This window comes from Castanea sativa, chromosome 12, assembly GCF_040712315.1.
Source record: "Castanea sativa cultivar Marrone di Chiusa Pesio chromosome 12, ASM4071231v1".
Classification (NCBI taxonomy): Eukaryota; Viridiplantae; Streptophyta; class Magnoliopsida; order Fagales; family Fagaceae; genus Castanea; species Castanea sativa.
This window is the reverse complement of record NC_134024.1, coordinates 43149431-43207831: the sequence shown is the minus strand read 5'-3', so window position 1 is coordinate 43207831 and position 58401 is coordinate 43149431. Positions and strand designations below refer to the sequence as shown.

The 58401-nt window shown below is 34.0% G+C and overlaps 2 protein-coding genes and 2 pseudogenes across 3 annotated transcripts; all 4 read left to right on the top strand.

Annotated features, from left to right (window-relative positions):
* Window positions 1–4526: 4526 nt before the first annotated feature.
* LOC142621348 (quillaic acid 3-O-glycosyltransferase CSL1-like) lies at window positions 4527–25391 on the top strand (annotated as a pseudogene).
* A 2329-nt stretch (window positions 25392–27720) lies between these two features.
* On the top strand, window positions 27721–38044 carry LOC142619508 (quillaic acid 3-O-glycosyltransferase CSL1-like; annotated as a pseudogene).
* Window positions 38045–40930: 2886 nt separating this feature from the next.
* On the top strand, window positions 40931–46892 carry LOC142619507 (quillaic acid 3-O-glycosyltransferase CSL1-like). 2 transcript variants are annotated; one of them, XM_075792630.1, is made up of 9 exons: window positions 40931–41598; window positions 43425–43529; window positions 43711–43839; window positions 43914–44126; window positions 44229–44328; window positions 44709–44878; window positions 44974–45321; window positions 45421–45972; window positions 46795–46892. In XM_075792630.1, the coding sequence occupies exons 1-8, from the start codon at window positions 40978–40980 to the stop codon at window positions 45967–45969; spliced, it is 2235 nt and encodes a 744-aa protein (XP_075648745.1). In that variant the 5' UTR covers window positions 40931–40977; the 3' UTR covers window positions 45970–45972; window positions 46795–46892. The 2 variants fall into 2 exon arrangements, with proteins under 2 accessions (XP_075648745.1, XP_075648744.1); XM_075792629.1 differs by lacking the exon at window positions 46795–46892 and having other exon boundaries at window positions 45421–46094.
* Window positions 46893–47038: 146 nt separating this feature from the next.
* LOC142619509 (uncharacterized) lies at window positions 47039–51946 on the top strand. Its single transcript, XM_075792631.1, has 2 exons — window positions 47039–48156; window positions 51361–51946. The coding sequence occupies exons 1-2, from the start codon at window positions 47479–47481 to the stop codon at window positions 51421–51423; spliced, it is 741 nt and encodes a 246-aa protein (XP_075648746.1). The 5' UTR covers window positions 47039–47478; the 3' UTR covers window positions 51424–51946.
* The last annotated feature ends 6455 nt before the right edge of the window (window positions 51947–58401 follow it).

Sequence of the window (58401 nt, the reverse complement as noted above, 5' to 3'; positions counted from 1 at the left end):
TTAATCCCTTTTTCCACCATCGTAAAAGGAGGAGGTTGTTATCAAAGTTCCAAGGTCCATTTTTTTCCAACCATTCCATTTGATACCTTGAACTGAAGGATACCATAACCCACCTCTACTATTCTGAGATCTGATCCCATTTTCTACGCTGATCTCAGTGTATTTTTGAGTTCACAGTGATTTTGCTGTCGATTTGACTGTAGTTTTCCAAAAAGACTCAACGAGCATTCCTCTAGCAGGTTCGGTTTGCTTTGGGTTATAATCTGGATGTCTTCTTCTTCTTCTTTAGTGAGTTGTAGTTTTTGCAACCCATCTAAAATTGTTTGTTCCATACTGTTAAGATTGGGAGTTGATCATGCTTCAGCAGAATTAAAACATGACCAAAGAGAGAACTCCAAGATAGGAATCTTAGGGAGGGAGAGTACTCTTATGGAGAGAGGGAGTGAAGCTCCTATGAGGGAGAGAAAAAAGTCCCTATATTTATAAATATAGAAGTGGATTAATGATACTAGCAAGAACTATCATGCTTCCTATCTCTCTTGCTCTTTATTTCTTTCTAAATATCAGTCACGAATCCCAGACAATCATGGCAGTAATCTAGAAGTGGATTAATGATACTGACAAGAACTAGCAGCATGTCTATCAGGTTTATGATTTTTATGAATTTTTTAAGTTAACTTGTGGATGCTACGTATTTGGTTTTCTTTGGAACTTCCATGTGATTTCTCCAGTATTTTGTCTTCTCTACAGTACTTGATATTTGTAAATCGAATTCATGTATAAAAATTTCTACATTATACACTGGAGTTCTATGTTAAAATTTTTAAGAACTTGAGTTTAAAGAGCTCTAGTTTTATATTACAAAGAACTCGAGTTTATATAAAAACTTGAGTTTAAAGAGCTCTAGTTTTATATTACAAAGAACTTGAGTTATATATATGGGCCTTGATAAGCTTTTTAAAAAAAAAAAACCCTAACCTTTTACCTTTTAAGCTACACGTGTATATACATACGAGGTTTCCTTTTGTTTCAGCCATAACACATTATTGAACTTTTCTTTTCTTCACTGTGGTTGTGTGTGGAAAATATAGGTATGTTTTTCTCCTCCTCTAAATTTAGGAAGTCTGAATATTCAATGACTAGCAATTGTCCCACACTAACAAGAAAGACATGGGTTTGCGCATGAAGTTATTTTAGTACCTAGTCCATGAACCTAATCTATCATTATATTAATGGAAAAAAGACTCCTATGATTGTTATCATTCTTAGACTAGGCAAGTACATATAGGCATGTGTCATGGAATCGAGTTAAGAGGCGTTGATTTCATGAACCTCCACCTATCCTTATATTAATGGAAAATGAAAACTCACTTAGTATATACAACACTTGTGAATGTTTAGACCCCCAAACACAAGTTTTCCAAAGCAAGATTATATTCAAATAATAGATGTGCAGAATATGAAATATAAGCAATACCCAATTCGGAAAACTACTTTAACACATAATTAATTACAAACACAACAACAATTAATGGTTAAAGAGTAAGGGAAGAGAGATTCAAAAACAATATAACACCGGCATGTGTTATCGAAGAGAAAATCGAAGAATCAGGGAAAAAACCTCTCTGCTGCCCTCCAAGTGGTAAATGATCCATTACAAAATCAGTTGGGATACATGAATAGCAATAGACCCTATAAGCCTAATCTACCTCATGCACTTAAGCCCTTCAAGCTTCTTGCTCCAACAAGATTACATCGAATTGTGTATTCTCTAGCTTTTCGGATCTCGCAATAAGCTTCATATTCCATCCACCATCTTTGGCATATTCCAATGCTTCCCAAAGCTCCAAAACACTCTCAACACTTTCAATAGTTGTGGGTAGTGTTTGGGTACATATCTCCTTTCAATAGGTATAACAATGAGAGAGGGAAGAAGAAGAGATTACACAGATTTCTCTCTAAGAATGAGTAGCTCTCTCTCTAACAAGGTGGGTGTGTTTTAGAAGCCTCTCTTAGGGTTTTTCTCTCAATGGGCTCCTCTAACATTTCTGTGAGTAATAAGGGTATGTATAGTATGAGTGATGGGCAAATAAGTCACACTAAAAAATCCTCTAACCAGTGAAATTCGCGGGTCACTCTCGGGTTGCCTGAGTAGCGAAATCCAGCTGGCACAGCTAGCACATGACTCTTCAACTTCCATAGCTGGCATTTGACTCTTCAGCTTCTGGTATGTGCTCCCCATGTGACTTTTAGCTGTCTTGATCAAATTTCCACTATTTAATACTAAACCCATTACAAATAAATCCCACAAAAATACAAGAAAATAAATTTATGCAATTACAACACTTTTTGTCATGGAATAAGCCAACACTAATGTTATGAGAAAAAGCATAACTTAACAGAAAAGATGTCCTATAATTGTTATTATATTAGATTAGGAATGATGCACATAGCCTTTTTGTAATCCCCCTGTTTTCATCGTCAAATATAATCATGACCCTTTCAGCCACCAGCAGGTTGAGATTGCTTCTTAAAACAAGAAATTTTCAACAAAGAAAAAAAAATCTAGATATTTCTTATACCCTTTCCAATGACATCAAAATAATGCCTTCATTTTTTTTCTATATTAGCAAAGAAAACATCCACTAACTATGAATGAAATTGGGCGGAAAAGAGGGAAGAGAAATTTGAGCAGACCTATGCCCTACATATAGTTTGAATTATAAGGCAGCCTTTAGTAATTGCAATTAGAGTGGCGCAGCAGAAGTGTATCTCAAAGAATCTAACATCTTTGTAGGCTTTAATATTGATAGATAAAACTATTTAAGTGTGAAAACATATTTTTAAGTGGGAAAATCATGTATTGATGGACCTATTTTTGGTGTTGCTAGGTTCTAATTCTACTGATTTATTGTGATTCAAGGGTGGTTGATTTCATTGTTGAAAATAAGAGGTAAGTGGTGTTTACTAATTTTTGGGGGTTTTTCCAAAATAGTTTTGATTATGAAACTATCCTTATATCAAAGAAATATGTTGATATTATATAAATATATTGATATCCTATAAATGCTTGATGTGCACATTGTATGGAAACGTTGACTATTTGTTATATGAAAAACTTGTGGGACAACTTAAACTTATTTAAATTTGTATGTGTGGAGAAATCCTTGTATTTTGAGTATTATGACTGGATTATTTGTTGAAGGCATCTAAAATTTATTTTGAATCCTATGGCAAGTTGTGATTAAAAGCTTAATGTTGTATTAGTCCTTAGTAAGGGACAATCATACTGTAACTAGTCTTTAGCAAGAGACGATCCTAGAAAAGGGGACAGTGCACATTTGGTAGCTCCTTAGCAAGGCAGAATACCATTGAGGATCCGAAAAGGGGGCTCCTTAGTAAGGGAGTACACCTTTAGGTTCTAAAGGAGCCACCCTTAAAAAATGGATGAAAAGAGGGTTTCAGCCCTAAAAGGGGACAGCACAACCCTGTTAACAGGACGTAAACATTGATTGCGAGAAAAACCTAAGAAATTATTTATATAATGGTGTTGGTATATTATGATGGCTCACAATATAATAATATTTTTATATGAAATATTTGATGTTAAAATATAGATAGTTTTGCAAGTTATAACTTTGTTGTATGGAATATCCATTTCAAGGTTCACACTGCAATGTTAGTAAATTTCACTTGTTGAGTTATCTCACCATCCTTTTTATTTCCCTTTACAGACACATTAGAGGGATCATTGGAGTAGAGATTCTTAGAAGACAACAGTTACAAATTATATTGTGGAACTGAAGATTTTATTATTATTTTATGGTATTAAATGTTATACTGGAGAATTATTTTGAGAATATTTTATCTTTGGTAGGATTGGAGCTCTGACAATTGTGATGAGATTTTAGTTTGCTAGTTGCATTTATTTAATATTTTTATGGATTATTTAGATTGAATAGACTTTTATTATTTATGATTTTGGGGCGTTACAAAGAGTGTGAGTTTGTTGGATAGATAGGTGGGTATGGGTGGCTGGTGTTTCTTTTCTTTTCTTTTTTTCTTTTTTTTTTTTTTTTTTTTTTTTCGGGTGGTGGTGGATATGGGTTTGCTGGGTTGCGAAGGTCTGTGTGAGTTTGCTAGGTTGGGAGAGAGAGAGAGGAAGAGAGAGAAAGAAATATGTATTGTAAAATAAAGAAATAATTAAAAAAAAAAAAATACTTAAATGTAGTAAAAAATATAGAACCTTTGATGCTAGATATTTTGTAAAATGAGTTGTTAAAATAAATAAAGTGATTTTTTAAAATGCTAAATGTTAAAATTTTTGAGACTTTTGACGTGAATGCCCTAACAATTTGCAAGACAACAGAATTAGAATATTTTATAGGTTACCAAATCAGTTCAACGTTAACTCAGTGGAAATGAGGTAGGTAGCATACTAAGTACATATAGATAGCTACGCATAATTGATAATTGAGATTCATTTCAAGGAAATTTAGGTAGTACAGGCAGCGCTCGGGAAAGAAATGGAGGATTCCCTACCTCTCCATGTTTGCCATGTCCAAACTCTCTCCATATTCATAAACAGATCACATGCACTTCTCCACTCCACAGCTTTAGCTTTCTTGGTTTACTACAGAACTTCTTTTCTCTTCCAAGACCAAGATCCCAACGCCAAAGCCACACCATTATTTCTACCATGGCTTCTTGTCTTCGCTTCTGAGCTCCTCCTCTCTTTCACATGGCTCCTCGACCAAGCTTTTCGGTGGCGTCCAGTTACTCGAACAGTCTTTCCAGAGAGATTGCCAGAGGATGATAAGCTCCCAGCGATTGATGTGTTCATATGCACAACAGATCCAGACAAGGAACCAACTGTGGAGGTGATGAACACTGTGTTATCCGCCATGGCACTTGACTACCCGCCCGAGAAGCTTCATGTATATCTTTCAGATGATGGAGGGTCTCCTATAACTTTGCATGGTATGAAGGAGGCTTGGTCTTTTGCAAGGTGGTGGCTTCCTTTTTGTAGGAAGTACAGACTCAAGACGAGGTCCCCGGAGGCTTATTACTCGGCGGTTTCTAAGGATGATGACGAAGGTTCTGGGAGTTCCGAGTTCATGATAGAGAGACAGAAGATTAAGGTTAGTTTCCTCCCTGGGGGGGGGGGGGGGGTGTTCAATACGTCTACTGTTTATATACACAACTTTTTTCATAAATTCTTTCTCGCAATTCTGTGGTAAGTTCTTAATTGAAAATAATAAAGTAGTGTTAGTGTTGAATTATGTGAAAGTTAGTACAGTATTACTTGATGAGTACGTGTACGTATGTGTCTAAAGTTTTGATTTTGTATTTCCTAATTACTTGTGGACGTTTCAGTTTTCTTTTGGCCATAAATTTCTATGTATAGCAGCCTCAAATACCTGATATGGTGATATTGGTGCAGGAAAGATACGAGATGTTTAAGGAATCAATAAGAGAAGTAAGAGGAAGATTACTGGATCCAGTGCATGGCAGTGGGATCACTGCTCGAGATCACCCTTCTCTCATTGAGGTACCACTTTTCTTGTGTGGCAAAATTATCTTATGCAGTGTGATTGAGTTATAATTGATAACGTGATTTAAATTCATATTTTCAAGTTAAAAAAGCATATTGCGTGTAAAACATACGACATAACAAACATTGCCTTTCTTTTTGTTAGACTGTGTCCTAGTATCAAGGTTGTTTTGTGCAAGAGAAAATCTATGAACACAATATTTTGTGTTACAACTTTGATGTAAAAGATTTTAAATGATAAAAAAAAAATGGTGAGTCTATATAAAAAGTGATAAACAATCAATCACATAAAATATTTGTAAAAAAGATATGAGAAAAATGGTGGTCCTAGGGTTACTCTTTGTGCAAGCCTACTGGTCTCTATTGCTGGAATACAAATAAATTTTCGATACCCCATCAATTGTTTCTCAGCATTTGGTTGATTTACTTTGAAAAGTGAAAACCTTTCATGGATGCTTTGTATTTTGAAATTGTTGCATGATATTTTCATTATTAATCTTACTAACTACATTTGTTTCAATATACATAGTCAAACAATTATTCATCCACCAATTTCTCATTTGATTGATTTATTTAATATTTGTTAAGATCTCAATGAGCTTTTTCTAAGGTTTAAGATTAACAAATTCTAGTTTTGTTGTTAGGCTAATTAAAAAATTTTCCCAAATTTTAGATCAACTTAGTTTGTTATTGAGATTTTCCTTTATGTTTAAAAATGTCAAGTTATTGTTAAGAATTAAAATGATTATATTTAAGTTTATTTCAGTTAGCCTTAAAATTATGATGTTCAAATTTTATTTTAATTAAATGTCAAAATAAGGAAAATAAGATAATAAATATTATAATAATTTTTTTTTTGTCCAATTCAAGGGGTTAGTTTGAACCCCGGGCTCCAAGTAGAGCAGCCCTGAAGAAATGACAAGGACAACTGCAGTGCAAATTAAAGTTGCGATGTCAACGTGTGGCCTGATAGGAAGATTGAGAAAATTCATTTATGCCTACAAATAAGTTATTTTTATTTATTTCTAAGAAAAAAAAGAAGTTATTTTATTAATGAAAAAGAGGAAAGAATAAAGTTTTAAGCACACCCAATATTTATAATGCTTTATAGTATATAAAATTCGTAAAAGTGTCAAACTTTAACGAGGTCTAGGATGATTGTTTGATCTAGATTATTAAATTTGGTAGTTGGTACACAACACTTGCTATTAAGACAATTTTTGTGTTGACTCGAGAAGCTTAAAGTTATTTTTATTTCTTTCTAAGAAAAAGAATTTATTTTTATTTTATAAAAAAGAAGAAAGAATAAAGTTTTAAGCACGCCCAATATTTATAATGCTTAATTTAAATAAAAAATTTGTAAAAGTGTCAAACTTTAACAAGGTCTAGGATGATTGTTTGATCTAGATTATATAATTTGGTAGTTGGTACACAACACTTGCTATTAAGACAATTATGGTGTTGACTCGAGAAGCCTAAAGTTATTTTTATTTCTTTCTAAGAAAAAGAAGAAGTTATTTTTATTATTTTTTAAAAAGGAAAGAATAAAGTTTTAAGCATGCCCAATATTTATAATGCTTTAAATAAAAAATTCATAAAAGTGTCAAACTTTAATGAGGTCTACGATGATTGTTTGATCTAGATTATTTAATTTGGTAGTTGGTACACAACTCTTGCTATTAAGACAATTATGATGTTGACTCGAGAAGCTTAAAGTTATTTTTATTTCTTTCTAAGAAAAAGAAGAAGTTATTTTTATTTATAAAAAAGAGGAAAGAATAAAGTTTTAAGCACGCCTAATATTAATAATGCTTTAAATAAAAAATTCATAAAAGTTTCAAATTTTAACGAGGTCTAGGATGATTGTTTGATCTAGATTATTTAATTTGGTAGTTGGTACACAACACTTGCTATTAAGACAATTATGGTGTTGACTCGAGAAACCTAAAGTCAAATGTGAGTTTGGCATTAATTGTGGGGTTAACTATCTCGAGAACTCCATTTACTCTCAGTGAAAAAGACAAAAAAATAAATAATAAAAAATCTTCATTTACAGATTTGTCAAGCTCCGATGGAGCTTGTAATGTGGGCTTTTCACCGTTTATATATATTTATGCATTATGTTTGGATATTTTTAAGGTAATAATTATTTTATTTTTGAGAATTTTTAAGATAATTGTTAATAAATTATAATAAAATTTTTTTACATTATTTTAATGAAAAATATAAAAAATTGTCAATAACATTCATTGTTTTATCATTCCCCTAATAAAATAATTCTAAAAATAACTCCTAAACAATGCCTTTAGAGCATTGGTTAATACTTCCTTTTATTCATTTTTGAAATACCATTTATTTATTTTCGATTGGAACAGTTTTCAAAGACTACATTATGGCACCTTGTACTTTAGGAAGTGATTTTTTTTTTAATAAAATAGAATTTTCATTTAGGCTAGTGTTTGTTGAGCACATTTTTTTTTTAATACTAAAATCGTGAGTTGACGACGTGATTTTAGTTAAAAAAAATGTGTGTAATAAGGTGTATGTAATAGTTTTTTTCTTGCATTTAAGGGAGGAAAGTGAGAGAATGAGCAATCTGCTATAGAGAAAATCATTTTTCACACATAATTTTACAATTTGTTGACTTATGTGATTGTGATTTGGAGACAGGAAGTGTCCACCATTTACAATGATATCCAATTGGACAAAGTTTAGCTATAAAACTGACTGTAACCTTAAACTACAATCTTACTCAATAAAATAAACATACTACATATTTTAAAATTTTAATAGTTGAATTACACATTCTTTACTATATTGGAATTTTTTGGTCCTCTGTCAAATGCCAATCTACCTCTTCTTTTTAGCCCCATGGAGGACGAGCATGCATTCGTAGAAAAGTAAAGGAGGAGGAGGAGGAGGAGGAGGAGGAGGATTATTATTAAAAAAAGGGAGAGACTTGAGATTTGAGAGAGAGAGTAGGTGAGAGGATGTCTACTATATTAGTTACCGAAAAAGTGTGGGGAAAGGAACTAATGGTAGGTGGTAACGTGAATCAAAATAGCCAAATACTACTGTTTTTGAAAATATTTTGCAATCTACTACTATTTCTGAAATATGTAGGGATTTACCATTAATTGGGAACTTGAGTTTGGGGAAATCGAGTTTTTCATGGTACTTAAGTTCCACGAACTCGAGTTCCATGGAAAAATTTTGAAATTTTTTTATGCAACTTGAGTTTCATATAAAATTGCACTGCAAATTTGAAGGCTAATTTTTCAAAGAACTCAAATTTTTGGAACTTCAGTTATACGACAAATTCGAGTTTCAAAAAGGTGGTGGATTGCAAAATATTTTATAAATAGTGGTAGATCTATGCATATTTTTCCAAATGGTGATATATGGCTATTTTAGCCTGGTAAAATGTGGTGATAGATTTAAGCGGAAAAAAAAAAAAAAAAAAAGAAAACAAATGTAAACGTGTGACTAGGAAAGTGGGAATAAAATGAGTGACTTGTCTAGTCATTCTGACGTTTTCTAGACTTCGGTTTTTTTTTTTTTTTTTTTTTTTTCATAGTTAAAAGTTCAAGTTCAACTATTAAACAATTACTTATAATGTACTTTGTATATAACATACTATACTTTGTCAACAATTATAATTAGGAAAAAGAAAAAAGGAAGCATAAAGAAAATCTTTAAATTTTTTATATTTTCTTAATATAATTTATGAAAAATAAAAATTCACATAAACTTTATTTGAATATTTTAAATTATATTAATTATGATATCATTAGTTTGAACACCGGTTTGATCATGGTCGGACCACAAAATCAATAACTAGTCCTTTTTCTGGTTCTTAGTCAATTTCAGTTTTTAAAACTATGGATATTCCAGTCGTTTCGGCCGGAACGAAATGAAATCAATAAGATTGATTTAGTCAATTTCATTTCAATAACGAAATGAAATCAATAATATTTAAGCTTAAGGATTACATATTAGTTGAAATATGTACTTATAAGTTATACCAATTGGGGTTCTGTTTCACCAAATCAGATTCTGAAACAGTATTCATAACTTTGATTTCACCTAAACTCTTATTTAAACAAACCCACTGTCACTCTCTAAACCCGGGCCTGGAAAGCATGAATCACCTAAATATTCAACCTATATATGTCTCTATATCATATAGAAACCATGAATCAAATCAAATATTACATAATAAAAACTCTGTAAAATTTCCTCAATCAATAAGAGCTCTAATGAGATCATTCCACTCCATTTCTCAATACATAACTAAAACTTTAGCAAATAAAGTCTCCCTTCCAACTAAGCTGCAACTGCCTTTACCTAAGGAATATTTGCTTCCAGATTACCTCTGCCATCTGAAAGAATGGGAATTAAGGGTGGTTGAGATACTTTAGTAAGACTGTAAGAGGACTTGCTAACCTCGGATGTGGGAGCGAACCTGTTCAGAAAAAATTACATATTTTTTTTCTTTCACAAAATCACTACTTTGCAAGGTATCAAGATCACAAAAGCTATTCATAAAAATGCAGGAAAATATTTCTTATAATGTCAATAGGGTCATAAAATATGATACATCATCAAACACAATCACATAAAACAATTCCCTAGATCTTTCTACTCATGGTCAATGTTATGCCCTATTGACAAGTTTTGCGGTCTTCTCTTTGGTACTGGAACCCTTTCTTTGGCATGGCTCTCTCTTTGGAACTGAAAGTTGGCTGGGATCCCTCTTTGGGGATTAGCTATGATTTCATGATTCTATTTGTTGGGTTAAGATGACTTGACTCCGGTTAATTAATTCAATTACTCAAGTTGATTAATTAGGTTCAATTGCATGCAAATCGTGGAAGCACCAACAAATCACCAAAAATACTAAATGCAACAGAAAATAAATTTGACATGGTGATTTGTTGACAAATGGGCAAAACCTTGCAAGGCAAAAATTTCACCAAGTATATAAGGTCACCACTCCCAAGAATCCACTAATCAACAATCAAACGGTTACAAGTATAAGGAATCTTAACAACTACCCTGGCTTATCCTGAAATACCAACCTACAATTGAACATTTGCTCTAATACCCAATTGGACTTGATCTTATAGTACTTCTTTCTATGATCTTGTACTACTTCTTTCCTTTAATGCACAAATCTCCAATTTATGACTAACTCTTTGCACGGATCCTAGTACGTGACTAACTCCACCAACTTAAACAGATGTTATTGGCTGCAAAGTTCTTCACTTCATCAACAATGAAGATCAAGAAGCACTTAGTTACAAAACTCTATGACGTACGAACGTAGTAGCTTCACACAGAGAAAATAAGTCTCTTGGTCTCTGTATCTGTGTGTGACGGCTTTTAAAATAAGCCTTATATATATTTAGCGTTTTGAGAAAAGAAACCCTAAACAAATACTTAAGCTTGGGCCGAATTTTAGATCTGGAAATTCTGAAATCGTAATTCTTGATAGATAGAGTTGTTGTCGAGCTATCTATCGAGCTTCACATTAAGTCTCGATAGCAGGCTTCTATTGTGCAATCTGTTAAGACTTAATGAACAACTTTTCTTCACTTGTTTCTTGGACCAATCTTCATGTCTTTACTACTTGACTTGAACAACATGTTTTTTAAAGTACTAAACTCATCTTAAATCAACCCAATTATCAGTAAAATGCATTTTGTCAAAGGATTAACCAATTACAATAAATTATGACCCTACCAATCTCCCCCTTTGGCATTCCGTGACAAAACCACAAAAAACAATTATGAGAGAAGTCTAACATAACTGTCCCATAATTTACAGATGTACATAAGTCTAACCCTACAATGAACTCTTGAAGACTTTGCAAAAAAGAGAGATCATGGCATGATGATAGACTTGAAACCTGTCTTATTTGAAACATTTAAACAAGATTCATCAAGGCAACAAGTGTGAAACATAGACAATTTGTATACAAGGAGAAACATGTGCATAAAGATAGAAAAGAAATAACAGATGTGAGACAAAGGTGAAGAAAACATACATACATACATACATACATACATATATATATATATATATATATCAAGGAATACAATGTATGTGATAAAAGTGGTCATAAGACCATGGTACATGTAATGAGAAAAGACCTCATTACATCCCTCAAAAACACTTTCCCCCTATCTAGTATATCCTATGCTAGCTCTCCCCCTAAGACCTAGACTATTCTCATCTACAAAATAACTTCCCCTTTTTGTCACGAGTGACAAACGGTGTATCACCAAGAGGTCATCATATCATTAATACCACTATATAAATATAATTGCACTCTAGGCCTTATTAATAAATTATATCCCAAGACTTTATTAAACACGTAACCCCTTCATAAAATATTCGTAGTAACACAAAGTCATAAACGTAGACTGCCGCTTTGTAGATTACTACATCTTATCCTTGAGTACCCGGTTTAATTCTTTAAAGTTATTCATTATATATTTATGAAATCCAATTTCATAAATATATACTTTAGTAATTTCTTACTAAAGTGGTTAGGCCTAACTCTCTGAATAACTGAAAACATTAAACTGATCTCAAGGGAATATTTTATATCTCCATCAAGAGACTATGAATTCCATCTTGAGAATATATGTTCCATCAACACTAAATGTGGCTGCCCAACATACTGAGGTTTTGACCGTCACTTCAGGTCTCACTCCTGATATATCAAAGCAACCTACACTTCATGATCAGGTCTATTATTCTCTCAGGATTAAGAGTTCATGCAAATAGAAGTCGTGAGATTTATTATTCATTTGACAGTCGTTAGAAAAATAATAAATCTCACAGCGGTCCTGTTCAATATATTTTAACTCTTAAAACATATCAACATATCAACTAGAAGTTTCCACTTCCATGATCAAGACAAATCATCTTAGTTGACACGTTATAGTCTTCGCAGATGAAATGCCCAATTTCATCACCGACTACGAACTATAAATTCTAAGTTTACAAAGAACTTGTGATTTACATCTTCTGTGACTTTTCACATAAATCACATACAATGCATCTCATGGACTATATGATAATGTCCCATATTCATGTTACCATTATTTTAGATAATAATAAAATAACTTTATCAAACACAATATTAAGTCATACATCATGTCGTACATAATGTCATACATAATATCATACATAGCATCATACAATAGGATTTAAGGGCACAAATCCTAACAAAAGGAGTAAAAGACAACGTGCAATGCATGATAATGCACAAACATGTTACATGCAAAAAAAATTGCATCATGGGCAAAAACTCAATCCAACCTAACAGCACTCACAGTGTATAAACAGTCACACAATCTTAGAATGCATGAAACATTGTTATAATGAACTTAGAATGCAATGCATGATCGTGTGAATTCATTTTAACAAAATCCAACCCAAAATTTTTGACAAAATCACAAAAACCCCAAAATTCTCCCAAACCTAAAACCTAGGTCACAAAAATGCGAGAAATGCATGAAGAAAGGGAAAAAGAAAGATTTAGAGCATATACCAAGAGATTTGGACAAGAATTAGGCTGAAATCTTGATTGGAGGAGGAATTTTGGTGAAAAGAAGGGTTTTGGGTCGAGAGAGAAGTGAGAGAAATCGAGATATTTGATTTTGCATAAAACCGGGTCAGACCTAATATATATATATATATATATATATATATATATATATATATATATATATATATATATATATATATATAGAAAATGCATCTCGATAGATCGACGAGGTGTCGAGCTGCTATCGAGAACAAATTCTTGATAGATCGAGAGGTATCAAGGAGGTATCGACGACATTAAATCTCGATAGATCGAGGAAGGTATCTAAAAGCTATTGAGCAGATAGAGACCTCAAAGAATTTGGCTTGATGGATCGGGTTATCTATCAAGACGTATCGAGAGAAACCCTGAAATCTTGATAGAAGAGGCTTGTATCGAGGAGTTGTCGAGTAGGTATTGAGAAGGTATCGAGCTATCTGTCGAGAATCCTAAAGAAGAGATTTCAAGGAGGAGAAATAACACAAGATGAATACAACCAAGATAACCATCAAGGCAAGCATTCAAATAGTATGTTAAGCACAAAAACACAACCTTAATCCTCAATGCAAAGCATTCCTAGATTGAAACACACTAAACAAGTCTAACCAAATTTTATTTAAAAACAAGTTTAGACAGTTTAGAAAGCATATACTACCACATGTATTCCTTGTGATGGCCAAATCATATTGTACCTGTACAATAGTATCAAAATTAGCAAAGATCATATGTGTTGTGTGTGAAACTTTTGCAAAAGAGCATAAGTACATCATTATGTGAAAAGTAGTGATATGGGAGGATTAAATACATTCACACAAAGTCATAACTGTTTGATGGGGACTATTACCTTGGAGGTACATCATATAACTTTCACATCTCCTAGAAACACGCTTGCAACCATATTAAAAGCATTTTGATTCTTTTTGCTTTTCATGTTCTTTGCATATATATTTTTTAAGCATATCATGCATGGGCATACAAGAGAGAAAAGAAAGTACCCAATTATATAAGCTTGAACATCCTAATTTTGCTATGCAAGTGCTACACCTTACCGAGCACGGCTTTTATGAATTGCACACAGATATTTTATAATTGACGAGTTTTAGTACTGAGATAATTATTTATGCCTTTATTTTATGATTTTTTAGTCCTTCTGATAAAAGGAGTGATATGAGTGTTAAGTACAAGAGATTACTTAATCTTACTTATCACAAACATGAGCCACAAAACTCACTTGCTTAGTTGTGCATAGAGATGCTCATCTAAGTTATAAGAGATACAAAATTTAGAAAATTTTGTTTCATTGGCCATTCAAGGTACACAAGTACCAATGTACACAAACACACACTGTTCTTATATTTTTTTGATTTTTCAAATTTATTTTATTTTATTTTTTTGAAAAACAAAATAAAGCAAAACTAAAAACACACAAACAAAAACATGTTTAAACAAATCAATGCATAAAAACTAGACTGACTCAAAACAATAAAGCAAAACACACAAGTAATGCAAACACACAAAAAAAGGGAGAGAGAAAAGTGACTAAATCACTTAAAGCCTTTTTTCCTTCCACAACTTGGAGGAACCTTTCCTTTTAGCGTACCCTTGAATCGGCAGTGAGGGGGAAGAATTGCAACCATTCAAGTTGGAAAGGAACATGAGGAGTTTGAGGAGATCTCTAAGAGGAGCAAGAGAGGATGGAAACTGACTCAGGTTTCCTGATGAGACCATGCTGTTGCTCTGTTGAGTGGCTAGCCACTTATAGCAATTAGGTCGAGTATGTCCAGCTGCTCCACAATGATGACAGAGATGCTGCTTCTTCTGTTTAGACTTTTGAGCATTTCCCTTCTTGGCCCTAGGGTTTTTAGTTTCTTTCTTAGTAAGCTTAGAGGGTGCTCCTAAGATAGATTTATCATTGTCTATATTCTAACTAGCTATCATAGTTTTGACATTATTATTTTCAGATTCAATGTTATTAGCAAGAGAAACAAAAACAGTAGTACTAGAAGAAGCAATATTAGGAGCAGATAAATCGTACCCTAAACCGGTTCGATTGGAGGCAGATTTTTGCATACTGAGCATCTCATCAAGCTTTGCACTTGAAGTCCTCTCCAACTGAGCTCTGACTTGAAACAGCTCCGCTTCAAGCTTCTTGGTCTTCTCAGCCAAGAAATTGTTCTCAAACCTCAGTGCTCCAATAGTCTGATTGGCTTCATAAAACTTTGTGGAGATTTCTTCTCGTTGGAGCTCCACATCACTGAGCTTCTTAGTAGCCAACCTATACAACTTCTCCTGCTTTTCGGAGACCTTGTATAACTTTGCATAGGCTTTTTGAATGTCATCTTGTTCATCCATCTTCTCAAACTTTGACTCCACCAAGTCCTCTTCTTCATCCACATCTTCTACAACCCCCTCAGTAGGATTGACAGTGGCGGTGAAGGAATTTAGGATTCCATCATCCTCATTTTCGGAACTATCCTCAGGTTCAGTGTCGCTCAAAGTAGCAGCAAGTGCCTTGCTCTTCTCGATGGACTTGAGATAAGTAGGGCACTCTTGTTTCATGTAACCAAAGCCTTGACACCTAAAACACTTGGGTCCTAAGGGAACAGTGTACTAACCACCATCCCTAGCATCCCTCTTCCCTTTGTCTTGGCTCTTAGACTGAGAAGAACTAGATTACCTATGATTCTTGACAAAGTCCTTTGCATTGGCATTCTTCATGAACTTCTTGAATTGCCTTGTGATGTAGGACTACATTTTAGAATATTCGTTGTCTGAAGACTCATTCGTGTCACTGTTCTTGGCCTTCAGTGCAATGCTCCTACCCTTACTTGATTTCCCAATCCTTGTCAAACCCAACTCATAGGTCTGCAGATTGCCAACCAGCTCTATCAAAGGAATTTTATCGATGTCCTTTGATTCCTCAATAGCGGTGATCTTGGCATGAAATCTCTCGGGTAGAGATTTAAGTACCTTTCTCACAATCTTAGGTTCGAGAATAGTTTCTCCAAGATTAAAAGCTGAGCTCACTATGTCCTTGAGCTTGGCATAAAACTTATCAAATGACTCATCCTCCTCCATTTTAATCTCTTCGAAGCTAGTAGTGAGCCTCTGAAGTTTCGAGTCCTTAACAACCTTTATTCCCCCATAAGTTGTCTAGAGAATGGTCCATGTTTCCTTTGTAGTTTCAGTGGAGGATATCTCCTTGAACTCCTCATTCGTGACAGCACTGAATAAAACATTCAATACCTTGCTGTTGAAATTTGCATCTTTGATCTTAGCATCATCCCAATCAGCCAGCGTTTCCTTTGGCTTGGTCCAACCTATTTCCATAGCTTGTTACACTTTCTCATCTAGAGACTGCAAGAAAGCTCTCATGCGTACTTTTCAGTATGCATAGTTAGTACCATCAAATAACGGAGGTATAATGAGTGACTGTCCTCTATCCATGACAAACAGGGGCAATGAATTACACAGCAAAGATTAAAACCTAATCAGAGTGTGTCTGCTCTGATACCAAAACCTAATTAGAGTGTGTCTACTCTGATACCACTTGATAGACCAAGAATATATTGACCCATTGTGATGAATAAATTGATTAATTAGCCAAGTTTATTAATTAATCAAATTAACATGCAATATACGTGGCAGCACAAACAAATCACCAACTAAAATAAAATGCAGCGAAAAATAAAGTTGACAAGGTGATTTGTTTACGAATGGGGAAAACCTCCAAGGCAAAAACTTGACCGGGTGATTTTAAGGTCACTACTCCCAAGAATTCACTATTATCATAACAAGTGGTTACAAGTAAAGGAATCCAAGTACCTTATACCAACCTACAATTGAATTCATACCCCAATACCCAATTGGACTTATTTTGTAGTGACAATCTCTCCTTTTAATGCATGGCTCCCAATACGTGACTAACCAATAGAGGCGCGGATCTCAATACATGACTTAATCACCAACTTGAGAAGGATGTTGGTTGCAAAGTTCTTCAGTTCATCACATAATGAAGATCACGAAACTCCTTAGTCACAAAACCGTACGGTATACAAACACAGTAGCTTCTTCAAGAGAAAGAAGAACTAGGCAAATTAGGTTTCTGGTCACAATTTGCATGAACAATACTTTGCTTAACACTCGTGCAAATGTGTTTACTGTGACGGCCCTTAAAATAATCCTTATATATGTTTAGGGCTATGAGAAAAGAATGCCTAAACACATACTAACGGATTGGATTGAAATCAGAACTGAAAATCTGATTTTCACAAACCTCGATAGATACCCTATCTATCGAGCAACTGTCGAGCATTGGACTTAAACAGTTTTTTAAACCCCGATAGATACTAGCTGTAGAGATTTAAAATCTAGCACTTCATCATTTGATTCTTGGACAGACTTGCATGGTTTTAACACTTGAACTTGAAATCTTGTTTCTTGAAGCATTAAATACATCCTAGATTTACCCAAATACAAGTAAAGTGCGTTTTGTCAAAGGATTAATGAATTCTATATTGACATATGTTCCTAACATGAATCACATATGTCCTAACACGGGTCAATCAGGTTGCGGGTTGGGTTGACTCATATTTTTCAAACAAGATTTTTTTTTCAATTAAAAAAATTCAATGACTTTGACAACCTGTTTAGAGAGAATGAATAAAATCAATTAAGGAAATAAATTGCACTTAATGCCACTTGTTAATATCCTTTCAATTATGACAGTTTTGAGCATGACAAAAATTATTTATAGTCATAAATTCATGATGGAAAAAGTCTTCAATGTTAATAGTTCACTGTCAAAATGCATATAATTACAAGTTTACAACTTCAAAAAGAGATAGAATTTAAAACAAACAAAATAAGTAAGCTAGCAAACCATCTTAAGTTTACATCACTTATAATATCATTCCTACAAAAGATTAAAAAAAAAAATACTACATGTCATGGACCAAAGTAGCAAATGTGTGAAATGTCAAATGTGTGAAAGTGTGAAAAGAAGGGCAGAGGCGCAAGAGACAAGAGTAGAGGAACCATGTTTCACGTTTGTGATTATGCCTTTGGCTTTGGAGTACAGTTAGTCAACTAGTCAAATTGAATGAGATTTTTTTTTAAATGGTTGTCTTATGTTGTCTTATCTCATTCTCTCATTTCTGTGAAGCTTTATTGGTTGTGAAACTCAAATAATCAAATTGAATGTGAAGTTATTGTCTTGTCTGTTGTCTATATCTATAATTTATTGGCTATTGGTTCTGGTGCTTTGTGCTTTATGCACCTAGTATTAGGACGTAGTCTAAATATTTTTGTAGCGAATTTTTTTTAATGGGTCGGGTCACGGGTTATTTGGGTCGGGTCGGGTTGACCTGCAAAAAATTGGGTCAGGTTATGGGTCAACCTGTTTTTACTTCAGGTTAAAAAAATCGAGTTCGGGTCAGGTATTTTTCGGGTTGGGTTAGAGAATTTGACCCGTTTTGCCATGTATAGTTGTTGTCGAGCTATCTATCAAACTTTACATTAAGTCCCGATAACAGGCTTCTGTTGAGTTATCTGTCGAGACTTAATAAACAACATTTCTTCACTTGTTTCTTGGACTAATCTTTATGTCTTTAATGCTTGACTTGAATAATATGTTTCTTGAAGTACTAAACCCATCTTAGATTTACCCCATTACAAGTAAAGTGCATTTTATCAAAAGATTAGCCAATTACAATAAATTATGAGCCTAACACTATTCACGACTTGTCTTATTAGGGTTTCAAAACTATTTCTTAAAGTGCCCACAACCAATATGTTTCGAAACAAATCTTACGAAAAAGATTCAATACAACCTTTGCAAAATAGATAAGTTAATATCATGATATTTCCATATCTTTGCAAGAAAAAATGACACATAACAAATCTTAAAAAACTTCATGAGTAAAAAAATAGGAAGTTCTCAAGACAATTTCTCACCACAATAATTTTGGAAAATATTCATAATCCCTTTTCTCAAAACATCATGACTAAAACTGAGCAGTGACTTTTTCAAAGCAAATGATAGGCAACTAAAACCATAATATTTTCAAAATATTCATACCCTTGAAATGTCTCATACATACATATACATATATATATATATAAAACTCAGCACATCCCACAATATTTTAACAAGTAATCAAGGCTTTCTTGTAATTATCAAGATCAAAAATTTCGAGAGTATGAAACAAGATGTATACATAAATGTAAATATTTCTTCATTATAACCATAGTTTTGATAGTTAAAACATGCAAATACCACTTACCTCTTGAATTCACAAACTGCAATCAACCACTCTTACGTCACAGTAAGGCCATAGAATTAGAACCTAGAAATACCAAAATGGAAGGCCTATCAATTTACACAAATTCTCTATTGCATAAACTATTCCAACGTGTTTCCATGGTAATAACATAGACAACACTATTGTAAGGCTTTTAGACCCCAATTGTCTCAGATTTAATTAACTTTTAACCAAATTATTAATTAGATTAATTATGATATTGATTAATAAGATTAACACATCAAACAAGCACAAATCACAAGAACACCAAGAATAATGATCCACAAAAACTTTTTGGAACTATAGTTTCATAGTAAAAAATTTGGAAATGATTTAAATTGAATAATCTTCAAAGCAACATTTCACTAATAGAATTGTAGTTTGTATAATAGATTTAATCCTAAATCAACTGCTACCTCATGTAGTGCTTACTGACATGACCGCACGTAACTTCAAATCCACAGACTCTTTTACTGTGAAACTGTTTCACACAAATACACTAGTTTGTGACTTTGAGATCTCCACTCAAAAATTTAAACCAGCAACTGTGGTTGACTTGATGCAGCACCTTTGCTTTAAAACTGGATCTGTTGTTTGCCCAAGGTCTCTAGTTGTAGCTTCAAAATGGTATGAAAAATCTCTAGACCTGTGTGCAAAACACTACCCTCTTGAATATGTAAAAACATGCTCTAGTGTTTTTATTTAAATATCCTTCAATTCTATCAAAACCCTAGATCAAACAGCTGAAAGAAAAAGCCAGATATGAAATTTACAAAAATCTCATTTGGTCAAGGTGTGGATCTTTATCGGTTGAGATAAGTGAAACTTATCTGCAGTTTAATTTTTAAGATTTCTTAAGTCTTCAATTGCGCTGAACTTCATTTATTTTGTTTAATTGAATATTTCTACACTAAACAACTAGACAAACTAAGTTCGAAAATGTTACAATTCTTCATGGTTGCCAACCTAAAACTATTATTTCTATTGATTTTTTCATTCTTTTAACTGGTATCCACTTCATTTCTAGCATGTATTTTCAATTTTTCTAGCCCCCGATGTTCCAAGATCCATTCATCGAAAAGTTCAGAACAATTCTATGGTAAGCCAAATAGTTCATCATACATCAGATCCATGTTGTCTAATATTCCCTTACACCGCCTGCTATACTAGATGAGTTGATAAGCTAAAATCTTAGGATCTTAGCGTATAGAGAACCGCTTGTAGCAATACTCAATTGACAAATCTATTTGCTGCAGGTGACCATAAAAAGCACTTGGCTGGTTTACTTGAGGGCAAAATCGGATTACATACATCAACCCCTAACAATACCTATTCTAAATCAAGGATGCCCACTGGTCAAATTCTTTTAAACTAGGTGGATTTCCCCACTAGAAGTTCTCTGGGATAAGATATCATTCCTCCATGGGGACTTAGAAGAGAAAATATATACATATATATATGAAATAGCTCGAAGGCATCAAATGATCTTGTAAAGTTTAAGACCCCTTAAACACAAAATGTTTAACCTAGTTATTTAGCCAAGTGATTACTTAGATAAATTATTCAGTTCTAAGTTAACACATATAAATCATATCATGTAAATAATGCGGAAATATAAAGAACACAACTATATGATAACCCAGAAAAACCTAACTAGTAAAAAATTGGGGAGGATTTAACCTAACTATCCTCAAGGTAAAAAATAGATCTACTAAGAAATAATTGAAGTTTGTACAATAAGACTTAGACTACTAACATCCTATTATTACCTCGTGTAGAAAACTTACTACCACGACCACGTGATAGCCCCGAGTCCACGGACTACATCTTTTCTTGATCTGCTGCAACCACAAGTTCTCCTACTTGTAACTTTGAGACTCTACTCAAAGGTTTCAGATTTTCTTTAAGTTTTTTAAACAGCAACTAAAGTGATTATCAAGCTCTTGATACGAATCTTGATCTTAATAACCCTATGTGTGTGTATGAAGGTAAACACCTCTAGATCTCATAAAAAATTCACCACACAACACTCAAAAGGACTTCTAAAACGTAGTTAAGGTTTTTCCTTTTATACTTGGAGTAAAACATAAAACCCTACACGTCAAACAGGCTTGGGCTGAATTGAAAATTCTGCAGAAAAATAATTTTGCTCGAGATTCGATCCATCGAATTTAATTTTTGATAGATCGAGCCTTGCAGATTTTTTTCAATAATTTCTGCAATCACTCGATTCCAATTTTACAATTAAACACTTTCAGTAAACTTAAATCTAGACTCTATGTTTTGATCATGGTTTGCCAACACATTACATATTGAAGTTTTAATACATTAGTCCCTAAGGTCTTAGAACCTAACAAATCTAACAAGGGAGAAGATGTACTTCAGATTGTAATTAAGAAAATTTTAAGTTGAAGTCTTTATTGAGTAATAATGAATTTGACACAAAGGAATTGGACTTATCAAGAAGATCCTTGATATAGAAATTCAACATGATAGAGGGACGGGAAACTTCTGGTTATCCCAGAGGAAATATCTTAAGAAAGTGTTAGAAGGTTTAGAATGCTTAATACTTAAACCTAATAGTACACCGCTTGCTTCCAATTTTAAATAATCGCCACAGATACGTCTTAGTTTAGTTAAGGAGTCAAAATGCAGTTGAGTGTTTTATGTTGACTGCTATTTCTTATGTTGTTAGTGTTTTTATGTGAACCTTGACTGATATTCCTTATGTTGTTAGTGTGGTATGTAGATACATGATAGATCCACGAAAAAAAGCATTGGAACGTATTAAAATGTGTTTTCAAGAATCAAGTAGGCACTCACAACTACAAGGAGGCATTTGATCTGAGACCATGTATAGAATCTATTTGTTATGTTGATTTCGATTAAGAAAAGGGATATTGATTTTATAAGATCAATGACATGTTGTCTTTATGTTTGCTAGTGGTATAGTTTGCAGGAAGTTTACTTTGTAGGATGCAATTTCTGTATCCACTATAGAGTCAAAATTTATGGTAGTAACATAGGCAACAAAAGAAGTATTTTGGTTCAAAGTACTACTTAATGAGCTTGATTTTAACAAGACAATATGATGTTGCATTGTGATAGCTACAGTGTAATTCATTGGACAACGAATCAAGTATAACATACATGAACAAAGCATATTCAATAAACTAAATATAAGATGCTAAAGCAAATTACTTTCAGCCTCTTAATTTCTTCCTCTCCTTTTATATGTTTTAATATTCCTTCCTTTTTCTATCATTCCTGCCATATAATATTTGTTAACATATATAGTGTTGTGGGCTTTAGGCCCAACTAGTTTACTTGTTTAGCACTCTTACTTGTACTACACTCATATTTACTTGTACTACACTCATATTTACTTGTACTGCACTCATATGCCTTCTATATAAAGGCACTCATGTATATTCTTTCAGTGAGAAATACAATACTATTCAATTCAGTATTTCTAACAATATTTAATTTTGCGAGGTTGCCAGGTGATACAGGATAATTCCAATGATAGAGTGCAAGTAGACCAAGTTAAGACGCCTCTGCTTATTTATGTTTCTCGTGAAAAAAGGCCTTCTCATTCCCACCATTTTAAGGCTGGAGCGCTCAATGTCCTTGTATGAGTACTCTTTCCCTGCTATATATACTTATTCAGTATCATTTACGCATCAAGAACTTGACAAGTATTATTGCAGCAACGAGTCTCGTGCATGATAAGCAATTCCCCTTACATACTAGTGCTGGATTGTGATATGTATTGCAATGACCCGACTTCAGCTAGACGAGCAATGTGTTTTCATCTTGACTCTAAGTTCTTGCATTCGCTAGCTTTTGTTCAATTCCCTCAAAGATTCCATAATATCAGTAAGAATGACATCTATGACAAATACCGAGATACGTATTTTCGGTATGGAAACAAAAACTGAATACTTACATATGCATGTACGAGCCTTTAAGACTGGATGAAGACAAAAATTTTCAATATTGGCTTAAATTTATACCCTTTTTAGGTACTGTGGCAAGGTGCGTATGGGCTCCAGGGACCGATCTTGTCTGGTACAGGTTTTTATATCAAGAGAGTGTCATTATGTGGAGGTTCTTCTATACAAGGTTTGTGGGATTTTGTCTGTTTCCATTGAATTACAGAAAGGGGTTACGTGAATATTTCAACTGAGAAGTTGGTGTGGAAGTAACCCTTTGTGCAGTTAAAATATTATTTGTCTTGACTCTTGACAAAAAATGTCATGACGATTGCTTGTTTCTAATGTCGTCACTTATTACTAATATGAGAGACTGATGCTAGTTCCACTAATTTCACTTTCTAGATATCGATCTTGAGGAACTTAAACATTCATTTGGTTCGTCGAATGAATTAATCAAATCCCTTCACGGAAGCTACAAGCCTTATGTGATTAATGACCAGTACGGATTGCTAGAAGAGACTCATTTATTAGCCTCGTGTACCTATGAAAATGACACTAAATGGGGCAAAGAGGCAAGTAGACCTAATGAGATATTCTTTCACTGTAGAAAAATGTTAATTATATTACAAATTTTACTATATAAGCTAGACAAACTAATGTGACAATCTGTGCAATTAGTAGATTTCAAAAGCATAATAAATGAATATCTAAATTATATTTTGTAATTGGTAACACGATTGTATTGGTAATATAGTAAACTTTGTAGAATTCCTATCATCTTCCCTTCCTATATTAGTTTTTCAATTATAGACAAATGATATTACATATAAAATATTTTGACTTCTCATTTGCAGGTTGGTTTCTTATATAATTCTGTGGTGGAAGATTACTTTACAGGGTTCACCTTACATTGCAAAGGTTGGATTTCGGTTTATTGTGATCCATTGAGGCCACAATTCTTAGGAAGTGGCACCACCAATTTGAATGACTTCTTGATTCAAGGCATGAGATGGAGCTCTGGGTTGGTTGAAGTCAGTTTCTCAAAGTTCTGCCCTCTTACATATGGACCAACAAGAATGTCTATATTTGAGAGCTTGTGCTATGCACAACTTGCATTTCACCCCATTTCATATTTCTTGTCATTATGGTGTTTTGCTACTATTCCTCAGTTATGTCTACTTAATGACATCCCATTGTACCCTAAGGTAAGAATATACACACATTTCTATCATGCCCTCTTGTTACTTTACTTTTAATAGTATATAAAACATTTTCCACATCTTGCAAGTATCTTCATCACTCAACTAGCACCTCCTGGTGTTTTCAATGAAGATTTTAAAGATTCAAATTCTCCCTAATTATGAAGTTATCCTCCCCCCACACCCCCAAAAAAAATTCCTATTTCCTAATAATCATCAATACTTGTTGACAGGTTTCAGAAACCTACTTTGTTATATTTTTGTTCATCTTTTCATCAGCCATTTCCAAACATTTACAAGAGGTTCTTTCAACTGGAGGATCATTCCAAACATGGAGAAATGAACAAAGGATATGGATGATGAAGTCAATTACATCTCACTTATATGGAAGCTTAGATGCTATTATGAAGAGGATTGGAACAAGAGAAGCCAATTTCTTGCCCACCAACAAAGTTGAGGACGCTGAACAAGTGAAACTATACAAAATGGGCAAATTTGATTTCCAAACATCAAATATGTTTCTTGTTCCTATGGTTTCTCTAATCATCTTGAACTTGGTTTCCTTCATTGGTGGACTTGTCAGGGTGATCTTTGTGGGCAATTGGGACCAGATGCTTGTACAAGTTTTCATCTCATTCTATGTCTTAGTTATGAATTTCCCAATAATTGAGGCAATGATAGTAAGGAAGGATAAGGGACGTGTTCGACCATCAGTCACTATATTATCTGCTATGTTTTCAACTATTTTCTTGTTACTGGGATGTATCATTCTTTGTTGCTAAGTGTAAGACAATTTATTTAGTGCGCATTTCAAATTTCTTTTTTGCTACTAATTATAGCAATATTTACATTTTGAATTCAATAAATAAAAACTTCTTTATTATTATTATTTTATATATGTATATTTTATTGGTACTCTCTTGATTGTATTATATTCTTTTTTATAATGTGCATGCATGAGTCATTTCTAATCACTTATCTTACATGCAGCTGATTTCACCTGCTAGAACTAGTTGTCGGGTAATCCAAGTAATTTTCACCTCTAACAAGCTAAGCATTAATTGCAATATTTCAATCCTAACTTAAGATTCACACTAAATACAGTAATATTTTCATTCTAGAAAATAACATTACCTTTCTATCAAGCATTTGGAATTCTATCAGGATATTTCAACTCTTCGACATGTTTGTAAAAAAATCCTAATTGTATTTTTTATTATGTATGTTTTGCAACTAAAGAATTAAAAAAAAAAAAAAAAAAAAAAAAAAAAAAAAAAAAACCTCATCTTTCCAATATCTGGCACATAAGCTCCGTTTGGATACTCCATGCGTTTGGCGTTTTTTGCATTTTTTGGTTTTTTTTTTTTTTTTTTTTAGCGTCTCTTGTACTGTTCATGGGACATAAGTAATTTTTATTTATTTTTTTATTATTTTAAATTTTAATTTTTTACAAAATAAACGGTATTTAAACGCATCCATTGTTCAGTTTTTTCCCCTTACACGAAGCTCTCACTGCTCCAGGTGACACTGTCTGATTTGAACTCTACTAATTCGTTTTGTTTCATTTGCAGGCAGCAGCACACCCTCTTAGAATGGCCCAAACTCTCACACACAATTTTATAATAAGAATCATTGCTGCCTCCCATATATTGTTTTCCTATAGCCTCAGTGCCACTGGGCCACTATCAAATCATTTTGGGCTTTAATCCGTCGTGGGCTAGATTTAGTACCTATGTAACTCAACACTGGATTTGAATCTCATTTATAGTACTATAATAATAAATTATTAATTAATTTTTACGCTTTATGATAAAAGATGAGTAGCATCTGCGCTTTTTTTTTTTTCCCCTAAAGGTCAACATATATATTCAATTCATCATAATTCGAAATGATTACATTTTGTAATTTCAAAAATACCTTAGGGTGTGAAGAGATTTATAAAAACTATTTTTTTTCATTATTGTTGATGGTTCAAGTTGAGTGAGCAATGTGAAACGATTTTCCTGGAATGGTCTTTCAACAAAATCATTCGTTAAAACAGTTGTTTCATTCTACTTAAACTATACCATCAAATTTGGTGAATACAAATTCAGCATGAAACTAATAAAAAAAATTAATGAAGTGAAAAATAAAGAAAAAGTAAACAAAAAAAATATTGACCTACCCAAAACTTTTAAGGATTTAGGAATTAACCACGGAATACACATCTTCAATTTAGTGAGAGCACCAATATTTATATATTTTTTTTGTTTGATTGCGTGCATTGATTCATTTAATAAAAATGAATAGTATTAAACGAAATATATATATAAATATGTTGGTGTAATTCTTATATGTTTTGACATGATGATAAAAGTAATTATAATGTAAATGATCTCATTGATTCAAATTCATTGTATCTAAATATCTATATCAAAAATAGTAATAATAATAATTGACCGTTGTTGGGTTTTGTTTGAATTGCGACCTTAGTTTTGAGTGGAATAGCCGCCCCCTTCAAGTGAATAATGCAATATAAAAGTTTTTCTCTTGTTCAATCACTCACGTTTACTTTTCTTTCTATTTTTCTTTTTGTACCAAAAGATATCAATTGAGTTAGAAAGCTATTGGTTATTACGTTTATAATTATCTAAGGAAAAAATTTAGTTACAAAATTATTTGTAATTTAAGATTACAACTTTACTCAATAAAATAAATATTACCACATATTTTGAAAATCTAATTATTAAATTGTATGTTTTTTATGTTGTTAATACACAATTAAATTTTGTGTCAATCAAATATTATTTACTATATGATCTATAAACTTATATTTTATGCATAATTTTAAATTACAAAAACTTGCAATTTAGATAATTATTGATGATATAGTTATTAATTTTTGCAAGTATGGAAGATATAAGAAGAAAATGTAATTTAATGGTAGATTTGTCAAAATTCACTTTTAATAAAAAAATTTCAAGTAATGTTGTAACCTAATACTACAACTAATTTTGTAGTTAAACTTATACTCTAACTATTTTTTTTTTTTTTTTATTTTAACACTAGGAATTTGACAAAGTCCGAGACAAATGTATACAAAAACTATGTGAAAAGAGCATTCTAGATTTCTCGTGTTACGTGTGATACATTATTACTTCTTATAATTAATATTCTATGAGTAAAATTCATCCTGTTGTTGATAGTTGACGCATGACAGTTGACTCAGCATAATGAGGTAGTACATACTATGTAATTAAATTTTAAATTAAATATAGCTCCCATTTTTGAGATCCAGGGAATTGAGGGTAATACAAGCAATGCTCAAGAAGAAATGGAGGATTCTCTACCTCTCCATGTCTGCCATGTCCAGACTCTCTCCAAATTCATCAACAGGTCACATGTACTTCTCCACTCCATAGCATTAGCTTTCTTGATTTACTATAGAATCTCTTTTCTCTTCCAAGACCAAGATCCCAATGCCAAAGCCACACACTTATTTCTACCATGGCTTCTTGTCTTCGCTTCTGAGCTCCTTCTCTCTTTCATATGGCTCCTCGACCAAGCTTTTCGGTGGCGTCCAGTTACTCGAACAGTCTTTCCCGAGAGATTGCCAGAGGATGATAAGCTCCCAGCGATTGACGTGTTCATATGCACCACGGATCCAGACAAGGAACCGACTGTGGAGGTGATGAACACTGTGTTATCCGCCATGGCACTTGATTATCCGCCCGAGAAGCTTCATGTATATCTTTCAGATGACGGAGGGTCTCCTATAACTTTGTATGGTATGAAGGAGGCTTACTCGTTTGCAAGGTGGTGGCTTCCTTTTTGTAGAAAGCACAGAATCAAGACGAGGTCCCCAGAGACTTATTTTTCGGGTTCAAAGGATGATGACGAAGGTTCTGAGAGTTCCGAGTTCATGTTCGAGAGACGGAAAATTCAGGTTTGTGTGCGGAAGGTGAATTAGTTCTTACATACAAAACCTTTTATACAAACTTGTCACAATAAATTCTCTATTTATAAAATAATGGTCATGTTAACGGATGTACAATGGTTAATAAATTATAATAGTAAAATTTTGACATAATTTTTATAAAAAATTTAAAAAATTGTTAATAATATTTATTGTTTTACTTTTTTTTTTAATTTTTAAAATAATATCATGTTATTAGTGCCAAGGAAAACAATTCCGTATCATACTGGCTAGTACGGTTGGAATTTCTCGTTCTGATATCTACATTAATGCAAAAACAAGATAGTTTCATTCTAGTTTAAATACCAGTCTTACCGGGTCATTTCGGCTGTGCCGAAGACTAATATCAAATTTTGGCTGGTAAATTCATACCGGACCGAAACAAAATTCTTCAATTTCTCTGCACAACATGAGAGAGAGAGAGAGAGAGAGAGAGAAATCTGTATTTGATTCGTTTTCAGTGTCCTATATTCTTCAATCTTCACGCAGCAAAATAGAGAGATGGAGAGCATTTGTTTATATCTGATCTATGTTAGGGAAAGAGAATCGTAGAAGATAATGAGAGGAAAAAACCCAACGGAGGGGGAAAGAGAGTGGAGGTAGGTGGGGGTGGTTGTAAAAAATTAAATGAGGGTCAACCTAAAGAGTGAGGGAAAGAGTGCCGCATGTGTTTTCTTCTAGGAAATAGAGTCCCACTTTTTTTTTTTTTTAATACTTTATCCTTATATTAAATATATTAATTTAAATATATAATGCAGTAATTTTGAAATGATACACTGGTATCGATCAATACCGAAATATTTCGTTATTTGGACCAAACCGAAAAGGTCTTCAACACAAAATTGATTCTCTTGATTAGTGCTAGAATATGTGAACACTAATAACAATTTGTATGTATATATGCAGTATTACTCTATATGGGTTGGTGATTATGAGTGAGTTTGTGTTTGTTAAAAGTTTTGATTTTGCATTTCCAAATTCATTGTGGACATTTTAGTTTTCTTTTGGCCAGAAATGTTTATGTTTTAGCAGCTTCGGATAGCTGATATAGAGGTAAAATATTTGGTGCAGGAAAGATACAAGATATTTAAGGAGTCAATAGCAAATGTAAGAGGAAGAGTGGATGGTAGTAGAATCACGGCTCGAGATCACCCTCCTCAAATTGAGGTACCAATTTTTTCCTTTTTCTATAGACTGTGTCAAAGGACTCAAAATGCTGTTTCGGTTTTGTTCAACCCTACATTGTCATCATTTGTCTCTTATTAGCATTTGGTTGATTTAAGAAATGATAAGGACAACTGCAGTATGAATTAATGCCTAGGGAGATCAATAAAATTGGATAAGCACGCCCAATAGTAATGTTTTAGTTTTAAAATTAGTCCAACTTTAACTAGGATAATAGTCCGATCTAGATTAATTTATTTGGTTCATTTCAAATTTGTTAATTAAGACAAGTAATCCGTTTACTCAAAAAGAGGAAGAAAAAAGTAAAGTAATACGGCCAAATGTGAGTTTAACGTTTAGTGTAGGGTTAAGCATCTCCATATACATTCATCAAATTAAAAAAGACAAAAGACAAAAAATAAAGGAATTCTTCATATACAATCATCAAATCTTCAAAGATTGTGCCTTCACTGTCTTGTACTTTAGCAAGGGGGCTTTTTGAATAAAATAGATTTTGTATTTAACAGGAAGAAAGAAGGCGAATATTAAAGAGTGCGGTAGGTAATCAATAACTCCGGAGTTGCACATAATTTTTGCAAAATTGTTTACAATCGCCTAGTAAATTATTATTATTATTATTAATTTAAAAGTAATATTAAAGAAAGACTTATACCGGGTTTGTTTAAGATTCACTTATTTTATTAAATTGAAAATTTTTTGTTAAAAATACTGTAGATAAAAGTAAAAGTTAGTTGAAATAGTACCGTGAGACTTATAAATAGTACTAAAAAGTACAGTGAGACCATGAAAGTAACAAAAATAAGCTGAATAGTAGCAAAAATAAGCTAAATAGTAAAATAAGCTGACTTTTTAATTTTTGCCAAACACACCCATAATAAACAATAAAATTTGCCAACAAAATTGTTATAAAAATATTATGATTATTATGTTTGTAACATCACTTAAAACTAGAAAGTAAATTTTCTTTTTAAATTAAACTTCGGTTAGGGACGTATACAAAATTGTGTAAAATAATTTGTTTGCAATGAAAAGACTACTCCTTTTTCTGATCCTGACTATGTTGACACATACGTGGCTTGAATTGCTGCTTGCACCGTGCTATAATAGCTCTCCAATGACATCTTTATCTTTTTTTCTATGAGATAGAGCATGTGGGTCTCTATTGCATTAGCGGAAGTCAGATTTGGGTTTTGGATTTTGAATTTGATTGTTCCAATGATATTTTATCTTTTCTCTATGAGATAGAGCATATGTATGTCTCTATGAAAATAACATCACAATGTTTGGTTAATTAGTTTCATTCCATAAGTTGAAACTTTCTTAAAAAAAAATTAGTTTCATTCCATTATTGTTCTAAGAATGTAATATTGCTATTTACAGTGAATTTCTAAAAATATCTGTATGTAAGAGCACAAAATTTAGTGGCCCAAGCCTACTGAAAATAGTGGTATTGGAATTCCTAAACCCTGTCCAAATCAATAGATACTTGTAAAGAGGGTGAGATGAACAAGTTTGGACTTTTCCTAAGGACACAGATAGAGAAGGAGGGACCAAAGGTCTAAGATTTATACATATGAATGGATATTTACAAGCTTGCTCAAAGACAATGTTTTTTGTTGTTATAAGTTTGGTTCACTCTCTCTCTCTCTCTCTCTCTCTCTCTCTCTCTCTCTCCTATTCAAGTTGTGATCTCCCCCTCTTTTCCATTTCTTCCTTCCCTTTTATACTTCTCAGTGTGTCACATCTTGGCCCTTCATCTCCACCTACCCAAATTCTCATCACAACACTTGTCCCTTTAAACTTCTAATGAAGGTGGTAAAAAGAGCTGTTTAGCTGTGAACTCCATTGTTCAGGTCACTTCCTCATCAATGCAGCTGATGAAACTGTTACCAACCATTTAATGAGGAGGCAGTAAGCTACTTCTCACTGAAAACTTCCCTTACTTTGGGATTATGATGCTTTAATAATAATGATAACAACTCAATGATTCCTTCCTCAGTCCTCGGGCTTCCACAATATCCATCAAAATAACTACAATTATATTTTTTTATTATAAAAAACTAGAAAATAATTAAACTAAATTTTACTTCACTTTCCCTCACTTTCTCACCAACCAAACAAGTTAAATACATATAAATAATAACAAATTTCTTTTCACTTTCTCACCATTCAAACAAAAGGAATCTATCCATAACCCAGCCACTATTCGTAATTGAAATAACCAAATAACACAACAAAAATAGCATATGTACACAACTTTTCTCAACAACAAAACATAGACAATGCACAGTAAAACCTAAAATGATAAATAAAATAAAATACTAAAAATGAGCAAGAGAAAATCAAGTTGAGTAAAGGAAGGAGCATAATCAGAATCCAAAATCAAGTTTGAACTATGACCGAGTGATCAACTAGATTCCTCCAAAACAAGAACCCGAAACGCCCAAGCTTGATCAGGTTGTTGTGGTGGCTTTGGCAAATCATTATGACTTGATCTTTGAGCATTGGTTTGCCTATAAGATGGTAAACGAGAAAAAGGTAGAGAATCGCAAGTTGCAAGGTGACTGTTTGGTTTCTAGGAAAGGCTGAGAGAAAGGGAGAGAAAAGTTTTGGGTAATCTTGTCCAAAATATTAAAAAAAATCCATGACTATTTAGTAAATAAAATTATTAACATGGACAATTTTGTCAATTGAAAAAATTATAACATTTACGTACATAAGTAAGAGCATTCACATCAAACAACTTACAAATTTTAGCTTTTAATAACTTAAAAAACTATTTTATCCATTTTAACACCTCACTTTACAATTCATCCAACATCAAAGGTCTTTTTTTCCGCATCAAGCTAAAACAATTCTTTTATATATATATATATATATATATTAATTTCTCTCTCTCACCCTTTCTTGTCATTCTCTCTCCCTCCCTCTCTCAGAGCATCTCCAATAGATTAGTTATATCTATTTTTTGGAGAGAAAACCCCATTGTTCACACTCTAAAAGATTCTCCAAATGCAACACTTTTCCAAATATTTTTTGAAGTTGCTACAGTGCTTCTCTAGATATAGAAAACATTGTAGCAACTCCATATGAATTTTTATACTTAAAAAAAATAAATCATACAACTCAATAAAAAACAAATCTTTCTCTTTCCTCTCACAACAACTACAAACATTCACAACGGCTATAAACATAACAATCATTTCCCTTAAACATCTCTAAATTCAAGCATAATCAAAATACAAACTCAAAAACACAAGCTTAAAATTAATCAAATCATAACAAAAAAAAAAAAAAAAAAAGACAGAAGCCATCTGATCCATCTAGGCTGCGTTGGGGAGAAAGACGAGCGGCGGTTGAGCAGAAGGTGCGGCTTGGCACAATGAACACCGATTCTGCGCCTACCTGTGTCCTTCGATCAATAGTGGAGCAAGCAATCGCTTATTCTTTCTCTGTTTTTTATCACTGCTAGAGAGTGTTCTAGAATCAAGTAGAAATAGTAAAAAAAAAAAAAAATGTGAGCTAGAGAAAGAAAGAGAGAGAGTCGGAGAAAGTGAGATCCGGATGAAATAGAAAAAGAAAAAGAAGGGTAGATAGAAATAGGAGTGGAATATGTGTGTGGTGGAGAAAAAACTAAGAGAAAAAAAGAAAAAAAACGTAGGGATGTAATTAAGAAAGGAAAAATAATATAAAAAATAAGAAATGACAATTAAGAAATGTTACCACAATATTTTTACAATAAATTTTAAGTAATAGATTATTATTAGCTAATATTGGTGAGTAAAAAAATAATGACAGTGAGTTCAAATTAGAACTTGTAACAACTTTTCACATAAGATTTTGAAGTGATTCTTGTGAAAGTATTGTGAAAAATGTTTTGAATATAACACTTTTCATTGAAAAATATAATTGTTGAGAATGAATATAGGAAGAATAAATGATGATAAAAAAATAATAAAAAATAAATGAAGAAATAATGTTTAAATGAACCGGAGAAAATGTATTTTGAAAAAGTAATTAATTAAAAGCTAAATGTAAACGTTCACCGGTCAATGCAAAAATTTAGATAAGCTGACGGAGAGCCACCCTCACAATACACCATTCACCGTCTCCACAAACCACAACCAACCACTACCCAATCCCATGCCACAGTCTCAACCTGATTTCAATTACAATCCCCAAACCACAATTGCAACACGATTTCAACCCACCACCACCCCTTGCCACCATCATTCACATCCATTGCCAGCAACCCACAATCCCCTGCCACAATCTCAACCCAAGTTCAACCCACCACCACCACCACGACGGAGCCACAAACCAACAATCCCACCCAAACCCAGCGGTATTTAAAAATTTTCTCATTCGCCACCGCCTTGGCCATGATCCTCACCATAGCCATAGCCTTCACCATACATTTCAATAGAGCCAAAGTTTCTTCATCTGCCAAAAATCGGAGCCCAAACCCACCGATCTCGACAATCTACAACCCACGAACCCATAACCCACGAACCTAGAACACATCGACGATCTCAATAACCATTGCACGCCAACACCAACCACTTCACATGATCTCACCATAGCCTAAGCTGTTGCCGATCTTTGGTAGGGAAGGCGTCATTTCTTGTTGGTTTTGATTGGTGGCGCCGTGGGTGAGAGTTGGTTGAGATGGTGAGATGGAGAGGTCGTGGGTGAAAGTTGGTTGAGATGGTGAAAGTTGGTTGAGATGGTGAAAGGGAGAGGAAGAAGCTTGGGTGAGACGGTGTGGTGGGTGAGAGAGCTATGTGTGACAGAAGATAAGTGAGAGGAGAAAAGAGAAGAGAGGAGAGAGGTGTGTGACAGATGAGAGAGGTTGTCTGAGAGATAGAGGCACGGGAGAGAGAGAGAGATTAATAAAATCATGTAGTATAAGTTAGCAAGTTGCTAAAGAGATTTGAAGTTTTAGCATCATTAATGCAGAGGGAATTTTGATGATTTTGTTGCTCAAATAATGTTCAAGTATTTATCACTTTTTTAGTATGAATGCTCTAATGTAAGATTACCTTATTTAATAAGGTAATGAAATTAAGATGATATAATATATTTTGTAATCTTATATTATTCTAATCTTAAAAAAAAATTAAGTAAACCAAATATTATAATGTTCACATTATGATAATGTGCATTATATTAAATGACATGTTATGGCAAACCAAACCCCCCCCCCCCAAAAAAAAAAAAAAAAAAAAAAAACCCCTAAAAGGATATACATTAGGATCAATGCCTTTTTAGTCAAATTTGGTCTAAAATGCTACTTTAGCTAATCTATTATCATGCACAACTACAACAACCTCAAAACTCTGTCACCATCCCATTTTGTTTTTAGATTTTTTTCCTCTCCCGTTATTCCCAAATTTCAACCATTCTTTTTTCTGATCAACTCGTCATGTCACAAAAACAGATTCACAAACACAAACCAGCCCCAACTGATTCCAATCTCATCCTTCATTCATAGAATCGTTCACAAGTCACATTATTTCAAATCTCAACCAGATCTTGACTCACAATATATATTTGGATCGACCCATACTAGCCCCAACAGAATCACTCACAACATTCCAAATTTCATAGAACCACTCACTGCTTGTTCTTGTTCTTGTTATGCCTCCAAATCATATTCAACAAGATAGAGAGAAATTTAAGCCTGTAATAGTGGTTTGACTGTTGTCCCAGCCAAAACCCAAATTAGTATGGCATATATTAACTTGGAGAAGTGAAAAATTGGAAGACAACAAACTTTGACCCAAATGGCATACTTATAATTGGAACTTGGAAGTGTAAGGTAAAAAATAAAATCATGTGATCAAGACCCATCCCATATAGATAACTTACTAAATGAAAAAAGGGGGAAAATGTCTTTCGAGAAATCATCTATAAGATGCTATTTATCTTTAATTTCCACAGTTACATCCTATTTTTAGAAATATTTGCATCAAAAAATTTCAGGTGATACAAGATAATTCCAATGATAAAGTGCAAGTAGACCAAGTTAAGATACCTCTCCTTGTTTATGTTGCTCGTGAGAAAAGGCCTTCTCATTCTCACCATTTTAAAGCTGGAGCACTCAATGTCCTTGTATGAGCATTCTTTCCCTCTTTTATATAATTTTATTAAATATCATTTATGCATCAAAAAGTTGAGAAGTATTATTGCAGCAACGGGTCTCTTGCATGCTAAGCAATTCCCCTTACATACTAGTGCTGGATTGTGATATGTATTGCAATGACCCAACTTCGGCTAGACGAGCAATGTGTTTCCATCTTGACTCAAAGATCTCGCCTTTGCTAGCTTTTGTTCAATTCCCTCGAGATTTCGTAATATCGGTAAGAGCGACATCTATGACGGTCGCCGAGAATGATATTTTCGGTATGGAATAAAAATTATGTGCTTACATATGCATGCACGAGCCTTTAAGATTAGATAAAGAAAAAAAAAATTCAACATTGGAATTTATATTCCCTTTAGGTACAATGGCAAGGGATAGATGGGCTCAAGGGACCAATCTTGTCTGGTACAGGTTTTTATATCAAGAGGGTGTCAATATGTGGACGTTCTATACAAGGTTTGTTGGATTTTTTTAGTCAATTGCTATTGAATTGTAGGAAGGGAGTGTATGAATATTTCAACAAAGAAATTAGTGTGGAAGTAACACTGTGCCGTTGAAATATCATTTGCCTTGATAAAAACATGTCATTGCTTATGAGAGACTGATGGTAGTTCCAATTTTACTTTCCAGATATTGATCTAGAGGAACTTAAACAATCATTTGGTTCATCCAATGAATTAATCAAATCCCTCCTGGGAAACTACAAGTCTAATGCGCTTAATGTCCAGCATAGATTGCTAGAAGAGACTCAATTGTTAGCCTCCTGTACCTATGAAAAAGACACAAAATGGGGCAAAGAGGCAAGTAAACCTCATGAGACTTCTTTTTTTCCTATATTAGTTTTTCAATTATTGATTTATATATAAAATATTTTTACCTCTCCTTTACAGGTTGGTTTCTTATATGATTCTGTGGTTGAAGATTACCTTACAGGGTTCACCTTACATTGCAAAGGTTGGACTTCGGTTTATTGTGATCCATCGAGGCCACAATTCTTGGGAAATGGCACCACCAATTTGAATGACTGCTTGATTCAAGGCATGAGATGGAGCTCTGGATTGGCTGAAGTCGGTTTCTCAAAGTTCTGCCCTCTTATATATGGACCACCAAGAATGTCTATTTTTGTGAGCATGTGCTACGGATATTATGCATTTTCCGCCCTATTATATTTCTTGCCATTATGGTGTTTTGCCACTATTCCTCAGCTATGTTTACTTAACGACATCCCATTGTACCCTAAGGTAAGAACGATAGACACATTTCCCTCATGCACTCATATTGCTTTTAGTAGTACATAAACATTGTCCATATTCATTAAAAAAAAAAAAAAAAAAGCATTTTCCATATGTTGCAAGTAGATTTGTAGCTCAATTAGCATCTCTGGGTGTTTCCAATGGAGACATTTAGTATTCAAATTTCCCCTCCCTATTGTAATTTTCAAAGTATTCCTCCCCCTCCTAAAAATATATATATTTCCCATTTCCTAATAATCATCGTTACTTTTTGACAGGTTTCAAACTCCTACTTTGTTATATTTTTGTTCATATTTTTGTCGTCCATTTCAAAAAATTTACAAGAGGTTCTTTCAACTGGAGGGTCATTCCAAACATGGAGAAATGAACAAAGGATATGGATGATGAAGTCAATTACATCTCACTTGTATGGAAGCTTAGATGCTATTATGAAGAGGACTGGAATGAGAGAGGCCAGTTTCTTGCCCACCAACAAAGTTGAGGACGCTGAACAAGTGAAACTATACAAAATGGGCAAATTTGATTTCCAAACATCAAATATGTTTCTTGTTCCTATGGTTTCTCTAATCATCTTGAACTTGGTTTCCTTCATTGGTGGACTTGTCAGGGTGATCTTTGTGGGCAATTGGGACCAGATGCTTGTGCAAGTTTTCATCTCATTCTATATCTCAGTTATGAATTTCCCAATAATTGAGGCAATGATAATAAGGAAGGATAAGGGACGTGTTCGACCATCAGTCACTGTATTATCTGCTATGTTTTCAACTATTTTCTTGTTACTGGGATGTATCATTTTCTGTTGCTAAGCGTAATACAATTTATTTAGTGCACATTTCAAATTTGTTTTTTGCTACTAATTATAGCGATATTTACCTTTTGAATTCAATAAATAAAAACTTCTTTATTTCTAATATTTTATATATGTATATTTTGTTGGTACGTTCTTCATTGTGTTATATTCTTCTTTTTTCAATGTACATGCATGAGTAATCCGTAATCATTTTCCCTACGCACAACTGATTATCACCTGCTAGAACCAATTATCAGGTAATCCAATTGATTTTCACCCCTAACAGGCAAAACATCAATTGCAATATTTCAATTCTAACTTGGGATTCACACTAAATACAGTAATATTTTCATTCTAGAAAATAACATTACTCTACTGAGATTCACTCATTTTGGATATTTCAACTCTTCTACGTGCTTGTAGCACTTTAAAAATCTTCTTTAAAAAAATCCTAAAGAAAAAAAACACACACTCGTCTTTTTTATATCTGGCACATACTCTGTACAGATTTTTCCCCTTTGAGTGATGCTCTCACAGTCTCACTGCGCCAGGTGACACTGTTTGATTTGAACTCTACTAATTCGTTTTGTTTCATTTGCAGGCAGCACCACACCCTCTTAGAATGGCCCAAACTTTCACACACAAACTTGGTGAATACAAATTCAGCATGAAACTAATAAAAAAAAAAAAATTAAAGAAGTGAAAAATAAAGAAAAAGTAAAAAAAAAAAAAACCTACCAAAAGTATTAAGGATTTAGGAATTAACCACGGAATACACATCTTCATTTTAGTGAGAGCACATAAAAAAAAAAAAAAAAATGTATATATATTGGTTGCGTGCTTTTAATTCATTTAAAAAATAAATAGTCTAAACGACAAAAAAAAGAGAAAAATTTGTTGGTGTAATTTTTATATGTTTTGAAATGATGATAAAAGGTAATTATAATGTAAATGATCTCATTGATTCAAATTTATTGTATCTAAATATGTATTTATATCGAAAATAGTAATAATAATAATATATTTACCAAATTTATTGGGTTTTGTTTGAATTGCGACTGTAGTTTTGAGTGGAATAACTGCCCCCTCCTAGTGAATGATAAAAGGTAATTATAATGTAAATGAATCAATATGTAAATGATCTCATTGATTCAAATTCATTGCATCTAAATATGTATCTATATCGAAAATAGTAATACTAATAATTGACCAAATTTATTGGGTTTTGTTTGAATTGAGACTTTAGTTTTGAGTGGAATAACCGCCCCCTTCAAGTGAATAATGCGGTATAAAAGTCTTTCTCTTGTTCCATCACCCATGTGTCTCTTTTGTTTGTTTGTTCTCTTTTCTTGCGGTTTTCGTTTTTGTATTATTTGGTCAACTTGGGTGGCACCCTACATATTTGTGTTGTGAAATAAGATTAGTAGCAAGAAAAGAGATACATGAATATGATCAGATAATATATTAAATTTTCTCAAGTAGTCATTCACACTTACCACGTGTACTGATGTATTGAAGCCAAACTCTTTTTGGCCAACTTGGGTGGCACACGTGAGAAAAGTGTTGTAGTCTTTCTCAAGGCTACATAACACTAATTACTTGTGCAAGTCAACACGTCTTTCTGTACAAGACTTCTTTTACAACAATTTGGTTTTTTATTTTTTTCAAAGAAGGTTAAGGATTATGTGTGTGGTTTTTTTTCTTATTGTTTGTGTAAAATAAAAAAATAAAAAAGTAAGGTTTTTATGCTAAAATAGATGGAGAATTTTAGATAGACAGATGCTAATGCTCTTAGCATGCTACTTTCAATAGCTTATATACTTAAAACAAGTTCAAAATAAAATAGAAAGGAAACCCCTGGAATCAAAAGAAAAAAAAAAAACAATGTAAAATATTTGGACTTAATAATAATAAATAAATAAAAAGACAGTCAAATATGGTTGCGCCAAGGACAGACAAGTTTGGAGAAAAACTCATTAAACTTATCATATTATCTTTTTATTGAATATAAATTTTGAAAATCTAAACGTTACATTACATGTTTTTTATGTTCTTAAAATGCATGTCAAATTTTATCTAAATCAAATATTATTTACTATTCAATCAATAATATTATTTTTGTGCATAATTTTTTACCACAAAACTTGAAATTTAAACATGTCATTGATAACATATTTATTGATTTTTAATTTTCTTAAAATTTTGTAAGTATGAAGAATATAATAAGAAAATACAATCTAACGATTAAATTTTTAAAATTTATATTCTATAAAAAAGAATATAATAAGAAAATACAATAAAAAAAATACAATCTAATGATTAAATTTTTAAAATTTATATTCTGTAAAAAAAAAAAAAAAAAAAAAATTGAAGGGGTTTTTCTTCAAAGAAGGCCTTGTTAGACAGCTATGAGACAAATAGATTGGTCCAATTTGACAACTATGTCCGTGAGCCTGAAAGAAGCTAGGACTAAATGTAATTTGATGCGACAAAAGCAAAAAGCAACTTGATGACTTGAGGTGCCCCAAACCAATTTATTCAAATTATTTTTGTTTAACTAAAAATTTTTTCTTCTCAAGTTAGGGTTTATAATTTTTTTTTGGAGATATTAAAAAAAAAAAAAGTAAAGGATGACAAAACATGTTAGTTGACTTAAAAATAGAATAATATTAAAGATAAAAAATTTCATAACTTATTATATGACAAATTGTAAATAATGAAAATATAAACTCACCATTTAATCTCTATTATTTACAACGCACCACGTGACATGTTAAGGTAAAAATGGTGAAACTCCACACGTCGGTAGCATTACTCTTTAAAAATAGTTGTGTGCGGCTGTTTATTTTTTTCTTTTTCCTTTTTACGAGTATAAACTAATTTTCCACAAGTTAGGTGCAACCTTGACACGCACGTAGAGCTGCCACTGACCCGGTCAACCTTTACTGTACTTTTGGTACTCATATTTTTTTCCTTTTTTAAAAAGGAAATTAGTAGCAATATATAGCACAAGCTAGCAGTGCTCGAAAAAACAAATTGAAGAAAGTTGGGAAGAAATGGAAGGCTCTTATCCTCTCCACATCTGCCATGTCAACCCTCTATCCATATTCATCAACAGATCACATACTTTTATCCACTCCATAGCTTTAGCTCTTTTGATTTACTACAGAGCCTCCTTTCTCTTCCTAGTCCAACACCCCAAGACCAGTGCCACACCAATTCTACCATGGCTTCTTGTGTTCGTTGCTGAGCTCGTCCTCTCTTTCATATGGCTCATCGGCCAAGCCTATCGCTGGCGTCCCGTTTCTCGAACAGTCTTTCCAGAAAGATTGCCAGAGGATGATAAGCTCCCGGCGATTGACGTGTTTATATTCACGGTGGATCCAAATAAGGAGCCAACTTTGAAGGTGATGAGCACTGTGTTATCGGCCATGGCGCTGGATTACCCACAAGGAAAGCTTCACGTGTATGTTTCAGATGATGGGGGGTCTCCTGTAACTTTGCATGGTTTGAAGGAGGCTTGGCGTTTTGCAAAGTGGTGGCTTCCTTTTTGTAGGAGGTACAGAATCAAGACAAGGTGCCCGGAGGCTTATTTCTCGGCTTCAAACGATGATGATGATGATGATTTTGAAGGGTTTGGGAGTTCTGAGTTTATCGCAGAGAGAAAGAAGACTCAGGTTAGTGTGTGCGTTTTTTAAAACCCAACCAAAAAATTTAAAAGATAATAATAATAATAACAAAGCCATCCTTTGGTTGATAGCCTCTCGACAGACAATAAAAAAACAGAAAACCCAAAAACAGGTAACAAATCCCCGAATTGTGAGATACTAAAAAGAAACTCCTTCGGCGTCCCATTCTCATGTTGGTCTTGAGAAATGCAGAGGTACCTCAAAAAATTTTACCAAATTCGGTCACTTACTTTGCTTTGCTTAGATTATTTATTTGAGAGAGATGAAGGGTTTGTACTTGGACTATTCTTGCAGTCTTGCTCACTTTTATCTCTTTTTTCGTGTATGGCCTAAACCCATTGAGTGCACATTTGGATTCGGCTGAAAAGGAAAGTGCGTGCTTGTGTTATTGTGTGAGTCCAATGCACTATTTATGAGATTCGCAAGTAATTTTTTTCAGTAAAAATAACTTTAAAATTGGATTTCATCACACCATTCACACATTTAAAAATTATTTTGCTATAGTATTTTCAGTTTTCAATTTTCAGCAATAAGTGATATTCAAACAGATCCTGAGTGGGTTACTAAGTGGATTACACGTGTGGCTATTAATTTTTAAGAGAATAGGACTATTTAACTTGCGAAACTGCTTTCTCAAAAAAACAAAATTGCTAAATTAGTGGGCTGTGTGTAGCTATTAAAGTTTTTGTAAATACTTCAAATACTTAGCTAGTTAAATTGGTTTGACGTGAAGGTTGAAGAGTTTGTGTGTGTGTGTGTGTGTTTTTTTTTTTTTTTTTTCCGGGATAATGTCTTAGAGTTTGTGTGAATAAAATAGTGTTATTTATATTGAATAGTTGTGAAAATAAATTAGTGGTATATATATAGTTACACTAAGGAGATTGATTTAAAGTTTAAATATCTTGAAAACATTTAAAAGTACCAACCAATCATGATACAAAACTCTTGACAATACCACCGCACATCCTTAGTGCGATGGTCACTCTACAAGTATAAGTGCTTGTAGGGTGTGGGGGGCAAGGGCCAGAGTTCAAGTTTCCAGGAGGGAGTTTTACACACATATACACTTAGATTAGACTAAAGTAGAATTCTATCTTGTATTAAAAAATAAAAATAAAAATAAATAAAAAAAACTCTTGACAATAAATTAATATTAATATCCTTGAGTAGTGTGCATGGCCATTGATATTATTATTGTAAAATTGTATAGTAAATTGGCGTGAAAAACTATATCTAAGTTTCCTCTATTGTATATTTAGAGTGAACTACTTATTTTAGTAGATAAATATGATAAATTGATATGTCATTACTTTCTAAAAAAAAAGAAAAAAAAAATTATGTGTCATCAATCACAAAAAAATAATTAATATTTGTTTATTATATGTTGAAATTGATCTAATCACAAGCTTTAATACATGAGTTTGTAAGGTTTTTTTAAGTAGCCTAAGAATTTTTCTATACATCTTTATATATGCCTTTTCTTATCTTGTTTTTGTTTACATATTCTTTTTAATTCTGGCTCAATAGACTAAAATGTTTGAATTTGATGAGATATCTGAAAATTAATTAAATATATATTGAAATGAAATATTGGAAAATTTAAATTTTTTATAAAATAGTCACATTTAGTTAAAATTCAAGAAATTTCTTTAGCGTATGCTTTGCCCCGTAAGTATAAAGTCTGGCCCCATCCCTGGTGTAAATTAATCATTATATAGTGTTAATTGTTTGAGGCACGTTTTAGACGTTTGCTTTTTGCAAGAAAATATTATGTTTTAGCTGCCACATAAATGGATGGGTGATATTTGGTACAGGAAAGATACGAGATGTTCAAGAAATCTGTAAGTGAAGTAAAAGAAAGAGTAAGACTTAAGGGCAATAGTAGGATAACTGCTCAAGATCACCCTTCTGTTATTGAGGTACTATTTTTATAATGCATATGTGATATGATAATCACATCCCTTTAATTTTAATCTTTTCACTTTTGGATACCTCTTATCATACATTTATAAATTTTTTTTTAAATGTCAACATATTCCTTTTTCTTTACTTTTCTATCATTAATTCCCACCGAAATTTCTAATACTCAAAATTTGGCAGGTGATACAAGATGATTCAGATGAGAAAGTGCAAATAGACCAAGGATATATTCCACTTCTTGTTTACGTTGCTCGTGAGAAAAGGCCTTCTCATCCCCATCATTTTAAAGCCGGAGCAATCAATGTTCTTGTACGATCATTTCCCTCCTATATATACTCCATGTATCATTACTGTATGAAATACTTAGACAAATTTTATTGCAGCAACGAGTCTCTAGCGTGATAAGCAACTCACCCTACATATTGGCACTTGATTGTGACATGTATTGCAATGACCCGACTTCAGCTAGGCAAGCAATGTGTTTCCACCTTGATCCTAAGATCTCACCCACGCTTGCTTTTGTTCAATTTCCTCAGAGATTCCACAACATCTGTAAGAACGACATCTATGATGCTCAACTGAGATCAGCATATTCGGTATGGAAATTGAAACTGAGTGTTTGGAAATATGCATATCAGAGCCTTCAAGACTCGATGAAAATGGAAATTTTTTTCTAATGATTTTTCTACCCGTTGTAGTTAATGTGGTGTGGTCTAGATGGGCTCCAAGGACCCGTATTGTCTGGTACTGGCTTTTATATCAAGAGGGTGTCATTATGTGGAAGTTTCATACATGAAGGTTTGTTGAAAATTTTATCTATTAATTGCCATTGAGTTAGAGAAATATTTACTCTAGAAACACAACAATTTTGCAACTCTTGATGTAGCAAATTGTCATCAAATCATCACTTTCACATAGAACCACTACTAATCCTTCTCAAAAAAACATATACCCACTACTATAAATCACTTTTCTTAAACACCAATTTTAATAACAATTGTGAAAATGAGTGTGTTCCTTGACTTATTATTATTATAGAAAATGCATTATATTTCAATTAGAAAAAGTGGAAGGGAGGCAACACTTTCTATTGTTCAAATATGAAATATATGCCATAACTAAAAGCCATCAATATTGTTGACATGTCATACTGACGGTAGTTTCTCTTTACTTTTCAGATGTTGATCTCACGGAACTTAAACAATCATTTGGTTCATCCAATGAATTAATCAAATCCCTTCGCGGAAACTACCAGCCTAATGCGATCAAAGGTCAACAAGGATTGTTAAAAGAGACTCAAGTATTAGCCTCCTGCACCTACGAAAATGACACTAAATGGGGCAAAGAGGCAATAAATCTCATGAACTTTTTCCCCATATATTTTTTTTTAAAACTATTAATGGATGGAACTTGATATAAAATATTTTGACTATTGCTTGGCAGGTCGGTTTCCTGTATGATTCTGTGGCAGAAGATTTATTTACCGGGTTCATCTTACATTGCAAAGGTTGGACTTCGGTTTATTGTAATCCATCGAGGGCACAATTCTTAGGAAGCGGCAGTGCGAATTTGAATGACTTAATGATTCAAGGCATAAGATGGAGCTCTGGGTTGATAGAAGTCGGTTTCTCAAAGTTTTGTCCTCTCATATATGGTCCACCAAGGATGTCATTTCTTGAGAGCATGTGCTATGGAGAACTGTCATTTTTCCCTTTCTATTTCTTGCCATTATGGTGTTTTGCCACCATTCCACAATTGTGTTTACTCAATGGAATCCCATTGTACCCTAAGGTAAGAACACAAACTCATTTCCTTCATGATCTCTTATTACATTTAATAGTTAATAAAAGGTTTCCCTCTTATATATACTCATCACTTGTGTCACTGCAGGTTTCAGGCTCATATTTTGTTATATTTTTGTTCATCTATTTATCGTCTCTAGCTAAACTTTTGCAAGAAATCCTCTTTACTGGAGGGTCATTCCTCTCATGGGTCAATGAACAAAGGATATGGATGATGAAGTCAGTTACATTTCACTTATATGGAACCTTAGATGGTATTATGAAGCGTATTGGTATTAAAGAAGCCAGTTTCGTGCCCAGCAACAAAGTTGAGGACGATGAACAAGTCAAATTGTACGAAATGGGCAAATTTGGTTTCCAAATACCAAACATGTTTCTTGTTCCTATGGTTGCTCTTATCATCTTGAACGTGGCTTCGTTTGTTGGTGGACTTGTCAGAGTTGTCTTTTTGGGCGATTGGGACAATATGTTCGTGGAAGTTTTCATCTCATTCTACATCTTAGTTATAAATTTTCCAATAATTGAGGGGATGATAATAAGGAAGGACAAGGGACGTATTCAACCATCAGTTACTCTATTATCTGCTATGTTTTCCACAATTTTCTTGTTAGTGGGCTCAGTCATTCTCCATTGCTAATTGGTGAGTATGTATTATAATTTCTTACAAATTATATCAATATTTTAATTTTGAATTCAATATAGAAAAGACTATTGTAGATGCACTCTATAAATAAAGTTCTTGATGTCCCCTATTTTATTGGTATACCTTTTGTTGCCCTACATATATTTTTTCAATGTGCAAAGAGGAGTTTGCCTAATCCTGTCTTTTGGAACAGGTTATTTTAGGAAAAAGTTAAAAGCAATAAATAAATAAATAAAATCTGTTGAATAAAATTGGATGGATATTCTCCCAACTGTACGTTGATTTTTATCAAAAATTCAATTCAAAGTTTGAGGTTGAGGAACCACTAATTAGGATTTGGGAAGATATTATCCTCGAAAGAATATTTCAATTTCCGAGTGTCCCAATCTTCCATGTCTGGTTTTATTGCTGATTGATATGTACAAGAGATTTTTTCTTTTTCATTATGATAAAATTTTGAAAGTGTTTCAAATGATAAAATGAATGGCTGTTTTGGAAAAATAGACTACCAAAACCTATGACTCAAACCTGTTGCTTTCATTTGACACATACTACATGTTGATTAGCATATAGCATTTGACAAGTTCAAAACAAAAGTAACATGTAACATTATCCAATGTTATTGTTGGAACATTTTAATATTAAATAATTAAAATGAATAAATTTTATAACATAAATGTAAAGATGTGAGAGTGAATGTGGAAGATGAGGAGTTAGTGAAAATGTTTAATCCCACATTAAAAAGGAGAGAGACTATTTTGTTCTTTTTAATTGTGGTGATTAATGGGCTAACATGAATTGTCTCAAATATTGGGCCAGATACATGCGCAAGGGGGAGGTGAAGGGTGGAGGTGTCAGCACTTTGGATCCTCCTACTTGACAGCCCATTCAGAGTAATTACCATATCCGTTGGTGAGTAAATGGCCCGAATTAATATTCCATTTTTATTATGAAAAATAATGAGCCATTAACCCACATACTGGACTATCCGTTTGGGCCTTTTCATTATTCAGAAAACTCCTTATCTCACCATTAATTGTGTAACTCCAGCCCATCAGAATAATATCCAATAATTAATCTTGTAACATCCACTATATCAGAATAATGGACCTAATTAATCATATTAATTTGGGTAGTAATTTCGTGAGGCCCATTGAGCCTATAAATAGACTCATTCAGACACAATCCAAATGACTGCAATATACACTAAAAAAAAAATAGAGAGATTCTTGGCAAGGAAGGGTGTTCTTTCTGGTGGAGCTTTGGGCTTGAACACTTTGTGCAGAGGTTGTTCTAGCCATACGACACTTGTTGGGCTGTTGTATCCTGGGGGAGACAAGTCAGAGACGGTCTGCATCGGTTACAAAGTTTAGCCAACCAAGGGCTTGAATCTCCTTAAAGAGAGCGAGTGCCGCGCCTCAGTCCAAATAGTGTTGTGTAATCTCTTCGTGTTATTTCCATTATCGTTGTGTTTGCACTAACAATTTTAAGGAGATTCAAAACATGGAGTCTACACAAGAGAAACCAAATGAGCCTGTTGGAGATCTCAACAAGCCCTTTCGCTTTAAGGGAGCCCACTTTAAGAGGTGGAAAGGAAAGGTCTTCTTCTACTTGAGCCTTCTCAAAGTTGCCTACATCCTCACTGAGAAGAATCCGTCAAAGGTTCCTACCGATGAGATGAGTGACGAAGAATATATTCTTCATCAAGAAAAAATAGATAAGTATACAAAAGATGAATATAATTGTCACTCTTATCTATTGAATTGTCTTGCCGATCATTTCTATGATTATTATGATACAACTTACAAGTCTGCTAAAAAAATTTGGAAAGCTTTACAAAGCAAGTATGATATCGAGGAGGCAGGTGCAAAGAAGTATGCTGCTAGTAGATTTTTCCGTTACCAAATGGTGGATGGAAAATCGGTGGTGGATCAAGCACAAGACTTCCAAATAATTGTAGCAGAATTGAAATCCGAAGGCATAAAGATTGGAGACAATTTGGTGGTAGCCGGCATAATTGACAAACTACCACAATCTTGGAGGGAGTTCCAAAAGACTTTGCGGTACAAACAAAAGGAGACATCCTTGGAGACCTTGATCACACGCATTCGTGTGGAGGAGGAGGCTAGAGGACAAGATGCACTCATGACACAAGAGAGCAATGGTAATTCCACCACAAAGGTAAACCTTATTTCATCCAATAATAATATGCCCAAAAATCATTTTCCTAGAAATGGTCAATTGAAGCCAAAAAAGAAAGCCTTTAAAAACAATAATAGATCACCTCAAGGAAGGGGAAACCCAAATAAAAATTACAATAAGAACCAAGGATCCCCTTCACAAGATCAATTTAATAGATCCTGTTTTGTCTGTGGCAAGAGTGGGCATATTGCTCGATTTTGTAAATTTCGGAAACATGAAACTGTCTCGCAGGCTAACGTAACTGAAGAGCCTTTAGTGGCTATGATTACAGACATCAATATGGTGCAATATGTTGAAGGGTGGTGGGCAAATTCTGGTGCTAATAGGCACGTCTGCTATGACAAAAATTGGTTCAAATTGTACACTCCTTTTGAAGAAGAAAAAACTGTTATGCTTGGTGACTCTAGCAAAACCAAGGTTCTTGGGAGTGGTGAGGTTGAATTGAAATTCACTTCTGGACGTGTGCTAACATTGAAAGATGTACTTTACACTCCGTCCATGAGGAAGAATTTGATGTCAAGTTTTTTGCTTAACAAGGCTGGCTTCAAGCAAACTATGGAATCTGATAATTATGTAATCACTAAAAAGGGATTATTTGTGGGAAAGGGTTATGCTTGTGATGGAATGTTTAAATTAAATGTTGAGAATAATAAAGTATCTACCAGTTCAGTTTATATGCTTTCTTCTGTTAATTTTTGGCATGCTCGTTTGTGTCATATAAATAGTAGATATGTGGGAATTATGAGTAGTTTAGGATTAATTCCAAGACTGTCAAAAGATTTTGAAAAATGTGAAACTTCTAGTCAAGCTAAGATTACGAAAAGGCCTCATAAAAGCGTTGTAAGAAATACCGAATTGCTTAAGTTAATTCACTCCGATTTATGTGAATTTGAGGGAATTTTAACTCGTGGAGGAAATAGATATATTATCACTTTTATTGATGATTTCTCAAAATATACAACTATTTATTTGTTGAAAAATAAAAGTGATGCTTTTGAAAAATTTCAAGATTTTTTAAAAGAAGTTGAAAATCAATTCGGTAGAAAAATAAAAAGAATAAGAAGTGATAGAGGCCGTGAGTATGAATCAAGTGCATTCAACTCATTTGTTCAGTCTTTGGGAATTATCCATGAAACTATTGCACCATATTCACCTGCTTCTAATGGTGTGGCTGAAAGAAAAAATAGAACTTTAATTGAGTTAACAAATGCCATGTTACTTGAATCTGGTGCACCTTTACATTTTTAGGGTGAAGCTATTTTAACTGCATGTCATGTTTTAAATAGGGTGCCACATAAAAAGTCACACACCACACCTTTTGAGATGTGGAAAGGACATAAGCCAAATTTGGGATATTTGAGAGTATGGGTTGTCTTGCTTATGTAAGGCTTACTGACCCTAAAATACCTAAATTAGGTATAAGAGCTACTACCTGTGCTTTTCTTGGTTATGCATTTAATAGTGCAGCCTATAGATTTTTTAATCTTGAAAACAAAATAATTTTTGAATCTGGTGATGCAATTTTTCATGAAGAAAAATTTCCTTTTAAATTGAAAAATAGTGGGGGTGAAGAAAATATTTTGTCACAACCTAGTTCTTCTACGTCACATCTACGAAATCAAGAAAATCTTGAAATGGAACCTAGAAGAAGTAAAAGAGCTAGAGTTGAAAAGGATTTTGGTCCTGATTATTATGTTTTTAATATTGAGGAAAATCCCCAAAATTTAAAAGAGACTTTAACATCACCTGATGCTATTTTTTGGAAAGAGGCTGTAAATGATGAGATGGAATCTCTAATTTCTAATAAAACTTGGAAATTAGTAGATCTTCCACCAGGTTGTAAGACCATAGGTTGTAAATGGGTCCTTAGAAAAAAGTTGAAACCGGATGAATCAATAGATAAGTTTAAAGCTAGACTTGTTGCAAAAGGCTTTAAACAAAAAGTTGATCTTGATTTCTTTGATACATTTTCTCCAGTGACAAGAATTACATCTATTAGATTGTTAATTGTTATTGCCGCAATTTTTGATTTGAAAATTCATCAAATGGATGTAAAAACTGCTTTTTTAAATGGGGACTTAGAGGAAGAGATTTATATGGATCAACCCGAAGGCTTTGTAGAGCCTGGACAAGAAAGCAAGGTATGTAAGCTAACTAAATCCCTATATGGCTTAAAACAAGCACCTAAACAGTGGCATGAAAAGTTTGATTCCTGCATGATTGAGAATGGTTATAAATCAAATGAATGTGATAAATGTATTTATTCTAAATCATGGAATAATTTACATGTTTTTATTAGCCTCTATGTGGATGATATGTTAATTTTTAGCTCAAATATACATGTTATAAATGAGACAAAAAATATGCTTAAAAGCCATTTTGATATGAAAGATCATGGTGAGGTTAATTTTATTTTGGGAATGAAAATTATAAAAACATGTGATGAAATATATCTTGATCAATCACATTATGTTAATAAAATATTAAGAAAGTATAATTTTCATGATCACAAAAGTGTAGCTACTCCTTTTGATTCTAGTGTTCATTTATTTCCTGTGAATAATGATGATGAGATTTTTAATCAAAAGGATTATGCTAGCATCATTGGTAGTTTGCGTTATGTTACTGATTGTACTAGACCTGACATTGCATATGTATTAGGAGTGCTAAGCAGATTTACTAGCAAGCCTAGTAAAGATCATTGGCTAGCTATTGAGCGAGTCATGAGATATTTAATTGGTACCAAAAGTTATGGCTTGTTTTATAAAAAATACCCTGATGTGATTGAAGGTTTTAGTGATGCCGATTAGAATACTTTGTCAGGTGATTCTCTCTCTACCACTGGTTATATTTTTACCTTAGGTAGTAGTGCCATTTGTTGGAAATCTAAAAAGCAAACAATAATTGCTAATTCAACAATGGAAGCTGAATTAACAGCATTAGCTTCAGCTAGTGAAGAGGCAAATTGGCTTAGAGATTTGTTATATGAAATTCCACTTTGGGAAAAGCCAATTCCACCTATATTAATTCATTGTGATAGCACTGCTGCAATTGGTAGAGTTAAAAACCGTTATTACAATGGTAAATCCAGACCTATAAGAAGAAAGCACAGTACCGTGCGATCTTATTTGAGTAGTGGCATCATAACTGTAGATTATATTAAATCTAATGATAATCTTGCAGATCCATTTACCAAGGCCTTGGCAAAAGATAGAGTCTGGAATACATCGAGGGGGATGGGACTAAAGTCCATAGAATCATGAGCCATATATGAGGATACCCAATCCAAAGACCAGAGATCCTGAGAATTGGGTTCAATGGAAAAAACGAATCATACGATGGTCGTAAGAAATGCACAATTAATTTTGTTAATTATTTATTTTGTAAATAATTTTTTAATTGCTCATCCCTATAATGTAAGTGCATTTATCCTGTAATGTGGAGAGGTTGAATAAAAAACTCTTAATGAAATTTGTAGCTCGTATGAGTGGGGTGTCAGAATTACAGGAGCACCCTTGACAAAATTTCACCTATGTGAGTGTGGGGGTGGGGCCGCTCCCTATGAGATTTGGACTCAATCTCAAATACACTCATGAAACCGGGATCAGCACATGGCCGTAAAGTGCTAGCTATAAAAGCTCATGTCAACACCTGGGTTGTTATGTGTAAGCAGTGACGCTTAATTTCCCTAAAGCAGTCCTAATTCAAGTCGGAGACCACTACGACTCTGGAGTTAAGATTGCTGTTTTACTAAGTGAAGGTTCAATGCAGAGCACACCTTCATGATGCATAGTGACCCATCATTGCCTGGTAATCTCTCTTTAACTAAAAATTTAATATTAAAATGAGTGGAGGATTGTTGGAACATTTTAATATTAAATAATTAAAATGAATAAATTTTATAACATAAATGTAAAGATGTGAGAGTGAATGTGGAAGATAAGGAGTTAGTGAAAATGTTTAATCCCACATTGAAAATGAGAGAGACTATTTTGTTCTTTTTAATTGTGGTGATTAATGGGCTAACATGAATTGTCTCAAATTTTGGGCCAGATACGTGCGCAAGGGGGAGGTGAAGGGTGGAGGTGTCAAATTTGGAAATGAATCAGCACCTTGGATCCTCCTACTTGACAGCCCATTCAGAGTAATTACCATATCCGTTGTTGAGTAAATGGTCCGAATTAATATTCCATTTTTATTATGAAAAATAATGAGCCATTAACCCACTTACTGGACTATCCGTTTGGGCCTTTTCATTATTCAGAAAACTCCTTATCTCACCATTAATTGTGTAACTCCAGCCCATCAGAATAATATCCAACAATTAATCTTGTAACATCCACTATATCAGAATAATGGACCTAATTAATCATATTAATTTGGGTAGTAATTTCGTGAGGCCCATTGAGCCTATAAATAGACCCATTCAGACACAATCCAAATGACTGCAATATACACAAAAAAAAAAAATAGAGAGATTCTTGGCAAGGAAGGGTGTTCTTTCTGGTGGAATTTTGGGCTTGAACACTTTGTGTAGAGGTTGTTCTAGCCATACGACACTTGTTGGGCTGTTGTATCCTGAGGGAGACAAGTCAGAGACGGTCTGCACCGGTTACAAAGTTTAGCCAACCAAGGGCTTGAATCTCCTTAAAGAGAGCGAGTGCCGCGCCTCAGTCCAAATAGTGTTGTGTAATCTCTTTCTTTAAATTAATAAAAAATTTAGAAGTATTATTCATTTTCTCTTCGTGTTATTTCTATTATCGTTGTGTTTGCACCAACAGTTATCAATGCAATGCCTTTTTGTAGGTTCTAATTATCTCATTGGTTCCTGGTTTGATTGACCCTTGAGCACGAACTCGCCTTTATAGGCATGTTGCTCAACTTAAGGTAAAGTATCTGTAAAATATAAATATATATATATATATATACACACGCAATATCTCTAGATTGTTGAATTCAAAAAAATTATCTATATATTAGCTAGCTGCCTCGATAATTAGGTCACATGTAGAATGCTATAAGACAAATTGTCTTCAATGCGACGTAAGAATAATAGCACTTTTGTCCTACAAAGGGAAAAATGACTATAATATGATAGGTTACTTTTAAAAAAATTTTACTTTCACAAAAACCCACTATTATTTTTCTGCAAATTGCCACATCAAAATAGTGGCATATAAATTTCTAGAGTTTAATTTGAAAGAAAATTTTCAAAATTATTGTCGTTATCATTATTATTATTATTATTATTATTATTATTATTATTATTATTATTATTATTCATGTAAATGGCTCATCAACCTAAACAAGGGTAATATTGTAACAAGACCCTTAGATGGGTTTGAAAAGGGGTACAGTTCCACACACCCATGACCCATCACATAATTGTTTTTTCTTTTTTCTTTTTTAATATGAACAACAAATCATTGCAGTATTTACTGACCAAGGTCGTCGGAATTTACAAAATGACCCCGCTCAGCATCAACCGACAATCACTACGTTGGAACAACATGTGATATATATGGCACAGGACATCCACAACAAAGAGGCTAAAATAAAATGGTCCTAATTTTAGTAATTAAAAATAATCCAAAAAAACAATTTGAAAGCAAAGTTAAGTGGAAGCCCAATTCAATAATTTTAAAAAATCAGGATTAACAAATTGTTAATAGAAAAAAAGCTTAGTTGTGAAAATTAACAAGGTAACAGTAAAATAAATTCCATGAAATGAATAATTTTAATCAATTAGGATTTCTAATCAATTTAGAAATTATGAGAGAAAAAAAAAATGAGAACAAAGGATTTCTATTAGTATTGTGGGGACAAAAGACCTAAGATACGTTTTTGGGCTATGGGCTTGAGCCGAGGGCGTTTGCTTGTCCGAGGACGGGTTAATGGTAATAACGATATCAAACTTACAACCTTGAAAGCAAATGTGGCGGATGAGGTGAATGTAAATAATCTGAGGAAGACTACCTCCTCGACTGAGTGCAGCGAGGATCAAGTGGTACGTCATGTTAACTAGAATGATATTTTAGAAGGTCTTGGAGATGAAGATATGTTTAAAAGTAGCACAAAGAGCAAGAGGGGTAAAGAAAAGATTTTAGAGAAAGCTGCTACCACCGCATTGAATGCTCTGTACCTAAGTTTCTAACTGCATTTATGAGGAAGTGATACCTGAATAGTGATTTTCAGCCTTATAGCTATTACCTAGGGAGTTCCAAAATAGACGGATGGGACAAGTATCAAGGGGAGCAATCTGAATCTAGGGGGAAGGGGGAAGGGACTATAAGAGAGAGGGAGGTCCTGTAAAAGAAGGGGGATGATATTTGTAAAGAATCTTTAAAGTAAGAAGAAATACAAACACTTGGTTCTCGGCTTGAGTCCGAGGATAAACTTCATCTTATCAACTTGTTCATCTATATTGTTTTGTGATTTTTGGGCCATTGCCATTACCGTTCAAGCTGCTCATTAGAATCATGATTTCTAGCCCACACTCTATAAATTCATTGTATTGGGTTCTTTGAGCCTACTTCCTCCTTTTTGTTGGGCTGGGGTTCAAATTGAGACCTTACAATTGGCGCCGTCTGTGGGAAGTTTTGGATTTTTAGTGAGTCTAAAGTTTGTTTGTGGAAAATTCAAGTCCATATCAAGTGGAGTCTAGGGGGTCTCAGCGTCAAGATGATGTTCACACTATTGAACAAGGTGGAGATCGGGATGGAAGTGTACATACTACCCATACGAGTAGGAGCCAATTACGAGGTGGAAGCAGAATCTCCCATGAAGAAAGGGCCAGGGCCAGGGCCATGTAGGTGGAAATTGACAGTTTGAAGAGAAAGTTACGTTATGAATGACGGAGGCGGATTTAGTCCATCTCTGACTCTTCTTCTGGTGAGAATGAGAATGAGAATGAGGGGGACAACTATAGGCGAAGGTCAAGAACTCCCCCTAGTGAGTCTTACTCGTATGAAGATAGTGCCACCATAATCGCAGGAATAGGAATTTATCCACCAAGGGTTTTAGGAACTGATGCTATGGGTAGGGCGCTTAATCAAATTTCTAAGTCTCCCTTCACACGTAAGATTGAAGGGGGAAAGCTTCCTCAGCATTTCACTTAGCCAGCATTCACCATGTATAATGGTCAAACTGACCCTGTGGAACACGTAAGCCATTTCAACCAAAGGATGGCTATGCAGTCCAAGAATGAAGCATTGATGTGCAAGGTTTTCCCCTCCAGCTTGGGGCCTATTACGATGAGATGGTTTGATGGACTAGATCAGGGTCCATTACTTCCTTTAAGGAACTTATTCAGGCATTTGGATCTCTCTTCATTACATGTAGTAGAGTCCCTTGGCCTCTGGATTCTCTGTTGTCCATGGCAATGCGAGAGGGTGAAACCTTAAAAATGTACACAGATAGATATTGGGAGATGTTCAATGAAATAGATAGGGACTTTGATGATGTGGCCATTAGAACCTTCAAGGTCGGCTTACCCGCCGAACATGGTTTGAGGAAGTCATTAACTAGGAAATCGGTTAGTAGTGTGCGCCAGCTTATGGACCAGATTGATAAATATAAGCGGAAGGATCAGCAGTTAGGTAAAGGAAATGCGAAGGTGGTCTTTCAAGGTAGGAGGGACTTCAGGTCGGACAAATAAAATGATAATCGTCCTCAGCAAGACTTCACCAAGCAAATTGGGGCTGGTATTGTGCCACATGCCGTAAACACAATATTCTGAGAGCCCGTCCATCAGATTCTGGAGAAAATCAAGAACGAACCATACTTCAAATGGCCTAACAAGATGAATGGAGACCCCGCAAGACACAATCAGAACCTTCATTGTCAATACCACCAGGAGCGCGAACATACCACTGAGAACTGCAGAAATCTGTGGTATCATTTGGAACAATTGGTTAAGGAAGGAAGGTTACAGTAGTTCCTATATAGGCCCAATGGGCAAGTCAGTCGCACAAGTTCAGGTACTCAAGGGAACACCTCTTCGAGGCCTCCATTGGGCACCATTAATGTCATCTTTGCAACCCTTGGAAGAGCGAATTTGTGTCCCTCCCGAGTAATGACTGTGGCTCGACCACTATCCGTGAACTCTAATCATGGGACGAAGAGAGCAAAGGTTGCACTACAATTGGCATTAAGTTTCTCAGAGAAGGGTAAGTTTGGAACTACACAGCTACATGATGATGCTCTAGTGGTCACTCTCAGGATAGGGGGTATGACGTGAGGCGTGTTATGGTGGATCAGGGTAGTAGGGCAAAAATTATGTATCCCGACTTGTATAGAGGTTTAAGATTAAAATTAGAAGATTTGACTAGTTATGATTCACCTCTAGTAGGTTTCGATGGAAAGATGGTTATACCAATGGGACGAGTCAAGTTGCCAGTACAGACAGGGTCAGAAGTTATGGAGGTCAACTTCATAGTGGTGGATGCATATTCTCCATACACAACCATTGTGGCGAGACCTTGGCTTCATGCCATGGGGGCTTTCCCTTCCACTTTGCATTTGAAAGTGAAATATCCATCTGGGGACAGGGTTGAAGAGCTGATCGGAAGCTAATCTACGGCGTGGCAGTGTATGGTGGCTACAGTTAGACATCAGTCTGGAGTTGGGTCATCGGCATTAAATGATCACGATTTGTAGCAACTAAAGGAGTCGGGGTTATCAAGGGATTTGTCGATGGAAGCAGAGTGTGAAGCCTTAGAGCGAGTTGCTATAGGTGATGATAAAGAAAAGTATTTTCAAATAGGTGCCCAACTGCCTCCTCAGGAGAAGGAGGAATTGGTGAAGTTCCTTAAGGGAAACCTTGATGTCTTTGCTTGGAATGCTTGTGAGGCCCTAAGGGTCGATCCGAGATTTATTTGTCATCATTTGAATGTCAACCCCGCTGTGGTACCAAGGTAGCAGCCGCCTCAGCGATCGTCTAAGGAACATTCTAATGTCGTCAAAGAAGAAGTAATTAAACTCAAGAAAGTAGAAGCTATCAAGGAAGTATTTTATCCTGATTGGTTGGCTAATACGGTGGTAGTTACGAAGAAGAATGGAAAATGGTGGGTCTGCGTATTCTTTAATGACTTGAATAAGGCGTGTCCCAAGGATCCTTTCCCCCATGCCTCGCATTGATCAGTTGGTAGATGCCACAACTGGGCATCTTCAGATGAGTTTCCTAGATGCTTTTCAAGGATATCACCAAATACCTTTGGCTTTGGATGATCAAGAGAAAAAAACCTTCGTCACTCTTACTAGAAACTATCATTATAAGGTAATGCCTTTTGGTTTGAAAAATGCAGGGGCTACTTATCAAAGGATGATGACTAGGATGTTCGAGTCTCAGCTGGGAAAGAGCATTGAAGTTTATGTGGATGACATGGTGGTAAAGAGTAAATTGGTGTCTAAGCATGTGGGAAATCTTGAAAACGTCTTCGAGACACTAAGGAAGTATAAGTTGCGCCTAAACGCTTCCAAATGCTCTTTTGGCATGGGGCCTGGTAAATTTCTAGGCTTCATGGTTACACATCGTGGAATCAAAGTTAATCCTGATCAGGTTAAGGCTATTAATAGTTTGCAACCACCTCGTAATCCTAAGGAAGTTCAGAGATTGACAGGAATGATGGCTGCTTTAAATCGGTTTCTTTCTTGGTCCGCGGACAAATGTAGGCCTTTCTTCCAGTTGCTGAGTAAATGGAAAGGATTTGAATGGACTGAGGAATGTGCTTTGGCTTTTCAATAGCTCAAAGAGTATCTTTCTTGGCCACCTATTATGTTTAGGCCAAAGGTAGATGAGGTACTGTTTGCTTATGTTGCTCTAGTTTCCTATGCTGTCAGCTTGGTGCTGATAAAGGTCGACAACAGTGTTCAGAGACCGGTTTATTATGTAAGTAAATCGTTACACGAAGCTAAGATTCGCTACTTACCACTGGAAAGAACCATTTTGGCAGTGGTGCATGCCACGCGGAAGCTTCCCCATTACTTTCAGTCTCACACAGTTGTGGTTTTAACCCAACTCCTGCACAGGTCTCTATTTCAGAACGTTGATTATACGGGAAGGATTGCCCAGTGGGGAACAATCCTAGGGGCTTTTGATATAAAGTACATGCCACGCACCTCTGTGAAGGGTCAGGTTCTTGCTGATTTAGTGGCTGAGTTTGCTGAGCCCTCATTAGAAGAACATACGAAGGTGTCGGACATGGATGAAAAATCAGTTGACAT

Bases quoted from the DNA above. Each gene is read 5' to 3' on its own strand.
- LOC142619507 (XM_075792630.1), top strand. From the start codon at position 40,978: ATGGAAGGCTCTTATCCTCTCCACATCTGCCATGTCAACCCTCTATCC. The intron at 44,127-44,228 runs GTATGGAAATTG...TACCCGTTGTAG, and splicing joins AACTGAGATCAGCATATTCG to TTAATGTGGTGTGGTCTAGA. The intron at 44,329-44,708 runs GTTTGTTGAAAA...TTTACTTTTCAG, and splicing joins TGGAAGTTTCATACATGAAG to ATGTTGATCTCACGGAACTT.
- LOC142619509 (XM_075792631.1), top strand. From the start codon at position 47,479: ATGGAGTCTACACAAGAGAAACCAAATGAGCCTGTTGGAGATCTCAAC. The intron at 48,157-51,360 runs GTAAACCTTATT...ATAATCTTGCAG, and splicing joins ATGGTAATTCCACCACAAAG to ATCCATTTACCAAGGCCTTG.